At 39.6% G+C, this 72,089-nt stretch overlaps 5 protein-coding genes across 5 annotated transcripts in view; 4 read left to right on the top strand and 1 right to left on the bottom strand.

Annotated features, from left to right (window-relative positions):
* Positions 1 to 8,182, top strand: part of LOC310943715 (LIM and calponin homology domains-containing protein 1-like) — a 24,601-nt gene extending 16,419 nt beyond the window's left edge. Inside the window, exons 15-29 of the mRNA XM_083909350.1 lie at positions 85 to 214; positions 304 to 461; positions 572 to 1,217; positions 1,938 to 2,276; positions 3,092 to 3,191; positions 3,275 to 3,300; positions 3,536 to 3,649; positions 3,799 to 3,891; positions 3,979 to 4,180; positions 4,315 to 4,414; positions 5,785 to 5,871; positions 6,002 to 6,110; positions 6,245 to 6,347; positions 6,490 to 6,526; positions 6,869 to 8,182. Of these exons, the coding sequence (XP_083765476.1) occupies positions 85 to 214; positions 304 to 461; positions 572 to 1,217; positions 1,938 to 2,276; positions 3,092 to 3,191; positions 3,275 to 3,300; positions 3,536 to 3,649; positions 3,799 to 3,891; positions 3,979 to 4,180; positions 4,315 to 4,414; positions 5,785 to 5,871; positions 6,002 to 6,110; positions 6,245 to 6,347; positions 6,490 to 6,526; positions 6,869 to 6,908 (2,284 nt within the window). The 3' untranslated portion in view covers positions 6,909 to 8,182. The remainder of the gene's footprint in view (positions 1 to 84; positions 215 to 303; positions 462 to 571; positions 1,218 to 1,937; positions 2,277 to 3,091; positions 3,192 to 3,274; positions 3,301 to 3,535; positions 3,650 to 3,798; positions 3,892 to 3,978; positions 4,181 to 4,314; positions 4,415 to 5,784; positions 5,872 to 6,001; positions 6,111 to 6,244; positions 6,348 to 6,489; positions 6,527 to 6,868) is intronic.
* Positions 8,183 to 9,178: 996 nt separating this feature from the next.
* On the top strand, positions 9,179 to 19,336 carry tmem192 (transmembrane protein 192). Its single transcript, XM_083909112.1, has 6 exons — positions 9,179 to 9,315; positions 9,762 to 9,911; positions 10,413 to 10,674; positions 11,462 to 11,584; positions 17,623 to 17,728; positions 18,697 to 19,336. The coding sequence occupies exons 1-6, from the start codon at positions 9,283 to 9,285 to the stop codon at positions 18,809 to 18,811; spliced, it is 789 nt and encodes a 262-aa protein (XP_083765238.1). The 5' UTR covers positions 9,179 to 9,282; the 3' UTR covers positions 18,812 to 19,336.
* A 15,498-nt stretch (positions 19,337 to 34,834) lies between these two features.
* On the top strand, positions 34,835 to 44,701 carry marchf1 (membrane-associated ring finger (C3HC4) 1; the record flags this gene model as incomplete). Its single annotated transcript, XM_083909349.1, has 7 exons — positions 34,835 to 34,921; positions 37,810 to 37,860; positions 38,466 to 38,539; positions 40,798 to 40,978; positions 41,068 to 41,212; positions 44,152 to 44,434; positions 44,557 to 44,701. 7 exons carry the CDS (start codon positions 34,835 to 34,837, stop codon positions 44,699 to 44,701), a joined length of 966 nt encoding a protein of 321 aa, XP_083765475.1.
* A 155-nt stretch (positions 44,702 to 44,856) lies between these two features.
* Positions 44,857 to 48,337, bottom strand: tma16 (translation machinery associated 16 homolog). The gene is made up of 7 exons (XM_083909693.1): positions 48,278 to 48,337; positions 48,065 to 48,168; positions 47,942 to 47,979; positions 47,437 to 47,521; positions 46,925 to 47,073; positions 46,794 to 46,836; positions 44,857 to 45,896 (listed from the first exon to the last, which is right to left on the bottom strand). Exons 1-7 carry the CDS (start codon positions 48,278 to 48,280, stop codon positions 45,716 to 45,718), a joined length of 603 nt encoding a protein of 200 aa, XP_083765819.1. The 5' UTR covers positions 48,281 to 48,337; the 3' UTR covers positions 44,857 to 45,715.
* Positions 48,338 to 51,587: 3,250 nt separating this feature from the next.
* tmem154 (transmembrane protein 154) lies at positions 51,588 to 59,231 on the top strand (the record flags this gene model as incomplete). Its single annotated transcript, XM_083909348.1, has 9 exons — positions 51,588 to 51,684; positions 52,413 to 52,502; positions 54,279 to 54,341; positions 54,451 to 54,480; positions 54,974 to 55,153; positions 55,470 to 55,524; positions 56,111 to 56,187; positions 57,057 to 57,099; positions 58,781 to 59,231. The coding sequence occupies 8 exons, from the start codon at positions 51,588 to 51,590 to the stop codon at positions 57,086 to 57,088; spliced, it is 624 nt and encodes a 207-aa protein (XP_083765474.1). The 3' UTR covers positions 57,089 to 57,099; positions 58,781 to 59,231.
* Between the last annotated feature and the right edge of the window lie 12,858 nt (positions 59,232 to 72,089).

The following is a 72,089-nucleotide window of genomic DNA, read 5'->3' as shown; positions in this document are numbered from 1 at the left end:
ATATATATATATATCTAACATCTAACCATATGCATGTTGTGTCAAGTCATTACAGCACATTGTCCTGTCTCTTGTCCTGTGTAGGAGTGTGAGTATGAGCGACATTCTCAACGAGGAAGAGGTGGAACACTTGCCACCGCTGAGCCAATCACGACATGAGCGCATGCATGAACAGTTCGACCAGTTTCAGGAAGAGGATGACCAATGGCAAAATGTGAGAAACTCATCGCTGATTTTTAAAGATAATATTATATGAATAGACTGCGATATCGTGTGTAAACTCTGCCAACTGTTACTCGACAGGAATTGGCTCGCTGGAAGACTCGCCGCCGCAGCGCATCGCAGGATCTGATCAAGAAAGAGGAGGAGAGGAAGAGGGTCGAGAAAAGGATGAAGGAGCAGGAAAGTGAAAGCAACAAGAGGAAAAGCATCAAGACCTACAAAGAGATCGTGGAGGAGAAGTAAGCAGGATATTATATCGGACATTGTTTCAAGCAGATCAAATGTAAACCTAGAATAAATGATCGGACAACATCAACATTCCATGTCTCTGCTTCCTCCTCTTTTCTAGGGAGCGCAGAGAGGTAGAGTTGTGCGAATCCTACAGGAATGCAGCCACTCCAGAGGAAGCAGCCATGGTTTTACAGCGTTACGCTCTCCGCTTCACCATCAGCGATGCAACACTGGACAGTCTGAAGCTGCCCAGATCCACCTCAAAGCCCATATCAGAACTTAATCAGGTGGACGAAGAGCACAAACCGTCATCACCTGTTAGTGACGCTGAAACGTCACAGCCTGCACACAAACCAGCACCAACAGCACCGAGGGTCCCCGAAACCAAAGAGACAGAGACGAATTCAACCACTGAACAACAGGTGTCCGTGTCTGTCTCCACCAGCTCCCCGACACCTAAAAGTCTCCCCACCACGTTCACAAATTCAGAATCAGCACCGCTTCAGTTGTTAGAGCTTCATGAACCTCAATCCAAATCGACAGAGTCTCCAGCCTCCACACACCAGGAACAGCCGACAACAGGAGACGCGCAGCCACAGACCAAGCACACGGCGCCTCAGATCGCACACGTGCAGCCTCACGTCGAACAGCCAGCGCACACATTCCCCTCTGTTCCGTCTGTACCCTCCAGACCGCTGCCCCTCCTGGTAGCCAAGCCCTATCGCCAACCCAGGAGCACGACGTCTGGACACAAACCTGTCAAGGTGAGTGCATTGTCTGCTACTTCATCGGGTATTAGCTTGTTAAGAGCTTTTAGAAAACACTACCATGTCATAATTTTTACTTAAGATAATTTCAGGGAGACTTTAAGTATCAATGATGCTGTGTAAGAACAAACACATCAAGAACTGATGAAATTAGGATGGAAACAATCAAAACACACAATTAAAACACAGTCATACCAAACAACCGGCTAATTTAAAACAGTTAATATTTTAAATAACATTCTGCCTGATTGTATTCTGCCTTGAAAGTTTTAAGTCTCTTATTCAAACCTATTTATTTCCTTTGGTCTTTAGGCTAATACCAGTTTTCTTATTTATTAATATAATAATAATCAATATTATTATTATTTCATTGGTTCTTATTGTTTCTTCTCTTTTTGTATTTGCTTCTCCCATTGCTTTGTTTTTATTTGGTGACTTTACTTATTGTATTTTATTGCTTCCTTCAACTTTTACTTTAAACGTGTAACGCACTTTTGGGCAACAAGGGTTGTTTTTAAATCTATAATTAGCATCTCTGTATGCTATAATTTCCATACGTTTGGTAGTAAATTATATAACCTTAAATCTTGAAGGTAAAAGAAGTAATTGTATTCATGTGAAATTTATTTCAATTTGTTAAGAATAACTAGCTCTGCAGGAGCTTCAAACAACAGAGGTGAAATGTGTAACTCTGATCTTTCTGTATGTCCAACTTAGATGGATGGGTTGGTGCGCGTGAACGGAGAGGCGACAGAGGATTTATCTGCTCCCACCACACCGGCTTCTCCTCAGCGCTCGCCACAGGAGAGTGAAGACACCACCCCAAAACTGGTGGAGAAAGAACTTCCACCTACAGAGACTGTGAAAAATCAGGAGACAACAGAACAGCTGCCGCCACCGCGACCGCCACTGCCAACGGAGAAATCGACCACTGCTACAGGCTCCGCCATCAGCTCTTTGATCGGAGGCCGGAACTGTATCATCACAACGACGATCGTGACGGAGATGACGCAGACTCTCGTGGAGCCTCTTCAACCAGAGCAAAGCAACGAACAGGTAATGCATCATGCAACAATAACACAGCAATACCTGTCCTACACACAGTAGTGGGAATTCTTTTAATTAATTTTCCATCTGGGGGCATTCAGGCGTGTCTGGAAACATGTGACACCTGAGACACGAGAATCGGCTGCAGATTCTTTCTATTCATGAGCTGTGTTGGAGGAAATTTAATCATGCAGACAAACCAGGCACAAACAAAAACATTAGATTAGAGAGATATTGCAAATTGTTAAAAAATCAAAACATCTTCATCTTTATTGCCACAAAGTGATAAAACAAATGAAATGGAAAGAGACAAAGATTATTCCCTGATGGGGAATACTGTGCCTCATGTGCATCCAATTTCTAAAAACAACTAATCCAACAGGGAAACACTTCTTTAGACAATGAAAAACAATTATACATGTTACACAGGGTGCATTTTCATCAGATGATAAAAAACAAATAAATATTGTTGCACTCCAATATTTGGATGCATTTGGAAACTAAATAACATGGTAATAAATGATGTATCACAGCGGACCGAAACAAAACACACTGATGGAGAACGTATGTAAAGCAAGTTTTGAGTGTCTTCAGGTTAATTTTACTATTGCATTTACATGACCTGAAACAAGTGGCTGCCAGGAAGGTAAAGCAACGACACATTACCACATATATTTATCTTCTTATCAAAGCGGGGATGTGGTTCAGTAATTATTTTAGAATCTGGACAGATATAAATCCTTTTCCTGTGGCCTGGCTTTTAGTGAATTTAGATTTATAATCTAAAAAAATTGTTGACTAATAAGTGAGTCTTCATGTTCCAGGTTGGAACCACTGGTTTGTTTGGGAGCCCAATGCAGGAAAACAGGGAGGAACCAGCTTCATCACCCACCAGCATGCAAGAATATTCTCCTACTGTCACAGGTAACACTGCTCGTCCTTACAGCTGTAATGTATGCACTTTTTATGTTTAGCACTTGTAAACATGTTGTGTTTGTCTTCTGCAGAAGGACTCGAGGAGAGCAGTGTGAGTGTAAGTATCTCACTTAAGTTTCACCTTGTTTTTTTTTGTCCTGGTTCTTCTTCATTCTTACATTTGAGCCTGTCCTGACCCTTTGTCTCCAGTAGTCACTGTAGTAGAGACTTGTCTTCTCACCTTTCCTCTGTTTCTGTCCTTTCCGTCTGTATACATGTACTGTATGTGTGCGTGTGTGCGTGTGCGTGTGCGTGTGCGTGGATGTGTTTCTTTGTTGGTCGTGTCGGGGTAGATTGAGACCCCCATGTTGAACTTGGCTAAACGTGTAAATCACTGGGTCTGGGACCCCAATGAAGAGCGTAACCGCCTGGAAAGGTGGCAACAGGAGCAGGAGCGCCTCCTACAGGTACACTGGTTCGAAATTGTGTGCACTGTACATGCATGGATCCAAGAATGTAGCACGGAAGACTCGGCCTCCTCCGGATGTGTGTATACTGTCAATGTGTATTTATGTGTGTTACAGTTTTTGTTAACATGTACAGTGTCTCTCTGCAGGAGCAATACCAGAGAGAACAGGAGAAGCTGAAGAAGGAGTGGGAGAAAGCACAGCTGGAGGTGGAGGAGGAGGAGCGAAAGCACAATGAAGAGGTACAAACTCACAGATGGACACGCTTTCTCCTCGGTGTGTTTGTTGGGTTTATTTTTTCATTCCTTTTGTGTTTATTTTGTTTGCAGGAGAGACGGATTCTGGAGGAGACTGTGACTCCGCTCAATCCGACCGGCCTGTTGAACCAGCAGCTCGGGAAGGCAGAGACGACTTCATCAGCTCCAGAGGGAATCGAGATGGAGAAGAAGAATGTTCCGCCTCAGCAAAACGGCCAAAGAGTCGCCACAGGACCTGAGGATCAACACGTATCAAAGCTGCATTTTCTCCAGGGTGAGGATTCACGCAGAAATGCACACAGCCAGGCGGTGTCCACATGTTTCAGTGCATGACTCAAGTAACTCTCAAATTATGTTTCCCTTTCTGCATGTGTCATGACATTTTTACTCCCAAATGTCTTCCTGTAGATACTGTGTGTGATGATGAACCGTCAAAGAAACTGGAACTGTGGAAAACAGCCTCATTAGACCGCAACCCTCAGCTGAACCAGACTCATGCTGTTAAAAGGTAGGGTGGCACTGAATGTATGTGATGTTGTTAGTTATTTTCCGAATGATTTAACATTTTGTTCTGATAAGATACTGGTGTGATGTGAGAGTGGTTGATCATGGGTCTGAAGGGACTTTTTTTTGTTTAGATTCTAGCTATGAATGAATGTATGAGATGACGTAATGATTAGTCATGATCCATTATTCTAAACACAGTCATTGCTTGGTTTTAAGCTAGAGGAATTCATGGGACAAACTGCATTAATAACTTGTTGTTCGTGAGCAAGTAGAATGGATTTTAATAGAATCTTTCAGGTCAAATGGGAATTATTAGATTGTGGTAATGGTGCTGGTTGCTGTCTCTGAGTGCTTTCTTTCGTTCATGCATTAAATCATCATGTGACATCCATTAGCTATTGTTGGATTCTTTGTTAATTGTTTGAGACATTTATTTTGAACTCTGAGTGGAGCATGAGACTGCAAGATACTGTGTGTACTGTATGTGAGGTCACCGAGGCAGGTAAACGTGATAGAGGCACCACAGTTTCTGACCATGTAGTGATGCAGAGCTGTTTCATTACACTACTGTTCAAAAGTTTGGGGTCACTTAGAAATGTCCTTATTTTTGAAGGAAAAGCACTTTTTTTCAATAAATATAACATTAAATAAATCAGAAATACACTCTATACATTGTTAATGTGGTAAACAACCATTCTAGTTGCAAACGTCTGGTTTTTAATTGAATATGTACATACTGTAGGTGTGGCCCATTTCCAGTGTTCTAATGGTACATTGTGTTTGCTAATCGTGTTAGAAGGCTATTGGATGATTAGAAAACCCTTGAAAACCCTTGTGCAATGATGTTAGCACAGCTGAAAACAGTTTTACTGCTTATTTATTTTGAATAAAAATCATTATTTCTAATCTTGTCAATGTCTTCATTTTGCAATTCTTTTGATGAAACAAATTGACTTAATGTGTATAGGTGACCCCAAACTTTTGAACAGTAATGTGTGTAAGAAGTGTTCAATAAATCCATCTTAACTTCTTTACTGACCCACGATCGGTGGCTTTGAGAAGCAATAGTCACCACAACTATTCATAACCTCAGCAAGTGTTTCACAATTTGATTGATCGACATGTTTTTGAAATGCAAGCCAAGCATTTAAATGGTAACAAATGCCTGGCAGGACAGCATTAGTGTGTTTTATGACCATGTGGTAACCATAGGAACAGTAGATCATTCTGCTCTCTATAGGTGGCTCATCATTTCTTAGCCACTCTTTGGATGAGAAAGATTTCACTTTATTTTATTTTTGTTTTGAAATAGATATTTTATTGTAATGGACATTGAACACTGACATGTTTGTGTGCTGTTTTTCATCAAAGGTCTGGATCCCATGACATTGTAGCAGGCAAACAGCAGTCTTTCTCCTCCTCATCATCATCATCACCACAGCCTCCTTCACCCAGCAGGTAGCGATGACTCATGCGCATATGCAGAATAAAAAAAGAAAAGCTACGCAGTTTATGAGACTGAAGTGTGCTGAACTAGGACTAGTATCTGCATCCATGTCTATTTTTACACTGCTGTGTCTGTGTGTAGGTGTGTCAGTGGGAAGAGACTGTGCTCTGGTTGCTCCCAGCCTCTGGGAAAAGGAGCGGCCATGATCATCGACACGCTGGGACTTTTCTTCCACATACAGTGTTTTAAGGTACTTTTTTTATTCTGGAACATGCATGTGTTCTCGACAGTGTTCTCCAAGGTCGTGCACACATCATTAAACCCATTAGAAGGATTGTTCCAAACAGAAAATAAACAGAATAAAACCCTGTATTTTCTCCTCAGTGTGGAGTGTGTAATGGGCAGCTGGGTGACACCACTGTGGGGACTGATGTAAGGATTCGTAACGGACTGCTGAGCTGTCATGAGTGCTACATGGCAACTCGAGGTGAGGACTAGAGCTGAAACAGTTTTTTCATGATTAAAACAAGATTTCTGATCGTTTTAGCTTCTTAAATGTGAATATTTTCTTTGTTTTTTTGCTCAAAATAACAAAGAAATCATTAAAATTGAATCATTTTGGATTTTAGACAAAAACAAGACATTCAAGAACATCGTCATTTCCAGGTTTGACAAACACCGATCAACTTTTTTTAAAACGTGTTGGTACATTTTATGGACCAAACGATTAATCGAGAAAATAATTGACAGATTAATCGATTACGAAAATAATTGTTATTTGCAGCTCAAGTGAGAACACTTTTGTTTGTCTAAAATCGTATATTTAAGTACATCTTTTCTGTGAAATGTGTATTTATGGATACACAATGATGACCTGTGTAACTCAGCTTATTCTATTACAGTATATTTTTATAGTGATGATCTGTCATCTTCCATCTCTGTCACTGCTCCATACATTTACGATCTGTTGTACAGATATTCATGCATTTTGTGTGTGTGTGCGTGCAGGCAGAGGACAGCCCACCACACTATAATGACCTTCATTTGAACTGGATCCCCACCATCAGCACCACACTCTGTGTTTGGGTGTATCATATTCTGGAAAATTCCTGGAATCTCTTTGGAATCGTCTTTTTTTGTCTTTTTTTTTTTTGTCTCCTGAAATGAACAAACAGCTTTATGGAAGTCTCTGAGAGGAGAACTGACTTTAGTTAAGTGGACTTAACTAAACAAAAGCACACACTCACTGTACAGTATGTGCTGCTTAACTGTACATGTGTATACACTTCTTGTTTGTGTAGCATGGACATAGTGAAGCAACCATTGTGTTTAGGCCTTTGCACAGTCAAGAAGGTAAAATAAGGATGTGTCGCAAATGTTTCACGACACGCTAAACACTACACAACACTCGAAATAATCCTGATTCATGCTTCTGCACTGATCATACGACTCCATGTCTCATAACGTGGTGTGGGTTGAAGTATAAGCTGAAGTAGCTTGAAATGCCTTACTCGTCATATTTTATCATTCATTTTGGGTTTTGTGTTTACAGTTTTGCATGAAAGTAAAACGTATATATATATATAAGTTATTGTGCGTATTTCTCAGACGGATAGTAAGAGTTTGATTGTTATCCTCTCAACAGCTAAACTTAAACTCTCCTCTCGTATGTTGTACATCGTATTCATCGTCATTTTTTAATTTTTGCAAATATGGCTATCTTACGCGATGCTATTTCTTTTAGAATTAGAATGTACGGGAATGACAACGCACTATACAAAGTAATAATACTTGTTTTGGATTTTAAATATTTTCCCTTTAAGATGTTTTATCTTGTTGTTTATTCTCATAGACTGACTGCGTCCCAATCAGTGCCTTATGTAATGGATGCGAGGGCTGGTGTACGTCATGTGTTCTTCACACTTACACCGACCTCTGGCTCATTGCATTGTGTGCATGTGTGTTGTGAGTGAGTGTGCACTTACATGTATGCAAAGTGTAATTTGACTTGAAGCACAGTTCCAGTTCCATACCAGCAAAAAAAATGTTACATGGATCACTCCGAATCACCTGATGTTCTGCTCCATCCTTCTCCAAGAGCTTAACCAATGACACCGTCACTTGCTGCTTTCCTTGTGAGTTACAGCCTGCTAATGTATCAATTGCAATCTCCCTAAAACAAAACTCTCCTCGTTTGCCTCTCTCAAAAGTGTTGTCTCCCTGAGAGTCTGAGCTGAACTCCTCTGTGTATTATTGCCTCTATCGGGACACTTGACAGTGTCCTCCATCACTCAGAAGAAAAAAAGTCCATTGTATTTTATAGCAAGTGTATGTTTAACAATAAAATATTTTAGATGGGATGCTCTTTGCTTATTATTTTTCAACATGCACCCAGTCAAGGGGCCAAAAGCAAAATGTCCTAGCACATATCATAGAAAAAGAAAACATGAATACTAGTTGTTTTGTTGAACTAATTCTCTGACAGTTACTATTAGTTGTATCCAAGCACACACAGTATGATGATTACATTGTAATTGAAGGTTTTGTATATATTATGATATGTTATAATTATATTTTGTTTTTATTAATTGTTATTTAAATTGGTTGTTTTAATTGCAATGTAATATTGTGGCTCAATATATATATATATATATTATTATATTTAAACACAAATATATATATATCAATTTGTTGTTATTAACACGGAGGTGTTATTATTATATGTTCTATAATATTCCTATAATAATTATTCTATGATATAGTTTGTATTCAATTAATTACAATATAGAAATATATATTATTTATTTATAAATACATAGGATACATAGACATAAAAATAAAGATATAAGACAAATTTATTTAAATCAAACTTAGCTTGTTCTATTTAACAACAACAACAACAAAATATTTATTTAGGTTGTTTAATGTGACTTGTTTTGAATGTTGTACTTTATGAATTATGCAAACCAGGTTTATTATGAACAGACGTCTCAACCGTTTGGTAGAGGGCTATATCTGAAATACTGTAGGGTCTAATTTAAAAAAAAGAAGAAGAAGAAAAAATATTGATTGTCGTTATTGTTAACATAAGTGAATCAAAAATAATAAATCATTTTTCCTTTGCTTTTTTCTTGGTGCGTACCTTAAAGGGTTGAACCAATCTACTTGAGGGGGTTTATTTTTCCATTTGCATGCACTGACGTGATATTTCCTCAAACTATGATAATATTGAACAGTTCTGACTTGCTTCCTGGCGCGGAATCACATGTGCTAGGAACCAAAGTTCAACAGACGACGGAACAAAGAAAATACGACACCCGGAAGTGTATGTACCTGCCTATCCGCTTGGTAAACAGCATGTAAGCTAATGTGACTTGTTATTGTTGGATTTTTCTTCACAAACGTCGAAACATCTCAACAAAATGGAGACAAAGGGACGCCCGCTTTATGCTACAGTACGTACAAGTCATTTCACGTTTAATTGGCGCCATGTCAACGAGTCGTTTGTTCAGAAGTCCAAGAGTATGTTATAATAAAAACAACAACAATTATTATATAACTCTAAATAGCGCTTTAATGTGTTAATTTTCCCTCCTGAAGTGGAGCATTTCTCTTAAACATATTATTAACCAAAACAGAACAGAAGTTAAATTCCTTCATTTGCTGTCAGCTGGTTTTTCAGCTGCTTTCCTGTTTTTGATATTGACGTTTCTTGCGGTGCACACATTAGATGGTTTGTCTTATCTATGTTAAAGCTATATATTTGTCTGTCTATATGTCTTCATACTCTACTGGCTATATAGTGTTTGCAACAGGATTAATACTAAATAAAAAAATATATTTGCCAACTAGAAGACCTAATTTCTCTGTATGTTCTACTAATATGGGTTCACTTTACCAGGCAGGCGCCTCAGATATGACACCGAGTGTAGAGGATGAATCTTTGGTGGATGGACCTCTGATCTCTGCTGACGCCCTCCACTCTGCCATCAGGAGAGAGTTTCAGACTTTACCAACACACTTCCATGCCTGTCTGCTCTCTCTGCTGCATGTATGATACAAACTGTCTCACAAAAACATAACTGTGTCAACAACATCATGATTTAATCCTTTATCATGGTGTTGTTTCATTATGATGTGACTGACTAGTCCGCTAATTTATCAACCACAAATGTAAGATTTTTAATTAGTAAATCAATCATCAATCAAGATTAAGTGGGAAATCAGTGTGAGGATGAGCTACATTTCACAATTTTATACTGCACCATTTTTAAATATCGTTGTTTTTTTAACTGTTAAACTGCAATGGCCGTTTTTGTCCTTTTGAAACATAATAAGTAACTGATTTGTTAAGAACACAATTATCTGTTTAATTGAATATGAAAGATATTGTTGCTGCCGAGAATAATGATTTAATTAGAAATTTAATTGAATCCCTTTTAGAGGATAATCTGACTGAAGTAGCACACAAGTCATATAAACTCACAGTAGGTGTTGTATGTATTCTATGTAGAATAATAGTCTCACTTGAACTTCTCTCCTCCTTTTTCAGATTGTGTATGTGGTGTTGTCGGTTTGCGTGGCCGTGCTGTGCGTGTTGAAATTTGGCCAGGTGGAAGTGTGTGACAGTATTCTGGGAAACGTGTCAGGTGACCGAGTCATTTTGTACGGGAAGGTGTGTTTGTGGGTGCTCGTCCTGGTGTTCACTCAGTGTGTGGAGCACCATCACACTCAAGCCCGGAGGAGAGGATACCTGCGATTCTACAGACGGATGCAAGGGCTGAATAACCTGCCTCTTGCTGTTCTCTCTGCAGGTAAGTCTACTTATGCTGCACTCCAGCCCAGAGGCTGTATGTGAAAATGCAGAAATGTTCTCTATAGATTCCTCCCGTCAGCTCCCCAGTCAAATAGTTGGATCATGTCTCAGTGAACTCATGTGAGAACACAGCAGGAGAAACTCCAGGATTTTCCTGCTGTCTCACCCAGACAGTATCCTGCTGTGTTATTCACATGTGAACAACAAACTGTTTTTCTGCTGACATTATCCTCTTCGGCTGGGACGATGATATTTATTTGTCACGATTGGATTTAATCTTGATACTTCAGTGCCCGTTTGATTTGAGATTCTCCAAGTATTGTGATTTGACAGTATCTGTAATTGTGATTTTCTTTTCCTCCAAACAAAATGGAATGCTGCATTTCTAGAGACAATAACGCATAGGTCATATTTCCATAATCAATGCAGATCACATTTCAGTCAGTCTGTTGTCAGAATGGGACAGTGGGACGTATAACAGACCTGCTACAGTTAGCTGTCCCTGCTAATAATAAAATACATTCTAGCAGGTCAAGTAGACAATAAAATTATTTTTAACTTTGCATGTTGACTGAGCTCCAATATTTTTTGAGGTAAACGGGCAACTACTTTTAGCTTTTCTGTTTCTGTTTCTGTTCATTATAATATATCAGTATATATTAATATTTCAACCTTTTACCGCCAAATTCTTTTCTTGATCTAGAGTTAAATGAAAACATGCTTTGTTATAATTTTTTTCCACCAGGGGGCAGTGATACTAAAGGAAAAACGTGTTGTTTTCACAGGGAACGTTATGCTGTTGGTTGTTGTGGCTGCTGATTTGTCAACATCAGTGCACACCTACATGCTGCTCTGCGTCCTGTGGCTGGAGCTCTTGGTGGTGATGCCGTGCCTGCTGTGTTACACAGGTAAACTTAGCGTTGACTGTTGCCGTGTGACTGCAAGTAGACAGTATTTTTTCCAGCAAACCTAGATGTGGTTTCGTGAGGTTTTTTCTACATTTTCTTCTTATGCATATACATGCTTCTTAGTATTTACGGCCAATCGTAAAACCCCTTGTTCATCAAGCCACACACACACACACATACACTCACATGTATTCACATCTGTTTTTCAAGTCCCACCTCTCCTCTCGATCTCCATCCTATTGCCCACCCATACACAAAGAAGCTTGTTAAACAGATACACCCTGAAAAAAGCTAACTAATCCAGAAGTGAAACTAAGTTGGTTATATTCTGTCCTTTTTATCTTCTGAAAATGTCACCCTGAAGTTTTGACATTGCTTTGACAAACCTTTATCCACCTGACCTGGACGAATCAACTTCTTGGATATTGGGATAAATTAGTTCGTTTTATTGGTTATAAACTGTTGAATGTAGACTGTAACAGCAGCAGCTACAGGATGACAGCTACTGCGTGAGTAATGTACACGGTCCATGTAATAAACCCGGTGCAGTTATGACATATTATGTGTGATAAATGTTTATATTTCCTTGTGTTTGCTGCTGGTAACATCAGTAGTGATAATACCATGGAGAGACACACCCTGCAAGTTATAACACACACACACACACACACACACACACACACACACACACACACACACACACACACACACACACACACACACACACACACACACTCTTCCCCCACTCTCAATCTGAGCAGATTCGCATCACAATGCCTGCCCTGCCCTTTTCAGACTCAACAGCATGACAATCATCCATTCAGCTCTGTGCCCCCCTCCACCGCACCCCACCCCCACTCCTCTGCTGACGCGCCAATTTTTTTTTTTAGCTCGTTCTCAAATACAGACTTTGATAACTGATGTTAACTTTGCTGGATTATACATGTACTGACCTCTCAAGAGTCTGATGGCCTTTTGTTTTGCTATTGTTGCCATGAAGTTGGAAAGAGTTGTTGAAACGTTAGCTCTCATGTGATTTGCTGTGGGAAAAAAGTCATAGTATTTAATTTAGGGACTAAAAAGCCAGAAACATGGAAGAAAGTAGTGAGTATTTTTAGTGTGAGATTATATACACATGCTTATGAGCATGAGTAGTGTGGTTTCAAAGCTGCTGCTCATATTTTTGAGTTTTGAACTCATATATACACTACTGTTCAAAAGTTTAGACAATTTTTTTGTGTTTTCCATTAAAAGTCACACTTTTATTCATCAAAAGAGTTGCCAAATGAATAGAAAATATAGTCAACACATTGACAAGATTAGAAATAATGATTTTTATTCCAAATAATAAACTTTCATCAAAGAACCGGCAAAACTGTTGCACACACACAAGGGTTTTCAAGGGTTTTCTAATCATCCAATAGCCTTCTAACGCGATTGGCAAACACAATGTACCATTAGAACACTGGAAATGGACCTCTATACACCTATGTACATATTCCATTTAAAAACAGACGTTTGCAGCTAGAATAGTCGTTTACCACATTAACAATGTATAGAGTGTATTTCTGATTCATTTAATGTTATATTCATGGAAGAAAAAGTGTTTTTCCTTAAAAAATAAGGATAATTTCTAAGTGACCCCAATATATATATATTTTTTAAAGAAATTTTAATGAAAAAGCTGAGAAACGCTGGAATCATTAAAGCCATCTGTATTTAGCTTCAGCGTGTTTTATGCTCTCGCTTTACGTAAACCAGGTGACGCCTCACATGCTGAGAAGTTGGTCAAGCTTTGGTTTTCAAGGTATCATCCATCAGGGTCGGCTGTTAGACTCCCCTGCTGTGTTACAGAGGTTTTACTAGAACATTTACTGTTTTTTTTTATTCAACTCAATACAAAACTTTAACTTTAAGTGCAGCATCAGGCGTGTAATAAGTTGAGAGTGAAGCCTTATTATAATTTAAAGTAATATTACTTCAATATGTTATTTGTTAATTTAGACAATACATATATTGATATAAATTTAAGAACACAATCACACTAAGATGAGAAACAGTAAATCCTGCTCAGTGTTTGAGGGCTAATGCAGTGGCCCTGCTCTCAATGTGTAAAGGAAAACTGCTGTTAACGATGTTTTATCAGAGGATATTGATATTGAAGAATGCGTATTGAAAGGAAATTCATATTAAAGGTGTGTTTGGCACCTGAAGGGCACAGATTGGAGAATAAGATACCAGAGAGGCAATGAGAGAAGATAAGAGGCATTAGGATTTAACCTAGCCAAGGGGTAGGTAGCCCTGAGCCCACTCCACCCAAACACAGACACACACACTCACACACACACACGCGCACGTATTGTCCTTGTGTTTACAGTGACCCAGTGTATGAGGGGGTTTCTCTGCTCACCCGTCGCATTCCTGCTCAGATCAGTGCAGTCAGGCACGACGGCGCTGAACTCAACCGATGCCTTAAAGCGCAAAACCTTTTAAACATCACACACACACTCACTAACACACCGACTGATACAGAGTGCCAAGTTGGCACTGACAAGATCATGAAACAAAAAAAAAGTAGGGAACTTTTTTTTTTTTTTAAGAGGAGTCAGAGAGGGAGTGATATAAAGCCTACAGCTATGAAGTCCATACAGGAAGGCCTCGTTCAACTTCTCTTTGAAGTGCGGGCTGCGTGTGTGTGTCTTTGAGGTTTTTGGTATGTTTCTGCCTCTCTCATTTTAACATGAATGCTCTCTCCTCTATAGACCTCCATGCACATCAAAGCAATGCTTTGGCCTTCAAAGACTAAACTTAGAATACATCTCTCTCCTCTGCCTGGTCAGAACATAGTTTAAGCACTGCAGGGCAGGCACACACACGTAGCACGTAACACGGAACTATTCTTCTTAGGACACTGCATTGACTTCCACTCATTTGGACAGCCCATATCTTAACCATACAAGTTAATGCCTCATCCTAACCCTTTACCTAAACACAATCCAAACCTTAACCATAATAGAGGTCGACAACACAATCCTAAAACAAAAACAAAATATTTTTGTGACTAAGAATCATTCATTGAGTTTCTGAGAACAAGATCGTGTCATAATCTACCTTTTAATAAATAATAATTGGTCAATGCCGATGATCAAAAATTTTACACATTGGCCCAACCAATTAATCCGGGTAACATTTCTATTTAACCAGTTCCTCAAATATGAGGTTCTGCTTCATTAGGACCAGGTTTTTGTCTCCAGATAAGGTCCTAAAGCGGTAACAAATCCAAAAACACACAAAAGTGATTGAATTGGCCGATATGTTCTTTGCAAAGTCTATTTCATTGCAAATCATAAGATCATAAAAAACGGATTGTTGTTGTAGTGTTGTTCGCTGTGTCTCCATCAAGACTGGTTACACAATAAATATGATGTTTTTGTTAAATCTACACTTGTTTAACATGTGTTTCTAAATGTGTTGTTTATTGTGGAGGATAAGTCTGAGAGAAACTTGAGCATCTCCTCAGGTTTGTTCTGTGATGTTTTACATAGAGCAGCGTTTACTTTCCAGAAGACTGCTTTGAACTGGATTGTGTTCACACGGCTCTATTCAAAAGTGAACACCTCAGTTGTCGGCATCCATTTCCTACCACTTCTTTGATTATCACTACATCAGGCTCTGCATCTTTGTTGACCACTCCGAGTGCTACTGTTAGCTCTTAGCACCTCTGCAGCTTCACTGTTATCACCTGGAAATGTGCTCCTCTCTTTCTCTGGATGGACGCGTGATTGAAGCCTCAGATGTGAGCAGACATGGTCTGAGCAGACTGTCTGTGCAGCAGCATGAGAGTCTGCGACAGGGACGTGTGAAATGTGTCACCTTCTCTCTCAATGCTCCATCCATCCATCTGTACTCATCCTTCCAGCTACTCATCTTCCATACAACCAACCACCCAACCATCCATCCATCAATCTACTCATCCTTCCATCCATATACTCATCCATCTAATCACACAACCAACCATCCAAACATATACCCAACATCCACCCTTCAATCATCCACTCATTCTTCTGTCTATACACCCAACCATTCATCCATCTACTCATCCTTCATCTATACATGCAACGTCCATCCATTCACTCAACCTTCTATTATACATGCAACCATCCATCCATCCCTCCATCTACTCATCATCCATCCATAAACTTACCCTTCCATCAATATACCCAACATCCATCCATCCATCCTTCCATCCACTCAACCTTCTATCCATAAACACAACCAACTATCCATCGATCCATTCCTCCATCTACTCATCCTTCATCCAACCACCCACCCATCCATTCATCATCTACTCTTCCTTCATCCAACCATCCATCTACTCATCCTTCCATCCATACATGCAACGTCCATCCATTCACTCAACCTTCTATCATACATGCGACCATCCATCCATCCCTCCATCTACTCATCATCCATCCATCAACTTACCCTTCCGTCAATATACCCAACATCCATCCATCCATCCACTCAACCTTCTATCCATACACGCAACCAACTATCCATTGATCCATTCCTCCATCTACACATCCTTCATCCAACCACCCATCATCCATCTACTCATCCTTCATCCATCTACTCATCCTTCCATCCATACATGCAACCTCCATCATTCACTCAACCTTCTATTATACATGCAACCATCCATCATCCCTCCATCTACTCATCATCCATCCATCCATCAACTTACACTTCCATCAATATACCCAACATCCATCCATTCATCTATTAATCCTTCCATCTAACAATCTATCCATGTACTCATCCTCCCATCCATCCTGACTTGTCTTTTCTTCGTGCAGTAAACCTGAAACTGAACTCCACACAAACACCTCCAAAAACACACTTCTCTCATGTTCTTTAACAAACCACGGTGTTTCACAAATCACTGAAGCTTTCCTTTTTAACTATGAGGCACAGCAATCAATCAATGGGCGATAGTTTTGATTAAAGTTTTTTTTAATTAAAGTAAATTGTATGTCACTGTAAATCCATTATGTCGTGGAACTAAAATGTGCTGCGATATCTACAGTACTTCTTCGAAAATGACGGGAAATGGCAAGACTTTCTCGTGTTGGTATTTATTGTAAACATTTGACCCCAATTCACCATTTTGTGTCATTGTCTTCTGCAACAAACGCTCGCTCTGCAAACACTAGGTCATCATCACTTTTAGTCCCTTTACCGTCTTCTATTCTTCTCCTCTTCACCACCACAGTCATCTCTCTCTGCCTCTCTGGAATGTCTTTCTCTCACACATGCCTGCTTACTATTTCTTTATTTACACACACACACACACACACACACACACACACACACACACACACACACACACACACACACACACACACACACACACACACACACACACACACACACACACACACACACACACACACACAGATTCAGGGCTTCATTATGCAGGAATGTGCAGTATTTCTGAGGATTGTGTTTGAGTGGAGATGCTGAGATGCTTGACTGTAGCAAAGCAAAGATAGCGCTCTTTAGAACCTGCCTGACAATTTCCTCTGGCTAATGACACTCACAGTCTTATCAATTCCCTCTGCTCTTCCTCACCTACTCAACCTGCATCCACACACACACATATACACCACAACCTTATCTGCTTCCAAACAGCTCCAGCATTCAGCCAATATTTTGGCTCTGACTCCTCTTACCTCCTACTGTAGCCTACACACTCACAACTTCCTGCTAACCCCACCTCTTTTGTAAAGGTGTATGTTTAGGGTGTAAGAATTAGAGGTTTGAGTGCAGGATATGGCAGCCCATAAGAGCTAAGTGCAGGATATAACAGCCTGTGTGTGTTTAGGAGAGGGAGAGGGATGGATAACCAGTAAAAAACCAAGTGTGTGCTGTTTCTCACCTGAATGATTGCCGTTTGTAGGAGCGCTCTCACTGCCCTGCCCGGTGCTGTTTGTGTGTCTGTGCAGCCCGCTAAAGGTTATTTGTTTGTTTGTTTCTAGTCAAGGTGATGCGCTACAACAGGGAGCGAGCTTCACCAGACGTGAGTCAAGAAGAACATTCGCACAACTACACGATCACGAGTCTGCCGACTGAGACCGGCTTCAGGTACACGCATAAGTCAACTTAACCTCTCCCTCTCAGACATATTACATGATATCTTGTCTGAGCCATTCTCAGCTCATGTTAGAACTGTTCCAAAAATGTTGCATCATGTGTTTGAAATGAGAGATTAAACGGTCAGAAATCATCAGACCCTCATTCCTGCAGAGAGATGTAAAACTTTCATAATCAAGCTTCAAATGTAGCATTTTTTAACTTCAGATATGCAAACTAAAAAAAAGTGTATGCAAGATTGAACAGTGCTGTTGATTGACATGTTTCATTTTAACTTTATAACGGTCTAAGACAGCGAAAACATTGTATACATGTCCTCTACTGACTTTACCTCCACATTTATTTTATCCAAACTGAGAATTAACATCTTCTTCTACCCTTTTTCTGGAGAAAGTCTATCTTTCACTGTTTCCATCCAGGGAGTTTCTGCTTCTTACAAGTTTTATGCAGAATAGAAATCTGCCATTCAATGTGATTCCCCACTCTAAACAACTTGAAAACAATTGTATGGATTTAATTTGACAAATTAGTCCATTTACACCGCCATATAGGAACATCTCTGGCAATAAAATATAATAATCAATATAATACAGTGTTGTTGGGCTAGTTGTGAGGGTCAAATACAGTATATAATCCACACATGACAACACATGGTTTTCTAATCATCCAATAGCCTTCTAACGTGATTAGCAAACACAATGTACCATTAGAACACTGGAAATGGACCTCTATACACCTATGTACATATTCCATTAAAAACCAGACGTTTGCAGCTAGAATAGTCGTTTACCACATTTACAATGTATAGAGTGTATTTCTGATTCATTTAATGAATGGTAATGGTAAAATAAGGACATTTCTAAGTGACCCCAAACTTCTGAACAGTAGTGTGTCTTAAAACAAAATAGCAGCATCTTTCCTGTCTTTTAACAGTGTGTATTTGCCATTTTGTGTGTCAGAGAGGGATCCAGTCTGGAGGAGGTGGTGGAGAAGCAGGCTGACCTGATAGAGTACCTGAAACAGCACAACACCTTACTGAGCAAGAGGCTGCTCAACCTCACGGCTCAGCACTGACCACAGTCCAGCACAGCCTTTCTCTCCCAGGTGAAGGCGAAAGAGATAGAGCCTGAGTCTTTATTTTACCACTGAGAGAGAATCTATGAGTTTTACAGAAAAGACTAAAAGCCCTGAAGAAACACTGGATAAAAGGCTGAATGAGGCAAACGCACCTGTACGTACAGACTGAGACGGACAGATAATGCCAGAGCTGAAAGTGGACAGAGAAAGAGGAGGAGGAGGAGAGGAGTCATGGGTCACAGATCAGAGGTGAGGGGTTTTTATCGCTCTTTTTTATCACCCCCAGTGACCCATGCATGCTGCTGCTGGTGTTACTTTGACTTTGAGAGAAGGTGAAAACTGTTTGAGATTATCTGCACTAAAGAGAAACAGAAAGAGTAGAGGATACAAGAGGGAGTGTTTTTCAGGGTCATATAGGAAAGAGTGCTTAAATGCTATACAATGTGGTATTTTTTTTTATATTTGAATGTGTGTAAATGTGTTATTTGTTGTTTTTCTCTTTGTTTATTCGTTTAGTGTATTTGTGATCAGACTCCAATAAATATTTGACAAAATCATTTTTGTTTGAAATGTTTTTAGACAGAGAATTAAAATAAAGGGTAAAGGGTTATCTTGTGTAGTATTTGTAAAATAAGAGACACTGGAGCGTCAACATTAGCTGGTGTGAACGTCTTTTCTCGCCTCATCTTTACCGTGTTAAATTTCAACAGTCACGGGAATCTACGTTAATGAAATATCGAGAACGTCATTTGAGCCATTGGTGTTTGTTCCCCCCATTGTGTTCCCTTTATGCTCCGGCGTCCGTAACTCCACAGGGAGCGCAGCATTTACGACGTCTTTCCCATGTGACCTCTGCCAGGAGTAAAGCAACTAGAGCACTACACATATCGGGAGCAGTGATTGATCTAGGACGTCTAGATCAAACAATGCAGATATATTTATTGCGCTGTTTTGAGTAGAAGTACCCAAATACATATGGTTGGGTCAGTGACATGAGTATAACATAACACTTTTTCCCAATCAGGAGTCAGAAAACTCTACAAAGACGTCTCTTTTTGTCAGTTTTGGCTTTTTATATTATACTAAACTGTACCACTTTGCACAAACAGGGCTTTAGACTGTCCATTGATGTTTTCTCTCACCAAACATGCTCATGGGCTCAAAAAGATGACACCGCTGCACACAAATCTCAATAAGTATATTCATACATTTTTATTAAAAAGTAATTCAATAAACATTTGAAGTGCATACATGCGTTATAAACACTTATTAAGGAATACTATGCGTGTGCTGTTCGTCGTAGCTGCAAGTGGCTAAGACGTTTCCAGCTCTTTGGTCCATGGCTTTTCAGCGGAGTGTCTAAATTAATTAAATATGGATGACGCTGCAGCTCCCAGGCTCCTATCCCGTCTGCGACGATGGACTGGTAAAGGCTCTTGAAGACGAGGAGAAAAGGTACGTGCAGATCCATGGCCGACAAACTGCCATACTCATACATGATTGTGTGTATATGAACGCTGCCATATACAGTACATAGCATGCTCATTGTCTTTAGATGGCATTTTTCCTGCTATGCCAAATAGTTTTTTTTTTCCTCCTCCACTTCAGTGCATGGCTTAGCACTGGGATCCATGTATGGATTTTCCTGCAGCTTCATATTCCTTTTTCTCTCCTTACATCGCTCTCGTTTATGTGGTTTCACCTGTGATGGTTGGAAAAAACAACATTTAGTGTCCTGCTGAGACAAAGTCAGTGTCAAACAGATATGGCTTCGTAACTGTGGATGTAGAGGAATGAAAATTAAAGCTGAAATCCCCCCCCCCCCCTCTGTCCACCAACTCCTCATGGCACTAGGCCTTTCTCAACATCATTAGTGAGATTTATGTCTAATCCTTTCCTCCACTGCACTCCAGCATGAATACACGCCTCTGTCACTAATCACACACACCTCTTTAAGTGCCACCCGCCAGCTCTGTAACCAGCGTTTTACTCCATGTATCACACATTTAAGCCCAAAATGTAGGGGTGCATGTCTTACCTCAAGGGAAGGGAACCCTCGAGTGGAGAGGCAGACAGCGTCTGTGTGGGCAGTGGTGTCTGTGGTATTTTCTCCTCAGGTTCAGGAAATCTGAAAGAAACATTTTTCAATTAAATAAGCAGCCAAAATAACTGTTTGAATTTAATTGTTTTTAGTGCAAAAGTCAAGTTTTCAACTAATTGTGATGACTATGCAGTCTCAGCAAACATTAAAGATAAATCACATCATCTGCAGCCACAAGTATCTATATATGGGGAAAAAAGGCTCCATGAATGACCAGGAAAGAGCCCAATCTCTTTGGTTTTATTGTTTGGACCCATTTACCAGGCGGCAGCAGCAGCAGCAGGGCGACCCCCTTTACTAATAAAGTGGGACCTAACACATGATTATTTTAAACGTCCCTAATAAATCCACTTTGACTCCCGCGGTTCACAGACTGCCAGCCCAAGCCCAGGAAGAGATAAAGTGCCAGATGACTTTATGGCCCCCCTCCTCCCCTGTGAGCACCTCCGTCACAAACTGCTCCCCACCACCGCCTGCAGAAACACTTCTTTACACTTAACTCTGCGACTCCATGTCATGTTAATAAACCTCGTGTATTTGCATGGCGTTTTAACACCGTGACTCACAAAAGCGCGCCGGAGAGCCCTCCAGCCGCGGACAAAGGTTCTCACTGGGGTCACGGTGCGATCCCCGGCGGCGCTGCGCTCCCGTCCCCTCCTCCCCTCGTCCTCCCCATCATCCTCTCCACCATCACCAGAGTCACATGAATGTAATGACGGCGTGACCAGTCACCGTTACCGTTTTGAGAAACACAAAACCGCAAACCAGCTTGGTTTTACGCATTACGCGCACCTGTTACACCGGATTACTGGGCACAGTCGCAAAAACATACGCATCTTCATTACAGCATCGTTTTAATGCAAGAGTCGTTAAAATAGTTCCGCTACGTGGGAATGTGAAGGGTTACAGTAGAGGACGAAAAAAACTCATAGTAAAAACATGAACTTTAATAAATAGTATAAAAGTATAAGAAATATTATACAGTATATTTGTATAACAGTATACAAATAGTATTAATAAGACTACTATTAAATACTGAGATGACAAACATGTAATAGTAGGCCTATACCATGTAAACAATGTGTAACCAGAACATAAGTTAACCTTTCTTATACAACCTTATTAGTAGTATTTTAGGTGTATTGTTGTGCTTTTCCCATAAGTAATACATTTTAAGTAACACTAACCATATATAACGCTGTTATAGTTGCCTGTCAACAAGTTAATATTAGCAAAAAAGTAGTACTGTTGCTCGGAAATTACACATCGCGCAGTGATTTTAAATGAGGCCGGGACTACGTTTTGACTCAGAGGTCGACGTTAACGGACACCTGTTGATACGTTCATGAAACAGGAATGGATGCTTTTTTTTTTAACTTTAATTTACTTTTTTTGTCTTCACCGTGGACACAGAGTGTGTTGTAGTAAAAAAAATCCGGATTTAAAAAATAATTTTTGAGCTGTTACTAACCTAAAAGTTGACACTGTTTCGCTAATTAGCTTCAGCTAAAGTGAGTTAACCTAGCATAAAATAAAAAACTCTAGGCTAGGTTAAGCAACATACTTTATAAAGTTTTAGGACTGGTCGAAACAACGCGGTGTTAAAACGGGGACCATTATATTATTATGTTTGCCCTGTGAAGCACTGCTGACTCTTTCAGGGAGAGGGTGGATGCTTACCTGGTCTGGCGGAGGAGGCTGGTGCTACAACGGCTACAAGCAGCAACATCAGCAGGTAAAGCAGGTTGAAGATCTTCATGGTTTGCTTGTGGTCAGCTTCAGAAGAGCTTAATTATTTTCCCTGAAGTCCTGGACTGATGATGATGATGGTGATGATGATGCTCAGCCAGGTGATATTTTTCTTCTCTCTTTCAATCCAGAGGGTCCACTGCCACCACAGATAGAGAGACTGTCCAGTATTGTCACAGAAGTTCTTCTTTTCTCTGGAGGATGACCAATTTGTCCCTGAAGAATGTGAGTGACCACAGAGTGTGTGTGTGTGTTCAGTGAGAGTGTGGTTGTCTGCATCTAAGAGCAACGTGACAAAGGTACTGCTCCCCCAACCTCCTTTATACAGCTTTCTGGAGGGAGGGGAGGGGGGGGATAGGGGGTGTAGCACCAGTCTCAACCCCACACACACACACACACACACACACACACACACACACACACACACACACACACACACACACACTTAAGCATTGCACATATTGACCCCACATGTAGAGGGTAATTCAAATGACAGGAAGCCCCCTCCCTATCCCCCAACTGCCCCTTGAACACACACTCTCCTGCATTTTGTGTATGTGTACAATTTACAATAAGTGATTGATATGTTTCAGCAAAGACACTATGCAGGCGTTTTTTGATTTATTACCTCCAACATTAGAGCAAAGATTTAAGAAGCTGTACTTAGAAATGGCAGGTCTTTCAAGAGACGTGGTCCTCCTCCATCAGCTGTCCCCTGCCCCCGCACTGAGGGCACACACACATCTGGAGTCTTTCGATGGTGTTGATAGGGGGAGTTTGGACTAAGTATTTTGGGGCAGGACCTGATTGAATGAGATTCAGAGGTGCACTGGACTAACGATAGCCTGACTGTCCGTCTGGACCTCCAGCTACCGTCTCTGTCTGTCTGCACAGAGATAGTGGCTTTGTTGTCAGATGCTATTGTTTCTCAGTTCAACCTTTGAGATTCTGTATTATTCTGGCATGAAACACCAAATTAAATTTGCAGCAGCGTCATCTTAAAGCTGCTGTGTATAACTTTCGTTTTTTTTGTCGTTCTGCCTGTTTGATTTTAATGAAGAGAAGTGATGCAACATCATTTGTATGTATCAGACCTGACTGAGGGAGCATTTGTGTGTCTACAGCAGCAGTTAAGTAGTGTTTATAATGTCAAACTGCTGAAGCACCAGTAGAATTGAGGAGTGGAATTCACTTCTAAAAGTGTATCTCTGCACTTCTTTGCGTTTTTGCTTTTAAGTCAGACTCAAACTTGTTTGCGTCGTCTCACTTTTCTAGTGCAATGTTGCTGTTGCCTTTGTCTTTACATAAAACAAATCACTTTCTGTGTGCAGTGCATGACACAACATCTATGTGCTGATTCTGATAAACACAGAGAGACGTAGATCTGATAAGTTTAATCAGCTCATTTGCCATTGATTTAAATGTAAGGGACATTTGTTTATTTTGTAAAAATGCTACACTCTGCAGTTTTAAGTTCAGTACGTTTGGGTCCCTTTTTCTCCTTATTCACCTTATTCTTGGCACACCTGTTATCTTTTTAATTATTTTGGATATAGATAAGACTTTGTGGGTATCATCCACAGCAGTGGAAACATTGAAATTATGCAAGAACTGGCATCTAATTATTTACTTGCAGTTAAATTAGAAAAAAATCTAAATGTTGTTTTGGCAAAGTTGCCATAAGCTTGTCACTGAAAAAATGTCAGATGCAGGTTGTCAGTTTGTGGTATAACAGTGGATTTTCTTACAGCAGGTAACCTTCTAAACTTGGCTTTACCTCAGTGGTTGCCCGTGGGCTGTGCAAAGTGTGGGGACTCATTAGCTTGTCTGCTTACAGCCGTCTCTGTGGACCGAGACTCTCCATTCAGCACTCGGCTAATGAATTAACACATTATGATGAAATGTCAGCCATTACATGTGAATGAGGATTAGAGAAGCAGCAGGACACTAATGGACCACAGGGCTCAAACTAGTCACTGAGACTTTGAACAAGCGTGTGGACCGTCAGTTCTCTGTAGCCTTGAAAAAGAGACAAAAGAGGCCGCGATCTCTATTTGTATTTTTTTTGTGCTTGTATGTGTCGGTGTCGTTGTGTCTTTACAAATGTTGCCTTTATTGCTTTATGGTGTTTGCAAAAATGACAGAGATTCCACGTGGATTTAGGTAACGTACAAACACAAGCCCTCACATACACACATTCCCTCTGTCGAGGTATGCTGTTAGTTTCTGTGGCAAGCTGCACTTTGCATATCGGCTGCCATTGTCTTTAAAAAACTTCTATTTTCACTATTTGAATATGCTAATTTGGTCTCAATTGTCATTCAGAGCCACCTGGTAACCACTGACCACAAAGTGCTGGTAAATCTCAGTTTCTGCCTCTGTTTTTTTTTCTGTCTGCTCTGAAAAACAGGAACAAGTGAACCTAACATTGTTGTCCTTGCCTGGTTTTCTGTGTTACTGATTCAAGCGTGTTGTAATATTTGCTCTCCCTGGGGATTATACGTTTTTGCAGGGATTACCCAGCCTGCTCAAACATTCCCCTACGAAAGACACACATACACACACACAGGGCAGGCACCTATTAAGTCAATGCACCAGACTCTCTAACATATTTTGTATGTTGGGACATCAATTATGTTCAATAATCTCAGTTTTTGTTTAAAGTGGTGGTTTTGTTCAACCAACAGTCCAAAGACAAATGGTCATACACCATTCAAATACCATTGAATGGCTAGAATTATAGAATGTAAGAAATCTAATTGCTTAGTTTCTGTCATTTGACTAGTTTAGTAATAACGTTCACCAAGAAAGTCATGTTTTTGTCCAAGTTTGTCTGGTTCTGTGCAGTATAATTCAAAAGTGATTAAATTATCTGAGGTTGGAGGTAAGAAATTATATGATTTTGGTGATCAGTTGTTGACACTTTGTGTCTGATTAACTTAACTAAAATTAGACCCTGTATTACTCCATCATACCTCTTATCAATTCTATGGTTGTTATATTGACTTTATTGTCACATTTCACATGTTCCTCAGCCCTCATACCAAGTGCACGGCCAGGCAAAAAAAGTAAGAACAAAATTAGACATGAAGGGGTATGCTACATTAAGAAAATAGAGTATAATTTCTGCTTCATTGATCCCATGATGTGCCAGCCTACAAGAGGATTAGTCATCATTGAGTGAGTGACTCTTTCGTTAGAGTTAGATTATAGTGCTGATGCTGTGAAGTCAGTCGAGGTCCTCATCATAGCTGTGATTTTTATGATTACAGAGGAAGCTCCAGCCTCTCCTCCCCTGAGAATTTTCTTCTTCTTCTTCTACCATCCTCTCTTGACCAGGAATCCACTGATAAAGAACTTCCCCTCTGATAAAACCTGTTAACAAGGACAGTGGGCCATAAAGTGACTGTTTGTTTTCCACTGGGCAGAACATTGTTGCAATTACTTGTACAGGTGTGATTGACAAATAGTTGTATACAGGACATGCTAATAAATGACATACGGGTTATTGAGTAAGGTGTTGAGTCATCATGAGATTCTAAAACATGCATTTTCTTTTGAAAGGATGAAATTATCATTTCGGTGTTGTCTAAATCTTGTCAAGGCAGTGATGAAATCAGGTTTGCGTGATTTGGAGATGTATTTCCTGCTAAAATAGACATTATTTGCAGTGATAGCTGTTGCCTTAACATTAATTATTCACATTACCACAGTTTGATACATGCATCAGAGCTTATTGGACAACAGGACTGCTTCATGGGAATTTTAATGAAGTATCAAACAGTTTTTGTTCTGCAGAATTGCTGGAAAGTTAATAATACATACTATTGACTAGTCGATTGCTCTGAATATATTTTATAATATTGCTTCTTGCAATAATTAAACACTAAAATTACCTCAGCAATTACTTGTAGTGAGTACAGTGGAGTACAGAGCAGAGATGCTATGTGCCACATTGTCTGAAATTGTTAGGGTGTAGTCCAATGTCTCTGGACGAGTGTTGATTGTGATGCGATGGGTCAGTTCTTGTCCGTCGTCAGAGTGATGGTGTCTCTCTTGTCATGCCAAAGGTCTTCACTGTTAATGAGGGCCACTGCCAGCCAGAGCTTAATTACTCTTAAGACCCTTTATCTCCATAATTGCCCAATACAGAGCTCAATGGTTGCACATACACTTGAACAGCAGTGGACACACAATACACAGAGACATACACAGATAACTCATCAGGGCCCATCACGCACGCTGAATCACAACACAAATGAGCTGGGTGTTTTTGTTCTAATGCAGTTCTGTGAAGAAAAAGATCTCACGACAGTCGATCAACTGTGGGGCTCCTCCTCCTCCTCTTCGTGTTGGTCACTAGACGGCTGACTGTGGAAGAGTGACGGAGGGCTCAGGGGTCAAGGGGCAAACTCAACAGGGAGCAGCCTCTAACCCCCCCAGGATGTCACCCCACAAGGGCTACGGGGCCAAAAGTCATTTTGTTTTGTTTAATCCTAAACCAGACATGGCGGCTTCTATGGACAGAGAAGACCAGTGTCCAGGCTTTGCACTGCAGGGCTATGAAGGATTGCATGTGTAATTGTCTATAGTAGAAATTCATCAACTTCTGCAGAAGTTTAAGCATTGTCTTTTGGGTAATTTGGGTTCCATGTCCCATTCATTCATTGATTCATTCAATTTCTACCACTTTATCCTCCATATGAAGGTCACCGGGTGAGCTGGAGTCAGTCCAAGCTGACAAAGAATTTTCGAAAGGCGGGGTTCACCCTGGACAGGTTGTCAGTCCATCACAAGGCCAGCATACAGAGACGAACAACCATTCACTCTCACATTCACAACTATGGTCAATTTCGAGTGTCCAGTTAAGCCAATCTGCATGTTTTTGGACTGTGGGAGGGAAGCTGGAGAACCCGGAGAACCCCAGCACACAAAGGGAGAACATGCAAACTCCACACAGAAATGCCCTCGGTCAGTGAACCAGTGACCTTGCTGTGAGTGTGGATGCAATTTTTGATTAAAAAAAAAAAAAAAACTGCAGATGGGGTTTAGAAAAAGCAAGCACTTCATATACTCTATATCCTAGACAAGGGGCTTCAATTTGGGATTTAGAAAGTTATGAAGTTGGCACACAGTGACATGCAAGGCCTGGGTCACACACTTTCTGCGTTTCTGGAGAGCCACTTTTCATTTTCTTTTGAGTAGTGAGTTGTATATTTGTGGGCGCTTCCTCACATAAGCAAGCGTCCATGGCTAAATTAGACTTGTCAGTTAAAACAGATTACTTCAGTTCAGGCCTTTAAAGTGGATTATTAAAACTGTCACTCAACACCCGTGAATAACATGGTGATGTTTTTCATTGAAGTTAAAGTAGCAAAACAAGTAGCGGGACCAAAATGTGCTTTAAGAGTGAAAAGTAAAAGAAAGTACATAAAAAGGATTTCTTTGATGGATGTTGATGGAAATATCATTTACTGTTATATTTGGTCAGGGTGGAGCAAATTTATACAGATGGGGATCAGTACCGGTCAGTATCGGTCTGACACTGGTCTCACTGCATCCGATACTGGACAGATAAAAATTTATTATAAGATACAATCCTATATGTCACATGCTTCACTAATCAGCAAGAGCAATTTAGCTGAGTCATCTGTTTTTTTTCTTCTATTTGGGAGAACAATATTTGTTACACAGTTGGAGAGTTATGTTGTTGAAATGACTTGGCACAAATGTGTTGTTAACAGCTTGTTATCGGACAGAAAAAAGTGTTATTATCCCTTCCCTGCTAATTTAACTGTAATTTGCAGCTTATTTCAACTAATCCTTTAATATACAAAATATAACTGGGCAGAAAAACCCTCTGAAATGTTCAAGTATATAGTATTAGATATATAATACCTTATTGAAGTCTTTTTTTTTTAACATTTCAATCATCATCTCTCACTCCAATCCAGAAAATCCAGCAGACTTCCTCTGGTTTGCTTCTTTCTGCTTTGTGTTCAATGGTCTTGGCGTGTTTTCTTCAAAGACGTCATCCTCTGAAAATGAACAAACGTAAAATTCACAGCATTAAAAAAGCTGACATTCGTCTTTGTGTCCGATAAAGGCCCCATCATACTTTTTTCATAAGTTGTATTACTTGGAACGTGTAGACAAGCATATACTGCAGTTGCAGATGTTTGGTTTCCTGTCACAGTCCAAAAACATGCAGATTTGGGGATTAGGTAAATTGGACACTCTAAATTGACCATAGGTGTGAGTTTGATAGTGGATAGTTGTTTGTCTCTATGTGGTGTACCCCACCTTTTGCCCTGTGTCAGCTGGGATTGGTACCAGCGACCCCCGTGACCCTCAGGATAAAGTGGTAGAAGATGAATGAATGAATGAAAGAGTTACAACAGATGGTGTTTGGTACCTGGCTCTTGTCCATCAGACTTGATATAGATTGAAGCCACAGTGAAGAGGGTGAATATGAGGAAGGCAACGATGATGAAGGTCAGTTCTAAGTTTGTGAATGGCAGTCCCATCTACACAACTATACAACATTACAACACAGAAGAACAGAGAAGGACTTGGTGTGATTATTAAAAACACAACACAGGTTTATACTTTGTAATTATGACTGCTAACTGCATCGGGAAGAAACAAATTCTCACTAATGAAGAACAGAATTGAGCTCACCTTCGGCAACAGCTGTAATTCGTGGCTGTTTATAGAGTTTCTTCTTGGTTCATCGTCACATTGGCCCTTGAGATGACCAGGAAAATATCCTTGGTTGGTGCACGGCATTCATTCTCTGCATAAGAAATCTAAGATGTTGTCTGTAAAATACAAGTCTAGGATCAGGATAAAATCTTTCTTGTATTTATAGTAAAATGTTGTTTTTGCAAGCTTAAATGTACTCAATCTATACTTTTTCTTAATGCTATTTTGCAACTTGAAATGCAGCCGCCTTTCAGTACCACTAGAGGGCATTAAAACCTTGTTATTTGCAAATATCAACACCGGTTCAATGTGGTTTAGTGACTACCTGCAGTACTCTTTCCAGTGTTGGGCTTCCTGAGTTCAAAACTTATCTCTGTTCACAAATATATATATAAGGAATATTTATCTGGGTTTATATAAGACATTTAATGGATATTGAGAAATTAGGTGCAGTTCCAGTGGAGTATTTTTCAGTTTCAGGAAACTCTAACAATTTAAATTTTGATCATGAGGTCTAAACCAAATTGATTTGAAATAATACTTCAACAGGTATCATTTATGTTGCACCATACAGTTGTACATTATTGCCTCAAGGCTGAATGAATAATTCCAAACACAGATGGCCTGTGATTCATACATTTTTTCTCTCTCACTGCTGTGGATCTGTTCATTGACACGTAATCTTTGACGGCTGTCAAGAGTGATTCGGATGACGTAATCCTGAGGAATAATTTGAAAACATATTGGCAGCGCACCTGTTGTGTCTGACCTAGATTGAAAGAAAAGAAAAAAAAACTAAAATTCAAGCTACCTTTATATACAAATCCCTTGAGCAAATCAGTTACAAGAAGAAACATGTTAAGGATATGGAACTTACCAAGAGCAGAAGCACAGCAGCGTTTTTTTTTAGATTTAATGACCAAAAAAAGCAGAAGGATTTGCGTATATGCAATTTTTTTTAACAGCGAGTAACATTTACACGCTCTCTCTTACTCTCGTAGAAGAAGAAAAACAAACAGGCACAAGATACTCCCCTGTCACTCTGCAAGCAAGCATTTATTTATGACCACACCTTTGTCTCATCCTGGAAGCAACTTCCACTAGATCCTGTATCAAAGTATACAACACACACACAAACACACACACATAGACACTCACACACATCCAGAGGTCACCATTAGACCACCAGTCCTGGTAACTGATTACACACACTCAGCCCCTAAGGCTTTAACAGATGGATTCTCATAAAAAAGGGGACACACGGGAAGAAGAAAGAGTTTGCTGTGGTCAGCCTGAAGTTCTTCATTCTTTGTCATGACGCTCGTCTGGAGTCAAACGACTTGCTCCTCACTTTGTGGTTGTGTATGAGTCTCTGGAGAACAGAAAGTATGGAAAAAAAGGCCATTAATAGCATTTTATCATTGTGGTTAAAAAAAAGAAGAAACGTTCTGGTTGACGGGTTTACTTAGCACACATATTTGATGTCATAAAGTGCATTGTGTGTGTGAATTAAGATGGAAGAGATACATAAGAAATTTAGGTTTGCCTTTCATGGTCATAACTTCAAAAGCACCAACCTATCACTCCCTGAAAACAGTTATTTTCTTAACAGTTTGTTTCCAAATGGACTTGTGCTACTGTCCTACTGCGTGGTTTCACCCCTGATGTCCCTTTTCAATGTCTTTGAGAATCTGCTGCCTCATTACCTTCCAGACAATATCTACTGGCAGCCAGAGGAACCCCCCCACTGAGTGCTCAGCTACTCGACCGATATCAACACCACTAGGTTTAATCAGCCCAGTGTCTTGATTTCACTCGCGTCACTAGAAAAACATGAGGAAAATCACACTTCTGCTTGACATCCTGCACTGCAGCGGACATGTAACCAATACCACGTGAGAGATTTGCATATCAGCACGGCTGTGATATCTGCAGCATGACCACATCATAGCCGTACTGATATTCAGTACATTGGCATGATCTCTCAGTTCTGCAAATGATATTTATTCATTGACGGAAGCTCTAACAGATCATGATTTTGTAAAACAATGGAATCAGTTATTTGACTCCACCAAATCAAATAGTTCTGCAACTGGACCAACTTGACTGATGCCTTGCAGCACAAACATATGTATGCACCTGTGTTTACTTTACACATTAGAGCAGGTTGTGGCTGTTACCTTGTTACTTTTTTTTAGTAAGATGAAGCAGCTTTTTCAGGGACTCGATTTTGTGTGTTTACAAAGCTCTCATTCTGATAATAAATCACTTGGGCCAACTCACTGCCATGATCTGCTTCACCTCATGTTCCACATCAGACAATTTCTTCTGTATGTATTTCTTGCTGTGGTTGGTGTAAAGACATGTATGACCCAGCTTCTGTCCACATTCAGGGGACACATCAGTGACCGCTGCTTTACTTCCAGGGGAACTGTAGTTTAGCAGAAGGTGTCTTTTGCAGCTACTTCAAGTTCATAGTCTCTGTCTTTCATCAGCTGTTCATAGGGTTTTTCATTCAGTTAGACACTCTAGTTGCATTGTTTATTTCATTGCTCATGTTATTTTAATAAATCTGTCATCACTTTTTTATATTAGGTGGATTTCTAATGAGAGCAAGAGCAGATGTGAATGGTCAAGCTTGAATTGAGAGTCAGCAGACTGGGGGCTCACATTGAATTTGCAAAAGTTTTATTTTTGTTTTTGCAAACAAAGATGACGTCTATGACGAGTATTTGGATAAAGGGCGAGGGAGGCCTGATCCGATCTCACGTGGTCACAGGAGCTGCACCGTTTTTAACAGAGGTGTGAACAGTCACAACTCAGGTTGTCTGCATGTGATTGTATCCATGAGGACGGATATTAATAAAAAACAGCCACCGTTTGTGTTTTATCGCCTTGTCAAAGCCCCATAATATGTGTCTCTACACAAATGTCAGCTGTTGTATTTAGGGCTTGCTATATTCTGAAAATAATTAATCACTTCATATTGGCCTGTCTATACTTTGCTGGGGTGTTCTATCATCAACACCTGTGCCATTAAAAAAACATGGCCCCAACCTTAGCCAGTATCTGGTTCTTCAGAATCCCTTCAATCCACTTAATGTAGCTTTATAGTTAAATCATCATCATCTACTGTTGTCATGTCGTTTCTGCTTTTATTGTTGCATTAATCTTTTGCAATTTATATTAGACACCTTTATTTTTATAGGTTTACCCAATTATATAACTTGTATAAGTGTGCAAGTAATCATGTCATACACAAAATCCATTAATTTTATCAATTTAAATCACATTTTTGAGTTAAACACAAAATCAGACAAAAACAGATTTTTTAGTGAGCGTGTATGTACTTTTATGTATATGTATGTATATTTTCATGAGGACATTTTGGGAAAGTGAGGACATTTTGGCTGATCCTCACAATTTTAAAGGGCCTTTTCAGGGTTAACACATGGTTTTAGTGTTTGGGATAAAACTGCTAAGAATCCAACATTGTGTTCTACACATTATGTGTGTGTTTGAGTGTATTATCGGACCTTTTCTGGTATGAACACTGACCTTGTCAGGACCAGTAGTCCTCATGGAGACCAAAACCTGGGCCAAATGAGGCAGAACCTAATTTCTGAGGAACTGTTTAAGTCTAGGGCTAAGATTTGAATTATAGTTGGGTTAAAGTTCGGGTTAACTGGTAATTTTTAAGGGGATTAGTCTTTGGTTAGGCTGTTCAAATGAATTAAAGTCATTGCAGTGTCCTGTGTGTGTTCCAGATGTAGCAGATGTTCTAAGTGCCATGCAAATATGTGTGTGTGTGTATGTGTGTGTATGTGTGTTGGCCATACCGTGCAGATGTGCACATTCCTCATTGAGCATCCCAGTGAATGTGAAGAGGGCAAACACCAGCAGAGAGAACAGGACCGTCAGCGCCTCCAGCTCAGTGAAAGGAGATTCCATCTACATATGATGCCACCGCTGTGTGTGTGTGTCGACAGCAAATACTTCATCTGTCAGATCACCTGCTTTCCAACAAAAGTCAAATCCCCTCCCAATCACACAGTGAATCAGAGAATAAACACTTACCCTCAGGTGTTAGAGGAACACTGAAATGTCAAACACATTCTCTCTTTAACCCCATCTCTGTTGGTCTGGGTGTGAAATACACATGCCGTCTCCATTTCAGGTGAGATCATATTAACCCTAATTATTAATGGACGCTGTGCTTCACTGTGTGTCTGTGAGTGTTGCCCTATATACTTTGTGTAAATGTATTGTGGTTTTTTTACATCTATGCCTTCTCAGTTGAGTATTAGTCATAGGTTGTCAGAGTACATGTGTTATTTATCGTTAAACATTCACATGTGATGTGATTCTCGTCTCAGCAGTGGCAGCTGAGAACAGAGCTGCTGATGTGGTGTTACAGACAAGCTGCTGAATTCAGGTCAGTACAGTCCAGTTAAATTTAATGCTAACAGCCTGATGATAAAATCGAAATAATACACATTTTCTCTCATTAATTCAAAGTCAGGACTCGGTTAAAAAGGATTTTGGAATGTTGTATACATTTGTAAAGGAAAATCTGAACTGTGTCATTCATAAAAGTATTTAGACTCTTTGCTGTGTGAATTTTTTCTTTATTTTTTTATTGTACCACTCCATCATCTGCATTTGCAATCTGAACTGAGTAAATAAAATAATCACTTTAAGTCTTATTTTCTGGTTAATTTAACTGTTAAATAACACACACACATCTATATCAATTATCTGAAAATGCTGATATGACCATATATGATTTCTTTTTTTTACTTCATGGCCAGTCAGATGAGAAATGTGTCTATGCTTTTAACACAGCAAAGTAACCAGGGACTCCCTGAGCAATTGGGAAGTCTGTGTATGTGTGTATGCATGTCTGAGTGCTGTCCATGTGCACAAGTATAAGCTTATTAGCAGCACCACTGGTCAGAGGAAGCGATTGAGGTTATTCTAAGCCTTAATCCTCATGGACCATATGCTTATTACCTCGCTGAAATGACAAAATCCTGTCTCCACCCCTTCAAGAAACACACACATCTCTTTAAAACAAGCTTGTTTACTGCTCAGCTCCATCACAACTCTTGCTCTCTTCTACTCTCTCAGCAGGCGGACAGAGGAGGAGGAAGAGGAGGTGGAGGAGGTGTGCACTGTTGAGGAGTTTCCCAGTCGTCATGACGACCTCACACCCCGCCATCTCCAGATCTATCTTTCTGTTGCCACGGTGACCTGATCCCGTTCCATCTCCGCTCCTCGTAATGATCCAGTTCGGACGGATGAAGGAGAGCGACCCTGGAGCGCCGGCTCTTTTCACTGACAGCAGCTCTTGGATGGGACGGGGAATTACACTCAGCAGCGACGGGAATCTGAGGCCAAGGAGGTGCAACACACTGGGCATGCTGTGGCAATAACACACAGGAGTGTTGCCTGGAAACAGCAACATGCCAGTACAACAGATAACTGTGGTGCCGGCCAGGGAGGCAGTCAGCAACGGCAAGAGCGCGCCTAGCTCCAAAGACAAAAACGAGGTGAGTTTTTAACATAGTTATGACATGTGTCGTCCAGGTCATGTGAAGGTATGATGTCACTGTGACATCATAATGTTATGCAAAACATTTTTCTTCCCATTCACTTTTATTTTCATTTACTGTACGCCCAAGTAGTGATAACTTCAATTTTCCCAAAAGACACTTCACCACTTTTATTAAAATCCATGAGTCTGGACGGACACTAACCGCAATCAGGCATATGAACAACCCTGTGGCAGTAATGATTTGAATTTTAGTTTTCAGCTATGTTGTTAATATTTGATGGTAGGAATTTAAAAAAAGAGAGAAATTGTTAGGCCATCTGTAGCACACAGCATAGGACCCCAGCTTGACCGCGTTTTAGGTTGAGGATTATCACTGACTTCATATGTAACACGCAAATCTCTAATGAAGGATTGTTTGTTTACACCACAGTCTACAATTATATGATAATTGTACACTTATTTCAATTTGTAGATTTGTTGGCTGGTTAAATACATATGTAAATGCATGCTGATGATCCTAAACCAAATCTTAATTCATACTTAAGGAATACATTTTTTTTTTTTCAACAATAATACAGTCTGCAACAAATGCTGCCAATATAGTATTTCAATTCTAAACATATTTTATGCTTTACATGACATTTTTAGATATGTTAAGATATTTTTTGGAATGACCCAGGCATACATTGGTTGCCATTTGTATCTTTAAGATATTAAACCACAGTTCAATTCCTGGCTGAGGGAACTTAGAGTCACCCTAAGAATCTTTTCTCTTCTGATATTGTAAATTATCAGTGGCCGCTCGTTTAAGATGTCAAAATAGCCTGCTTTAATTTTTCATACTCCATACTCTATACACTATAGAAAGGACTGAAAATGAAAACTATTTTTTATTTTATTTTAACTTGATTGTAGGCTATTTGGTTTCTTTCCACAGTCAAAAACATGCACATTTGGGGATATATATATATATACTCACTGCTGATTCAGGTCCACACGACTCTCTATGTCAGTACAGTTCAGGTCTCGTGTCGCCTGGTAACATCATGTCATGACAGATGGAGGCAACAGCAACAATGGGCTAGTAAAGCAAGACAGCTGCAGCCAGGTTGGAATATAACTTAAAACACAGAAAAGCACCCATGTTCTACTGCTTCTCAAAAAGCCCAGATGTTCTGCTGTTGATGAAAGACACGGCATACAAATCCTTTTCCTCATCTGTTCACAAAGACCAAACGGAGGCAGAAAAATTACATTAAAAAACGACTTTGGGTTTCTTTAGAACATTGATTCTATAAACCTCTGCAGCCATGTTGCCTGCTTGTCTAAATGTAGCTGTAGGTGTTTTTGATCCAAAGTCAGAGTGCGGAACCAGAATGTAGCACTTTGTCCACACTACATCACCTAATCCCCTCTGCAGCGACATGCACATGTCCACACCTGAGTCTCTGCAGTGCATCAGAGTCAGAGGAGTGAGAGGTTCAGGTTCAAGTGACAGATAAAGCACTTGAATGGTGTTGAAGTGTACATTGAGGCATGTGCAGTACGTGACTCTGGTAAAACAGACCTGTGTTTTTGATTTACCACCATCTTCAGATGAGTTGTGAATGATTTGTTGCACCTTTGACTTCTCAAACTGCTATTTTAGGATACATTGGGTGTTACATTACAGTATCTATACTTCGCCTCTTAATAAATATGACACTTTCTGTCAACAATATAATCCAATGAAAGTGTATTTGTATTGTGCCAAATCACAGCATACATTATCTCAACGCACCGCCCACAGTATGACAGAAACCTTATTATAGAAACCAATATTATAGAGAAAAGAGAAACACAACAGTAGGCATCAGCACAGAGAAAAACTTCTGCCATCTTCCTCAATCAGTTTGGTTGAGAGGAAAAATGGGGAAGAGAAAGGGAAAGCGGCAGGTGAAGTAGAGACAAAAGAGAGAGACCAGGAGCATAAGTAACAAGCGGTAACTTAAATATGTGAACACACACAGCATAAGTCGGTTTGGAACACACTGTACGTACTCTCAAAAATCGGAAATAAGCTTTTTCTGGGAGGCCATTCAATCTTTTCATAAAGCATTTGTTAAATTTTTCATCTATGAACTTTCCCCCAAAAACAGACATCTGTGCTGTAATTTTACTGTTGACCTCGTTCTAAAAAATAACATGCATTATGATTTGGTTGCATCCATATTCACCACTTGTAAGTTGACCTGGTTTAGAAGTGTGCTTGTGTCGTAAACTCTCGCACACATGAGTGCATGAAGCCACAGGTGTCATTTCAGGTTCTGCCAGTGGACCTTCATCAGTGCTCTATGTAGTGCTAGTAAAAGTGCTTGAAGTTGACTTTAAATAGAGACACATTGCAGAACAGCATAAAGTAGGTTTAGCGGGACAACCAGGTAATAGGATTGTCTGGCTTTAGCTCAGGTCACAATGAAATACGAAGGACACGTAGCCATGCTTGGCTCCTCACGCTAACACAGTACCAGCCAACACTCATGCGTAGACACATAGTGCAGTACCAAGAGCATTTCAAAGAAGTAATTGAATTCTTTCACAGAAGTAATTGAACGGTTGATATGTTGATATACACACAATTATATTATTCTCTGGCTTCTCATATTCAGTATCTTTACAAATAGAGACTTTGAACGATGCAAACTTTAGCTTCCACAACTTTTGATTTCATTTGATATAATAAACTCAAACTCATCAAATCAATTTGCTAAGAAAATGATCATTTGTATAATGGGGGGCGCTGTTGTTTGTTGCAGCATCAAAGCAGGTCACTCGAAATTGTTACAATGAAATGATCCTCCACTGAGTTTTCAAATTATTTTCTGCCTCTCTTTCTCCCTGCAGGGAAGGAAGGCTCCCGGCCGCTCAGGAAGTCGATCGAGCAACATCTCCAAGGTAACTGCTGAATATGAGTCTCCTTAAAGGGCCACATTTAAGATCACAGTGCACAGTGCATCATTGTTTGTTTATTTGAGTTCAAAGTTGTGTGACTGATGAGCTAGCTTCTTTGATTACTATTTTGTCATAAATGAGTCATTTCTTTTTGTAATAAAGGTTAATCAAAGTAACAAGACTTGCATTATCCTGTAGCTCAACAGGTGAGCTCGAGTCTCACTCGTCTCTTTTTTGTCTTCTGAAAGCTGGGCTAAAAACTTAGAAAAACAAATCTGAGAGAATTCTACACACTAGAAATGCACTTTATATACACATGGGAAAAGGGTATTTTTCTTTTCAGTAGCTTCTAGCGAGAACAGATGATTATGATTATTCACAACAACTCTGTAATGTTATATATTACGCTACACAAGGTGTCAGCTTGTGATTTGTTCTTTGTTTGTTTTTTTGTCCTCAGGTGTTCACAAACTATGTTCACGTTATGTTTTTTCAACATTTTTATCATTATTTGCATCTGTGCCATAACAATGATCTCTTTTTGATTTAAGTCGATAAAGAATTCTGTAATCATTGCCTGTCTTATTCATGCCTGTTTGTTGTCACAGGCCAGCAACTCTACAATAGGACTGAACACAACATCAAGGGCATCAGTCACTCCGTCTTCTCAGGACATATGCAGGTAAAACAGCTGCCTCCGTACACTTTTAGTTACATCGGCAGAAAGTGAAAGACCAAAAGAAAACAAAGGCTCCTTTTGTTGTTGAAAGCCAGCCACCAGAGCAGCCACAGTTTTCTCTGTGATATTATATCCTGCAGAGTTAAAAGCTTTTCCTCCACTGAGTCGGAGAATGAATTTAATATGATCTGATGCACCCCAAGGACATAATAAAATTAAAATGGATACTGAAATCCAATGGTGCTCCCATCAGAGAACTTAGATAATTATATCCACTGGTGATGTAGTCATCTTGCTGATCGCCTCAGTTCAGTGGCTTTGAGGCTGAACAGACACTGTGGGATGTATTTGTGCGCTTCGGTCTCCTACTTACCATGATCAGTCATTCAAACGTCACCATTTCCTGTTTTCTTCGCCTTATATCAGACTAAACTGCCATTTTTTTTATTCCTTTATACAGTCTGACATGATCTTGTTAGCTGTTTTCCTACTCTGTACAAATTGATTTTGTTTAAAGGAGACATATTATGCAAAATCAACCTTTTAATCATTATAATGCTTATATTTGGGACTCTGGAGGCCCTATGAGTCGGAAAAGTGTGGAAAAAGATGACTCAGTCATGTTTTTGCGATCAGCCTCAAGTACAGGAGATAAAACACACGATGTTGACTTCTGCACTCATTGCTATGCTACAATGAGACATTCCTGGAATTGTTGTCTCATGGAGCTCTGCCTTGTCCCCAAAAAACACGAGAGTGCAGGCATGGGCAATAGTATCCTAGAAGAGCGGAAGTCTGCAAAGTGTTATTTCCTTGGCTGCACAGTGCAGCACAGAGCTCTACGCAAACTTCCAGCCTCAGAGGATTTACGTGTCCAGTGGATACATTTTATATATGACGGCAATGTGCCGGTTAGAGTCGGCAAATGATGGCTTTTCCAAATGCTAACTGCTGTTAGCTGCTGACGTAGTTTTCTGCGTCTCATTTGCATTTAAAGAGACCGAGCATTCTGAAGTAGGGCTGTTTTGGTAGGGTGATTGAACTGCTGTGGTGCATTCTTATGGTATTTTGACCAAAGCACGTCACATGCATGTTCATTAGGACACCAGGGATCTAGGTTAACTTGGAGAAATAGGGTATAATATGTCTACTTTAATGTATGTCCTCACATTCATGACTTTCATCTTGTTTCACCTTTCACCTCATTTTTATGTGTGTGTGTGTGTGTGTTCTAGCCAGCTGATGCGTTTAGAGGAGGATGCCTCTGAAACACACAAACACAGTAAGCACACGCACACCTCTGAGAGGACAGTCACCAGCAAAACCCTGGCTTCGTCAACTCATGCCCAGAAGAAACCGGTGAAGCGGCGTCACCGCCGCAAGAGGAGCAGCTGTGCTGCCACGGACTGCGTGGAAACCATCAGCAAACAGGAGCAGACAGACCGAAGTGGCCGCAGCCTTAGTTCTGACCGCAGCGAGAAGAGGGAAAAGAGGGAGCAGTCTTTCAAGATTCGAAGGGAACTTCCCCCTCGTCTCCGCTGCACAGGTGCCCCACAGTCTGACTCCTCTTCTGAGAATGAGGCATGGCGTGAAGCTCGCAGCTGGAGTAAAGAGAAAGCCCGAAGGGTGCACCGGTGCAACGGAAGCAGCCGGGAGAAAGATGGGGCAAACAGGTGTAAAGGAAGTGAAGACAAAACAGAGATCATGGAGCTACAGTCAGTGGTCTCAGATGAAGGGACAGAGAAACTGCCTCTGGTGGAGGACAGTGATGGCTTGGATAGGGGGATGGAGGAACGGCCTTTGGTGGAGGACAGCAGAGGCCTTAAGAAGCGGCACAGTGGCCAGAGTTCGATGAAGAGAGACCACACTTCACAAGGCTCACAAAGCAGAGATAAGGAGAAGAGCTACAAGTCACATGACCCAGGAGGCAGTTCCTCACAGGCAGAGTATGACAAAGAGCTCACCACCAAGAGATACCAAGAAAAGGGATTTGGGGGTGGAGACATGTCAGTGCCCACTACACAAACTCACTGCGGTATGAATGGAGATGCACCACAGTTCTGCTCTGAGGATTCTGAGGAGGTCTGCAGGTCAGTGGGTGTTTGTGTGCTCTCGGATAAGCTACTAAAATCAAGTGCAGGTTTAACTTTATGTTTCAGGAAATACAGGAACAAATAAGGTGAAACAACACACAGTCCATAGTAACTGCGTTTACTGCACACGTTTTACCTGATGACTGAGTGTGTTTTCTGTGTGTGTAGGATCTGCCACTGTGAGGGGGAGGATGAGTTCCCATTGATTATGCCATGTCGCTGCACAGGGAGCCTGAGTTTTGTGCACCAGTCTTGTCTCAACCAGTGGATCAAATCCTCAGACACTCGGTGCTGTGAACTCTGCAAGTTTGACTTTGTCATGGAGACGAAGCTCAAACCTTTAAGCAAGGTATGCACACACATCATTCTCTACCCTCCTGAAATCCTGTGTTATCTTGCCTCTTATCCTTTCTCCATCTCCTTCCCTCCGGCTGCCAGTGGGAAAAACTACACATGTCGAAGAGTGAGAGGAGAAAGATCTTCTGTTCAGTGTTGTTTCACCTGATAGCAATAGTGTGTATGTTGTGGTCAATCTACATACTGGTCAAGAGAACCACTGAAGAGATCAGGCTTGGGAAGAACGGTCAGTACTTTCCCCACTCCCCCCTTTGTCTCACCAGAGACATACAGAGAGATATTTGAAATTAGAATTACAAGAAAACTTCTTCTTGTTCAACATAACTCACCTCAAGCCTATACAAGTGCACATAGTATATCAGACCTTCTTTAATATTCAAGTTGGAATGCATGATATTTACAGTAAAAAAAACTACTATTGTGCCATGAGGAATATAAATTAGTACACTACCGTTCAAAAATATGGGGGTCACCTTTACAATTTTTGTGTTTCCCATTAAAACTCACATTTTTATTCATCAAAAGAGTTGCGAAATGAATAGAAAATATAGTCAAGACATTGCCAAGATTAGAAATAATGATTTTAATCAAAAAAATCATTTTGCCCTTTCATCAAAGAACCAGCAAAACTGTTTTCATATGTGCTAACATTGCACAAGGGTTTTCTAATCATCCAATAGACTTCTAACGCGATTAGCAAACACAATGTACCATTTGAACACTGGAGAGATGGTTGCTGTAAATGAGCCTCTATACACCTATGTACATATTCCATTAAAAACCAGACGTTTGCAGCTAGAATAGTCATTTACCACATTAACAATGTATAGAGTAATTTAATATCATATTCATAAAAACAGTAAAAAGACCAGAACATAAAATTAAATAATCATTTAATTTTAAACTGTGGTTGTATGAGGGTTTGGATCTGTCATCTGTAACTCTACCTCACTGTCATTAGGTGCTGCTCACTCTCCTGCACCAAAGTTCATTAAGAAAATCTGTGTTTTTAGCTCCTGGAAAGAGAAATGCTGGAGTCTGAAGTCACAAAATAACAAAATGACTAGTGCCAATAATGTGTCAATAGCTCATACAGCCACAGTTCCAAAAACCTGAACCACCCTTTTTAAAAACCACATAGTAAATATTAACAAAACAAAAAGTTAACATCTTCAATCTTTTTACTTCTGTCTGACTCTGATGTGTATTGGAGCTACATTTCTTCTGCAGTCACAGTGACAGCAGTGTTTGTGTTAGAAGTACGTGTATGTGCACTATGATGAACAGACTGCAGGAGTCATCACTCACTGTCTCTGAATACACTTGATGGTTAATTCAAATACAAAAGACAACATATTGTATTTTTGAAATTCATCCATGATTTAATGGTTAAACACATGATAAAAGGGTTTATTCAGAGTCTTTGTCACCACGTTGTTTAACAACCCACAACTATAATGAAGCAAATCTTTATATAATTTTTGTGAGATTTAATCTTTTTAAGTCATTTATCTAAATGGAGGTGGTTAGTCATTTTAAATTATATAAACTTAACATGCAAGCACATATTTTACATTAATTTAAATTGATTGAACCATGTCATTCATATCAGTTGAACAATCTGCTAATATGTTTGATTACATAATGATGTCATTAGAAACAGTATGTTTTTGAAACTGCTGGACAGTCTGTGGTGGAAAAAAGAGAAATCCAGAAAACAAAACAAGCTTAACATGTCACATCTTGATTATCGATGTATAAAGTCAAGGATGTACTGTTTCACAGTCCGAACACATCAAATTCAATTTTATTTGAGGTGGTCACATTTATGTCCTTACACACACGGACTCCTCAGTGCCTTTGTCTGTTCATGCCCAGTGACTGTGCTGTGTTGTGCTGTGATCCCAGTGCGCCTCTACCTTCATTCTCTCATGTCTCATTTGAGGCTGAAATCATTCACTCAGTGGACAGTAGAGACTAGTGTGTGGTAACGTAGTACTTTTAATACAAAATACAACAGATCTGCAGTAAATCCTGCCTTCATGAAGATTATAATTTCCAGGTTGTGTTGATTTAGCTTCGTCCGTGGTCATAAAACAAATGATCGTTAAGTTGAATCATAAAAGGTTTAAGGAAGACTTTATTGCAGAACTGTTGTTTTACACTAGGTGAATTTCATTTCAAAGTGTAATATAATGAACTGGCAGCTCAGTGTAGCTCTAATATGTTGCAAAAACTTAATTTTTTATGTGTATTTGTGTGAGGTACAGAAACATGCCGCATCCCATCCTCAGACACGGATGCTTTCCCTCAGTCACTGAGAACAGAGATGCCAGTGTGGGACACGTAACAAAAGGCTTACATGATAAAACCTGCACCTGCCTAAGTCTAGAAAGTCTTAAGAAAATGTTTGTTCATTTTTCATGCCATTTGATGGCCATCTGGACTGGAAAAATTGAGTTTAAACTGTTCAAATCTTCCATTTTACATCATGATGAGTTGTTGATCCATTGTTGCCGCATCTATTAGTAAGTTCTGATGTGTTATTCTTGTGGCCCTGATGTTTAAAATGCTTTGTTCGGATTAAGTGACAAATTTACCAAGAGGCAGCAGTAGACTAGCAGCTCTTGTGTCCCCGCAAGCTAAAAACATAAAATTACTCTATAAAACTTATATTACTCTAAGAAACTTCCAACGCTGAAATAATTCAGCAGACATATTCTTAAGATATTGTAGAGCTAAACAGGCATAGTTTTTATTAGGTTTGCTTTTTGTTAGGAGGCAAAAAATATGTTCATTCTTGTGTAGCCACTGGCAGCAATGTATTCAGTGAGAGGGAACGTTCATATCTCAGGTTGGCACGCATAAGTTAGCGTTTAGTGTTAAGTACCTCGTGCAACCACACACACAAAAAAGTTAAACTTAAATACAGTATTAATTAAAAATATTGTTTAAAAAGCAAAGAGCACATTTCTGTTGAGAAATTAAGTGAAATTACACTCGCTCTTGATTGCAGACGAATTTTGGAGAGTTACTCTACTGAAGTACTATTCGGAGCATGGTAAGCACAGCTCAGCACACACCACTGATCATGGTCCATCACATGTCCTGTAGGTTAACTCACACTGGCCCTGTGTATGTGTGTGTTTGTGTGCACATCCTCAGCTATCCTCGACTGGCCCTTCTGGACCAAGCTGATCGTGGTGGGCATAGGTTTCACAGGCGGCCTCATCTTCATGTACATTCAGTGTAAAGTATACATGCAGCTTTGGCGCCGTCTCAAGGCCTTCAACCGCATCATCACTGTTCAGAACTGCCCCGAAAAGGGCCCGGGTCGCTCTCAGACTCAGTCCTGCACCATCTCCAATGGTAGACATGAAGCTGTGGAGGTCCCAGTGGTCAGCCCGGCGCCCATCCTGGCTCCACAGGCACAAATGGACTCAGACATGTCAGTGGAGGCTGCAGTGGCACCGGTATAAAAACTATTTGACAGATTTTGCTCCAGCAAACCTGAATCACATTACGCTCAATCACAGTCTGGTGTGATTTTGACTCCTGTTGTGTTTTCAGTGAGTTGTTTTTCTCGGCACCTGGAATTACTGATCTCATCAGACTCGATGATCATGACAAACTGAAGGGCTGCAGTAAACATGAGAGCATGCGGGAGAGCAGTTTAAAGGAAAATGAAGCCATCAGCAAGAAAAGTGACTGTTAGCAAGTAAACACATGCTTTTCTATTTCTGTATGCACTATGAAGAACTGCACTGATGCTAAAATGTGTAAACAAAGGTCTTAGACTGCCATTCAAAGTCTTGGAAAAATTCAAATCGTGACACAAGTACTTTTATCAAAAAAAGTTTAATCCCTGCCTCCTCTCTGACATCTGCACTGAGTGAACAGGCAGATATAATACTGCACACTTGCACATCTGTTCACACACAGTGTGCTGCCCTGGTTAGAGCCTCCACACAAGATGATTTTTAGACACTGTCCAACCAGGTTTTTGTTTGAAACATTCTGAGGTTTTCTCTCCCTTTGGACAATCAGATCTTCAGGCACCAAAGAGACAAATATACACAGAAGGAACTATTTACTTAGCATCTTTAGCTCACTGTTGATAAAAAGTGTTTTGAAAAAGAATTTACTGTATAAAGCCTGGTTGTATATGATGCTTTCCTCAGACAGCTGTATGTGAGCTACTCTTCATTAGTTTCTTAGACTGTAACTACAGCACTAACACGTTTTAATGACTGTAAAAGTGTTTTCCATTTTGTTGTCAGTGTTTGTCTCAGTTTATACCGACACTGTTATGAGTTACTGTTTACACTTTTCTACAGGTTTAATTTATTTCTTCTTTTCACGGTCAGGTCACAGAAAATACAATGTTCTCATAATTGTGTCTCGTGTCCACTACAACATTAGAACACTGGACACCTTTGTACGTGTGACTGTATAAGACGGATTATTCAGGTTTAATTTGATGCATGTTTGGTTATGTAATAAATGATGAATGTAGAACCTCTCACGGGAGGATGTTGAGTCACTGGAGAGCAAGACAAAGAAAAAGAGCACGCTGATAAGTTGGTTTTCCAAGTCTGACATGTTGATGCCATCTGCTGGAGAGAACGTGAGAAGCAGCATCTTCTCACAGACTCAGTTTTTCTCTATAAAGTCTTTCCTGAAGGCCATCTGATGTTTTATAATAACATATGGCAAACATCAAAGAACATTAGTCCGAGTCCGACATCAGAACCTTCTCATCCGCCTCTTCTCCATCATCATCCTCATCTTCAATGTTGTCTTCTTCTGCTTCCCGTTTCTCTTTTTTCTCATTATTAGTGTCCAGACCTTTGCAAGAAACCATCCGAAGTTTGATGGTTGGGAGTTTCTTCAGATCGCCAGTCCACTCTCTGACAAAACAAAGAATCAACAAGAGGCTGAAAAGTAGCAGTCTTCGTAATTTCTCAAATGCTAATCCTCTGAGGTAAATAGAAGGTAAATAAAACACACTCAAATGTCACGTAACTCAGTTCATTTACACCACCATGTTGGCAGGAAAAAGCCTTCGCCAAAATCAACACCAGTGTCCGTCTCAAACCCTCAGAGTTCAATAAACACTTAAAATCCATTGAGATCGAGCAATTTCACACAAAACTTGTCAGGATTCAATATATCTGACCTTTTTATTTCCCCCATGGTGCTTTGTATGGAAACAGCCCGAGTGAACATTAATCCAGACCTGTAGTGTCATGATATCTTTAGATTTTTGATACATTTCTCCTCGTTCTACTCTGGAGAACGCTTAGAAATCACAATAAAAGCATGTAACATAAACAAGATAGTAATTTAGTATTGGATTCTGTAGCTAATACGAAGTGATCACTACACAAGCGAAATCCGATGGCTCAGGACTATTATCGCTCAGCCTTCAATGCTTGAGTTTTATGGTATTGGGCCACCTTTGCAGTCTCTGAGGATCTTTACTGATTCGGTAAAATGTTTTCCTGCTTGCTTGTCCCCAACGGTGCTGACGCACAACGGCTATCTACACTTTTTATGAATACAGCTGTCAAAGACACGCGTTGCTTGACTGATTGCCTGGTATAGCTGCTGCCAGTTACATAAATATATGGATTGGAACAGTGCAGCCTCCTGTCAAAATGGTGTTATTTAAGTTCTGTGTTGCCTGATGGGAATTGTGTGAAGGCACCTACAAGAGTGCTATAAAAGTCCACTGAAAATTACAATAGTTGAAACTTAAAAATAATACACATGAATACAAACACGTTGGAGCATTTGTGACTCACCTGAATGTTTTCAGATGCTTTGCATTGATGATATCTGGCATTTCTGTGTGTTAAACAAAGCAAAGATCATGATACGTTTTCTCAAACGACGGCTGCAAATGTGTGTATGCAAGTTTAAAACGAAAACTCACCAAATCCAGCGCCCTCGTACAGCGCTCGCTCCCGTTCGATTGTCTGTTTTATGATAGCTTCTCTGGCGCCATGGAGACGACCCTGACGACCTTTGATCCCATTCACCAACTCGATTTGCTCGAGTTCAGAATCAAATCTTTGCAGATACCTAAACGGCACCAAAAAAAAGGGTTAAAACCTTGTAAATGGTGGTTTGGTTTACTCAGTGCTCCAAAAAAAACAATTAAAACATTACTATTGTGGGTTGTATTTTCTGAATACAAATAATATTTAGTCCCAGAATACCATCTGAGGTTTTAAACTAATCAACATACGTAACAATTGTGTACAAAAACATTATGTGCTGCTGTCATGTGACAATTACAAAAATCTGTATCACCACCAAAGTAATGAACTTAATCCCACAAAAATAAAGACCGACTGCTCCAGAGAACATATAATAAAATGTGTACACAAACAAATTTAAACACAATCTGTTTATATACTATCAATAATGCTAAAATCTGATGACCTTTCGATGATGTCACAGGCGTCTTTCTTGGTGTACGTCGTCTTTGCTGGATCCAGCTGCTCCTGGAACCACAACAGCTTCTCACCTGTGAGTAAGGACAAGTGCCATTTCAATCATTTATATTTGGTTTGCTCGTGTATATTTAAGCATAGATAACATTTGAAGAAGACAATATGCATCTAATTTCAAGTCAGTATAAACTCACTGGCCAATTTATTATTACCCTCATTTATTTAGGGCTGTGGTTTCTCATACAGATATGGAGATGCTTATACAGTACATGTATTTGTTTCACTATTAATTATTATAACCGTGTTCCAAATGATAGAAAGGTCAAATAACCACTATTTTACAACGAAGTTATGACTTTTATCTCTGAACACATAACCAGTGAACACACCAAGCTTCACTCCTCCTGTCACTTATCACATGTAATAATGTGACCAGTGAATGTAAATAAGCTAAAAATAACAGGATATAAGAATCACATTGTTATTCAGCCTACCTATGCTGCTCAGACGCGTGGCTTTGTCACCTCTCTGCCTATAGAGGAAACACAACAATATTAAGTGTAAATATAATGTGTCGTCTGTAAATTTCTTTCTTGTTGTTTTACTTTTCCTCGCACCTTTCTTTCTTCTTCAGTCGGATTTCTTCTCGGGCGAGGTAAGCCGCTTTCCTGCTGAACGGATGAACCACCTTCTCGGGCGCTCTTCCTTTCTGAACCTTCGGCTGAAAATCAGGTACATTTAGTCACAGCGTTTAAACGTATAAAGAGTTTATATTAACTGTTTATAAAGGTACAAACTAATGTGCAGTCACGACACGCAGAGGTTTTTACCATTTTCAGAGTTTGGAAACACGCGTGGTGCAACTCAGCTGTTGACAACTGGACCGGAAATTGTCCGACATCGAATGATGTCCGGGTGCGTTGCGGACACCATACAAACGTTCCCAAATTCCCGAACTTTGAACTTCGAAATAAGTTAATTGAAATACTTTTCAACCGCAATTTTTTGAGTAACACATGTGCATCCCTTATTACAGAATCGCATTGCATTAAAAAAAATTGGTGGAGTATTGTATTTTTTTGGTTAGGTGTCATTTCTTTTTTCTGTTTCAGAGTAAATTTTTCATGGTTGGTTTTTTGGAGTATTTTTTCTAATCAACTGATTTTTTTTTCTGAGTTCAGAGAGCAGCTAACCATAACCCCAAGCATCTAGGTTTAAGGCACTGGGAGATAGTCCTGTCTTTAAGTCACATATAGATGGTATTACAATTACAATAGAGTTTGTCGACTTGACGCAGGTATGGGAGTCACTTGCAGGTCAGAGGTTCTCGCGAGAGTTCGAAGTATCTCGATAATTCTGAAAAAAAAACCCCCAGAAAAACAGTATATTTAAGGATTCAAAGATGACAGAAAATGTCCAGTAGGAACACATTGGGTCCCTCTGCTTCATCTGGAGATGCAGAGTGGTGAAAGTCAGCCTGAAACCACACAACAACAAAAAAAATCACATACTTTATATGTAAAGAGAAATATTTGCCCAGCAACCCACTGTCTATTTAAAATGCCGTAAAAGTGATTTTTAAGGTTGTCCACAATTTATTTTATGGATTTTCTGCCATTAAACATAATAACAATGATGATGATACAAAAAAAAAGAAAAAATAATGGTTCAACCTGCTCCCGTTCCTCCAGCCACGTGTTACAGTCATATGTTAAACGGATCAGATTTCAGGTCAAATACAGTGAATTTAGCCGGAGGTGTTTCCCGAAAATTACCACAAGATGAATCTGATGGGTCACGAGGTTTGATAATGTGACAGAAGAAAAAAGACAAAATCTCTTATTGATTGACTTTTCTCATCATTGGCCTAATTTTTATGTGTGTGAAATATTGACTTTGAATAGAACTGCATCACTTTAAGTCTCAAAGAAAAAGTTGAACTGGAACAAAAAAATATTTTCTTTAGAACTGTACTTTTAAAATACGATGTATGAGAGTAAATGTGTAGCAGTTGTGAATGGTGAATGTATTATCGCAGTCACAGCTGACACAAAATTTAAATGAACACAAAACAAAAACAGAGGTGTTATTATAAAGTGTGTGTGTGTATATCTACTGGAACATACTGATGCAAATCATGTGATTTGGATAAATAAAACAGCAGTGACTAGAATCACACAGTATGAACTGGCTACATCAATAAAGGCATCAACTGTAAAACGAAAAAAACAACATGACATGTCTTGAAGGCTATTCCGGTGGAAGCTGTTATTTTAATTTGAAGCCACATAAGGACATCAAAGTTTTCTCTTCAATAAACAACTTGTTTCTTCATTTTGATTTGAAGTAGCTCACTGTATTTACAAGTGTCACGTTACAGCTGTTTTTCTGGGTCAGTTCAAGACTCCCTAAATGTGCCATCTGTACCTGAAGACCAGGGCCGGCCCAAGCCTCCATGGGGCCCTAAGCGAAATTTGAATTTGGGGCCCTAAGCGAAATTCGAATTTGGGGCTCTCTGTTGCTGCCAATAATAATGATTATCGATCATTAACACACCTACTATACTAAAGCTATTCTACTTATTCTACTCTGTAATAATGGGGAGAAAAATTCTAAATAAACTACAGCAATCCAAACTTTTATTTATTTATTTTTTTAGTTAATTGCTCTTGGGGGCCTTTTAGTGGTCACAGGGCCCTTATTCCTTGGGCCAGCCCTGCTGAAGACAGTCAGTCATTATCATATATCAGCACACAGCACATCAGGGGCATTTACATTTGGGGGAATACTTACCTACTCTCATAGATATAAATATCTGACCTCCAGAATCGCAATCTTTATTGCCTCTAAATGGCAACATATATAAATATATATATAGATTTTCATCATGATGTGCTATTGACGAGAAGACGAGAGACAGGAAACATTTTCTTGACAAATTTTCCCCATAGACTTCCATTCATATGCAGTTTATTCGCAACCAGTGGAGTCGCCCCCTTGTGGCCATTCAATATATTCTTACTTCTTTGTTGACTTCAAGAGGGAAACCCTGAGATCACATCTTTCACAGGTTTCTTTACAGTCTATGGGTCCAGATAGGACAACTTCTGACCTGTACTATAACATTTTACAGATCCACAATTCATATTTTATTGTTAGTTTTATTTTTTTTAATCATTTTTTCATTTCACGTTTCTTCTTATTTGGATATAGTCTGTTTTAAAAGAGGTATATATACATATATATATATATATATATATATATATATATATATATATATATATAGGCTTTTGAGTGATTATCATAATACTTGACATTTATGGGGATACTAATTCAGTGTTGTTATTGTAAATAAATGATAGCGTGCTGCTGGTTTTTTTTTTTTTACATTTTTGTACTGATACTGATCATAAGTCTCTTCAACAGAAAAATATGTCTCCCTCTCAAAGAGCCCGCAGTGTTCTGGGTTACTTTGCGTTTCCTGACAGCTTGATAGAATCACAGTCTACTGATATTCAAAGGAAGAAGTGCAGTATAAATGGTTCACTGTCGTTCATAATAATAGCCGCCCTGTTGCCACCATGTCTATGCTGCTCAATGAAAGAAAGACTATTTTGAAGTGGGCCGACTGCCTTTGCCCATAGATAATCATTACAGCATGACCCTCAAATTCATGACCACTTTCACCACAAAGACTGACTTTAAGTAAGAGTTTGCCTGAACTGAGCAACAAACAGACAAACATATTTAAAGCCTTGGATTTATTTTGGAGCATTAACAACAGATAGCAGACCAGCTGCTACACACTGAACTCATTCAAAATTAGTTTTTTTTTTTACCCTTCTTTAAAGTTTGTTCAGCTTGCCCCTCTCTCTCTCTCTCTCTTTTTCGGGCCACATACCTAACCGGCAGGAATGTGATTGTGCTGGAGCCGAGGAGCCGTCAGACTTGTGGCTACAAGCTCACAGCCGATTGCATCACATCCGAGTGAGTTATCTCTGTGAGTGTGAGGGTGTGTGAGGATTTTTTTTTTTTTTCTCTCTTTCTTTTCTTCCCCTCTGCTTCTATTTAACATGTAAAGCCAGACCAGGAAGTGCGATGCTGTGACAGAACAGAAGACAGCTGGCGCACAATGGCACTATGTCTGCCTCTCGGCCCGGTAACATGAGAGGCCCCTGGGTGAAGACCCCTCTCCTCCTGCTGCTGCTGCTGCTGTTGATAACTCTGACCAGGACAGGTGAGACTGGGAACACTGTATTTTTTTTTTTCCTCGTTGCTCTCTCACTTGTGCCTCAGTCAGTTTTTCTCACTCTCTAAATCGTTGATGCTGTAGAAAACCTATAAGTTGTAATGATAAGTGTCAGACAGTGCAGGTATTATTAAATAAGAAGGTGTGGTGGTTTTTGTTTGGTTTTATCTCACTTGAATCCACTTGAATCTCAACAAAGCCGTGTTTAGAAACTGGGGAAGAAGAAAAAGAAGTGACCAGGAAAGAGTTTTATGAAGAATTGGATGATTAAATCCAGAAGAAGACAGCATCACGGCTAAAAACAGCTTAATACCACTTCTGACTGAAGTCCTTGCCTTAAACTCTTTTACATCATAGTGTATTAATATTTCACATCTTTTTCTCTGTTTCCGCTTATAAAATCTCATCTTAGGCAAGAGAAACAGAACAAGTTGCCTAACATGTTGAGTATATCTCCGCCTCTTCTGCTCCGTCCAAGGCAATATGGATTTTTGTAACAGTTTAGATTTTTTTTGTGTGTGTGGCAATCGTTTGAAATCGGAAGTCTTCAGTTCCTGTGTGATCTGAGAGTTACACTCTCCTCTGCAGACAACACCCCCGTTACAACATAACTGTCATCTTTCCTTTGTAACACACGTGTTTCCCTTGAAGTTTCACTTTTACAATGAATTGACAGTGGCATGAGTTGAACTAATGAGAGGGGGTTTCTGTTGCAGTTTCAGGCGAATCAGAAGGCGATTATCCAGATCCAGGGGCTGAAACCACTGACGACTCAGACCCAGGTGACGCTGAACCAGATCCCTCAGGTGAGATGTCAATCATTAAGTATTATACTGGGACAGGGGTTTCTGCAACCTTTAGCAGTAAAGAGACATTTTTGTCTCCTCTCCACCCAAAGAACCTATTTGGTCCATAAAATTAAGATAACATGATGTATAAAGATTTATAGATAGATATTATATACTGTTTATTAAAAAAATCACAGTTTGTTTCATTTATGAAATAAAAGAAGAAAACTTGGCGAAAAAACACTGACAAATATTTGAGTCCCCCCCCCCCATCGTTTGTAGAAAAAAGTATAATTTTGTATAACTTTTATTACTTTGATACTTTTTATTACTATGACCTTAATTTATCACCTTGATGCCTCAAAAAAAGAAGTGTTCACTTTTTCACTTCAGAAATCACAAAAAGAGTGTTTTTTTCAAAGCCACAGGTCGCAGACCCTTGGTCTAGGAATAATAAGGATAATACACCATGTTGTCACGAGCATGTTTAGTTCCATGTCCCTTTATTTTAAAATAAAAGTCTCACTGAGACTTTAATACGTGCTTTAGAAGAGACACATCATGTCATGAGGGCACAGGCTATACGACATTGTTGCATCAGTAACAAAAATAGCTCCTTAACTACTTCTTTTCATGTGTTCATATGGTTTACCTCTTAACGACTCAGGCACCTAGTTTTTGTCTTAACACTGGTCTAAATACTATATATGTACTGTATATACATACACATATATACAGTACATCTTCAGATATGTGCCTCCATTTTCAGAAACAGTTGAGTCTGAGTTTGCAAGAACTTGCCCTGGCGTTCACACAGAGCCACAGGGCTTTGACCTGGATTTTTACAAATTTGAATCCACGTCTTCTCTTTGGACTCAAATATTATCATTCATATAGTGGTTTTATCACTTATTTTTACCCAGAGTGTTTGTTTTATGCTCAGAAGGAGGTTTAATTGCCGTGATGAAAGCATGAAAAATATCAAGCACTGATCGAATGCTTGGTAAGACCCTCGAGATTTTAATCACACATTTAAATCACTGAGTGTTAATAACCTCCAGCACAAGGTGGATGTTTCTTTTTCCCTTCCATTAATCACCTGACGGCCACTCAGATTCACTGTGGGGATTATCTTACTTATAGATAGATAGATAGATAGATAGATAGATAGATAGATAGATAGATAGATAGATAGATAGATAGATAGATAGATAGATAGATAGATAGATAGATAGATAGATAGATAGATAGATAGATATACATATACTGATTCACTGATTCTACCTCTAAATCCCTTAAACTGTGCTACATCCCAAATCATATGTAAAATAAAAGCTCCAGGGGACTTAAAGCAGTGTTTCTCAATCCTGGTCCCCAGGGACTCTCTGCCCTCCATGTTTTACATGTTTCTGGGCTCGTCTATGTATTATAGATAGGTAGGTAGGTAGCTAAGTAGCAATTATGACAATCACAATGAATTAAATATAAAAAAAAAAATCTACACCTCTCAAAGGAACCAAAAGCAACACTTCCATGAACTCCATTACAAGTAAATCCTGGTCCTCAGGGACTCTCTGCCCTCCATGTTTTACATGTTCACGTGCTCCAGCACACCTGATTTAAATGGTCTGCAGAAGCCTGATAAAGGCTCACTCATTTGAATCATGTGTGCTGGAGCAGGGGAAACCTTTAAAACATGCAGGACCAGGATTGAGAATCACTTTCATGTAGAAATGTTTGTTTGTTTGATGTTAAATATGTTCTATGTCTGAAATATTGTTATCCCTCTGTTAGAATCACTGCCTACTGTGTCTGATGCCACGTTACCGACAGAGCTGTTCCCTCCAGAAGACCCAGGTGAGTTCAGCTGCTCCTGTACAATCATCCACAGTCCATTTAATAATACTAAATATACAGTACATTATACAGTATTCTAATTGATTTCCTCTGTTGTTGTTCCCTGCAGTTGAGGTCACAGAAGGTTCAGGGTGGACAGGTATGTCACTTTCACCGTGTGATTTGTGTCTTGCAGTACAGCAACAATATGGTAATAGTATGGGGATAATCTTGAAATAATATTATGTTAATATATAAAAAGTAATGTATAGTTAATAGCTTACAGATTGAGAATTACTGTCATCACCATCATCACAATACCTTCACATGAAAGTATGGGAGAATCGAAATGGATAATATAATAGAATTACTTCCATTTTATCAATATACTGTGTTCCATATAATCTTTGTAATAATTGTATGACAGTGTATAATAATATGTAGAGTTCTCTCTCCCCTTGTCTGTCCACTCCCCACCTCTGTCCGGTCCAGTTTCCCCACAACACATAATCAGAAAATAAATAAATTAGAATAAAAATAGTAATAATAATATGTAGAGCTTAGCGTTTTTTTTATGCCACTGCAGACTCTACTTTTTATCATAATTCATAAAAACGATGGACTGATCCATGCTGCGTCGTTTGTCTCTGCAGGATCTGAGTTTCACAGCACAGAGTGGCCCAACACGTCAGGAGACAACACGGATGAGGACGAGCAGAATTTGACTTTCGTCGTCATCCCGGCCCTCGTTGTGCTCGCCGTTGTCGTCATCGGGATGATCGTGTGTGGTATTTTCCTCAACCGCAAGTGGAACAACAAAAGAAGAAGTCAAGGTTTGTGTCCGACTCACGGGAGAACACTTAGAAAGGCTTTAAACGACCAAAACACGATTAAAATGTCACTGCATCTCAAATCCTGACAAAAAACTAGCCATGTGGTGATGAGTGTTATGTTAAGGTGTTTACGTTTATAACAGTTATATAACAGTGGGATTAGCTCTGAAATGAATGAATGAATGAATAATGTCCACTGTATCTTTAATGTGGCAGAAGAAATCTATTGACTCTACCACGGTTGAACAATAACATCTTGGTGTTTTTAGCTTCTGTACATTTTAACTTGTGACTGAAGCATGTTTTCTAATCACAGAGCTCAGGAAAGATGACCCATATTTGGATGGACCAGACACAGAGAAGGTACCAATGTAAGTACTGATCACTTCCTTGAAAATTGTTGGTCATTTTGACAAAGGAGTCATTCACCTGGGTGTGAACGTCATGCAAATTAGCTGGGGATACTAACACAGTACATCCTCCCTCTAATGCCTGGCAGAAACCAAGTATGACCAGTAAAAGCTGAGTCACCACAGCATAGATTACTTCATCTGGAAAATGTATTTACAGACTTGAAAAGTACAAGTGAAATTTTGTGTTCAACACGAGTCTCACTTAGCCTCTTTGACAGGTGTTCCCGATCACATCGACACCGTCTCTGTTTAGTCCGTGTACTGTAAGTCAGGAGAATGCGTGAGTCAGCGTGTGCACCCTGAAACTGAGCAAGCTAAATGGAATCCAGCCATGGTTATTTTGGTGATTAATCACACCTGTGCTTTCCCTCACTTTGACTGCAAAGTCTGCCGTGGAAAAAAAACCCAACTCCTCCACACGCACCCACGTTAGCATGTACCTTGTAGATTATTGAATGGCAGCATTTGCTGTTGGTGTTGTAATGTAAACTAAAGTGATTTCACTCGGTTTTAGAGTCCTCACTTGATTTCTTTACCTTTTCAGGCCCATGTTTGAAGAAGACGTGCCCTCTGTGCTGGAGCTGGAAATGGAGGAGTTGGACCAATGGATGAAAAAAGATGGTTGGTTCCCTTTGTATTTATATAGTGTTTTTCTGGTCTTACACTCGTTTTTCCATTCACCCATTCACAGCTATTCACTCACACGTCGCGTTTTCCTATCACTCATCTTTCATACACAGAGTCATGTAGACTAGCGGGCCAGGAATCAAACCCACAACCTTCAAGTTGAAAGGCGACTCGCTCTACCTCTAAAATAAATTATTAAATTATTAAATTATTAAATTATTATAAATTATTTGGCTCTGAGGTGTCATTTATAGACAAGACATTTAAATGAATGACAGAATATATAAATACCTATAACTTAATTCACGGCATCCTTCAAAGAAAAACTCAACCAAGTCTATTCTCAAATTGTCATTTATAAAAGTGCTTGAGACAAAGTGAGCTGGTGCTCACTGTCCAGCAGAGGGCACTGTTGCTGTATAAGTGGAACACGTACATCAGTAATAACATTGGGTTAAATCGTTCAATTGGTATTCCCTGCCAAAAACCTTGATAAGTGATTAAATAAGAACATGTTTTCTGATTTATTTTGTATAAAGGAGCATAGAAAGAGGAAAACTTAAGAATGTCAACATTTTGATGTTACTGGTCAAACTTATTTACCATTTCCTTACAGTGTATTGACTAAAATCAAGAAATTAAACCACAGATTTACTGAGAATAAGACTCATTGTATAATAAGACTCAATTTCTCCACAGGGATTAATAAAACATACTGACTCTGATTCTGATTATTAGTTGCAGATCTACTACTGAGGTCTCCTCAGTCTTTTCATGTCTATTTTTAAATCAGTTTGCATAATTTCTCTGAAAGGAGCAATCACATATGACTCAGTAAACATTCACAGGTTTGCTTGTTCTAGGTGAAACTGCAGAAGGGTCTAATCATGGCTAAATCTAATGATGGTGAGCATGCTTTTATATTTGATTGTGTGATTTCCAGTGTAAAGGCACAGTACGTAACACATTAATCAGACCACCATAACAATGTCATAAAAACATAGATAATTTAGAAATCTTTCATTTTATTGTCATTTATTTGGCAAAAAAAACAAACTAATTAACTGGACTTCTTCTCTGAGAAGTTTGAGAAGTCAAACTAACTTTTCTGTTCATGAATGCAAGTAAATAACTATAATTTGACGTCTTTAAAAATATCATTTTGGTTAAAGAGCTTCTACATACTGGTGTATACATTTTTAATAAATAAATACCAATGCTGTTCATTTAGGGCATAACCCTTACATTGTGTGGTGGTCTAATACATGTGTTGAACACTGAAGATCTGAAGATTGTTGTTTATATTGATCAGCATCACTGCACATGTGCTTTGAATCTTATTGTGAACACTATAAAAAGATTGTGTTGTTACACAACGCTGCTGCTGCTGCTGCTAACACAACACAGATCAACAGCCGACTTGGGCAACAACAAGTTCTTTCACGTGGTTTCCGTCTTTCTGCCAGCCCTGTTTGTTGTGATGCTCTGGCAGCTGCGCTCAGCGTAGCTGCGACTGACGAACTGTGACCCTCTCGTCGTGACACATGGTATTCTTTGAGCCCACATACACATTAACATCTGCTAGCGATCACAACAGGCACGCACGGGAGTGTGTCGCAACTTAACTCCGGGGTAGTCTGTGTACTAGAAGTTCTCGGGGAAAAAAAGGCCACGGTCAAGGTCCACGAGTTGTTGACAAACGTCATTTACACACGGCTTCTTCCCAGGGTTTTTACGTCCAAAGCTGTGCAAAGGGTTCCATGTGACGGTCATTCAGCAACGACGTCCTCTGTACACACTAGGTTACAGAAGAGAGCTCAAAACAGAAGTGAACGGGGCCTTGTCGCCGCCGCTGTTGTGGTTGCAGCATGTGATGCTACTGCAGCGACTGGTCCCTGTTTGTCAGAGCTGTAAAATTCCACAGAAACTTTAAAGAAGAAAGACTACAGAAGAGGATGAGGGCCACACAGGAAACAAATATTTGAGGTGTGACTTTAAACTCAGAATTCTGACTTTATTCTCAGAATTCTGGGCACCCATAGTTCTGGGTTTAAAGTCAGAATTCAAAATTCAGAGTTCTCAGAATTCTGACTTTAAAAAACAGAATTCTGACTTTATTCTCAGAATTCTGGTTTTTAAAGTCAGAATTCTGAGAACAAAGTCAGCTGCTTTATCTTCCGAATAAAGTCAGAATTCAGAATTTTAAAGTAAGAATTCTGAGAATAAAGTCTAAAGTCAGAATTCTGAGAATAAAGACAGAATTCTGAGTTTAAAGTCCGAATTCTGAGGATAAAGTCTAAAGTCCGAATTCTGAGTTTTAAAGTCCGAATTCTGAGTTTAAAGTCAGAATTCTGACTTTAATTGATTTACAGTTCGACATTGTTCAGTTTGATTCCTGTGTCGGACGTCGTGCTCATGATTCTTCCGGTGACGACGCTCTCTGACCAATCAGTGGCCGACAGTCTGTCGACGTCACGTTTTAGCATCGAGTCGTACTAGAAGATTGAAACTAAACTATCGAGGTCTTTCTCTGTGCGTCTCTCTCTGACGTTGTCCGTTCTCTGTCCCGCGATTCCTTTGTCTCCAGTTTGACTGAAGACGCTCTCTGGAACACTCGAGGACACACAGTGAACTGTTGACGACGCTCTACGATGATGCAGCTGTCATTTGTGACCACAGGAGGGAATTTCTCTGCCAGGAAACGACATCAGAGGACTTTATGGACGTGAACACACTTTTTTTAAAGTCATTGTTTTCAGATGTACAGTTTATGTGTTAAATATTAACACCTCCTTTTGTCAATGATATGTTGTTTTTAAGCTTTTAATGTATTGTTTCTTTCATGATTTGTCTTTTTTTTATTGTTCACTGAAATGCCCGTTAAACAGTTAAAGGGAAGTTAGCAGTATTCTCTGTCTCATAGAATCCACCTGGGGCTACACAGTGGCTAGCATTGTTGCCTCACAGCAAGAAGGTCAAGGGTTTGAATCCCGCTTCGACAAAGGGCTTTTTTTCCCGTGTGAAGTTAGCATGTTCTCCCCCGTGGGTTTTCTCTGGATTCTCCACTTTCCTTCCACATTCCAAGAACCTGCAGAGGTTAATTCTTCTTCTTCTTTTCCTTTCGGCTGCTCCCTTCAGGTGTCACCACAGCGAATCAACCTCCTACCATCCATCCCTGTCCTCCATATCCTCCTTTCTCACACCAACTAACTTCCATAAATCTTCTCTTTGGTCTTCCTCTAGACCTCCTGATTGGCAGTTCCAAACCCCAGCATCCTTCTACCAATATATTCACTATCCCTCCTCTGTACATGACCAAAACATCTCATTCTGGACTCTCTGATCTTATCTCCAAAACATCTAACGTGCTGTTCCTCTGATTAACTAATTCCTGATCCTCCCAAAGAGAACCTCATCATCTTCATCTCTGCTACCTCCAGCTCTGCTTCCTGTCTTTTCCTCAGTGCCACTGTCTCTAGACCGTGAGGAAGGAGGAATGGAGTTCTTGGAATGATCCAAGAACGTGCAGAGGGTAATTGGACACTATAAATTGACCGTAGGTGTGAATGGTTGTTTGCCTCTGCGTGTTTGTCCTGCGATCTGTCCAGAGTGACGACCCGGAGATAAAACTATTCAGTATGGAATGGATAAAAACATAGAAAGGAAACAAACACTGTGCTGTAGCGGCTATCATATGTCCCCTGTTTGCTAATTGGTGCTATGGCAGAGTAAATATGATCATATTCAGGTGCATGAGGTCAGTTCTCTTCCTCTGCCGCTGCCTTATCTTCAGCTCAGAGTCTCTTTATTATGTTTCACAGCATGACTCTCCCTCCAGCTGCAGGTTGCAGAGGGGGAAATATCCTGTTGATGATTGTAGGCATGCATGACACAGAGGGCCACTCCTTCTTCATGCCTGTGCAGAGCTGGTTCCGACTAATGGAGAATAGAGTTTTTATTCTGAAGGTGATTAGAATCTCCGAGTGTGAAATCAGAAACCCTCTTTTCCTGCACGCTGTTGAAATAGCTTTTTTTTTTTAAAAAGATTAAAAAAAGCTGCTACTGATAAGATTTCAATCTCACCGTGGATAATGTCTCTCTGACTGAATACATTATGCTGTTTAGATGTTATAATATAAGCTTTTGGGCCTAGAAGTGTTGAATCTTAGTTACGTGTCATTTCACTGTTTTAAACGGATTTTGTAAATATTTCAATAGAGAAAACCAAGAGATGTTATTTTCATTGAAATCCTTGTGTAAATATTTAAGGCTGTACTATTTTTTATTATGCTGTTGAAACTTTAAATAAAATTTTAATTGTGAAACGAATGAAGATTTAAACGTTTAAGGGTGGTGGCGTCACAATGATCTAACACTTTTCTCCAGGTTGAATTAAGTACAAACATCCATGACAATGTACAGTTTGATGAACTGCCATAAAATCTAGTTCAGACCGAGTGATTCCTTTTGGTGATTTTCTGACTTTTCATCAAGCTTCACCTTCAGTTTTTTTTTTACTTTATATTCCACGAAATGTGTTGACATTTACACAAGAGTTGGCACAGACATTTTATGTTTTCCAAACAATGAATTTTAATGTCCCTGGAGTAAAATGTGCCAACAGTCCTCAGATGGGTTCCCAGAAATCATCAGTACAACCTCAGGATGAACTCATTCCCCCACACACTGTCATCATCAGGTCAGAAAATAACCTTTCGTCTTCAAATATTGTGTTAAATCATTTCCGTATTCCACATTTTTCTGTTTTCAAAATGACGGTGTTGTGATGTTTCCAAACCTTTAAAGGCTCAGTGCAATCCTTTTGAAATAACACAATCTACAGAACACAAAGCAGCAGATTTCACGCATCGTTGAAATGCATCAGACTTCTCTGTTAAATATTGAGATTTTACACATTTCTGTGCCAAATGTTGGAGATGAATGAAAGTTTTCATGATTTTTAAAGTCTTTTTAATTGATCTACAGTTCGGCATTGTTCCGTTTGATTCCTGACGGACGTCGTGCTCTTGACTCTTCCTGTGGACGGCAGTCTGACGACGTCACGCATAGTATCGGCTCGCTTGGAACCTCGTCAGAGCAGGTGCTAAAAAAAGCACCAGGTACTATAACTAATGGAAAAGCACTATTTACTATTTATTGGCCATAAACTATACCAATGCCAGCTGCGGAGATGATTAAGAACTGATTTCTAGCATGTAAAAAGGTAAAAGTCTAACATTTCCTGGTTTATAAACATACAGTGTCATTAAAGGAGCTTCATCCAGGCCTTAACAACAGAGCATTTGTTTATAGAGTTATATTCTGATTAAGATATATTGTTCTTTTATCTAATCCATGCTAATTAGTTTTATTTAAATGACCTTTTAAAAAAGCCAAAATGACTTGTAAAACAACACAACAGACATATGATGTACTGTGTTGTGTTTCTTTTATTGTAAACTGATTAAATGTGTGGATTATGGACTGTGGCTCAAGGAGGAAAGAACAAACTTTAGACATTGCATGCATGCTTTTCAAAATGACTATTGTTATTGACTGTTATTATTTCCACCACTTTAATGCACCGTACGCTCGTGGTGCAGGGAGTGCAGAAACACCTTTTCCACCTGTGGCTCGACTAATACTTTGCCCTGTAATAATCAGCTGAAGGATTTTGCTGAGTGTGTGTTTAAATGCAGCAGCGTCGCCCCAAACAACACTACGTCAGACACCGTACCGGCCAAACTGGTTTACATGGGAATAAAACACAAGAGATTCTCACCAAAGACACATGTACGTATACTGTGCATTGCAAAAATAAAAAAAAAAAGCAATAACAGTGCAGTGACAAATGAGTCTGAATTGATCAAGCTTTTGTTGACTGAATCGGGGTTTCCCCAGCAGACACTGTTGCTGTCTGTCACACACTATCATCATCAACAGCAGCAGCAGCAGCAGCTCTGTGTGTTTGTTTGCCTGCAGAGCATCGCGCGTCTGTCGCAATCCTCGCATTCAGTCGTTCTTGGGCAATCTTTAAATGGGAAACACATATTGTAATTCACACGGGAATCTTGCGTGTGTTCACATCTGAGTCCTGATGAGCAATTTAAACCGTGTGAAACTTTCCCCCCCGGCCTCTTATGAAAGAGTGTGTCTTGCACCAGTCAGATAATATCTGATGGGAACACAGAGGCCATGTTCTCAGGACCTTCAGTGTACGTTATATTTATTATTTTTATGAGCACACTGTAAATAATTTAAAAAAGGAAGATATATCCTCCTCTTCCTCACAGTGAAATTAGAGTAAGATGGTGCGAGAGATAAGGTGACTCTAATTATTGTTATCATTATTATTAGATATTTATTGTGTTAAAGGTGCCATATGTAAGGCACCTTTGTGGCCAAAAAGGGTTACTACATTCAAATTCAAAATACCGAGGTCTTTTTGGTTTCGTTTTCTAACGTAACTGGCAACCCGTGGTTGCTCGGCAGCTGTGACTCTACTTACTGCAATGATTGGTAGATGATGATAGGTGGCGCCACATGCCAAAACATGATTTCAAAACATAAACATGATTTGCAGTCTGCAAAATATTTTTTTAAATGTAAATATTTTGGCTGTACTGTTGTTGTTGGTGAGTTCAGTTTGTTATATGAACATTATTCCTGAGTCTCTGTGACATATTAGGAGGATTTTATGGCCAGTTGATTTAGATTTATGACATAATGCACCTTTAAATCTTCTACACACTCCAGTCAAAATTCAGCTCCACCCTGATCACATAACCCTGGTTTAAACAGTAGAACAGCATTTCTGATTTTCCTCCAAGTATCACCAGAAGAAACTTGTGTACCGCTGGTGGTACATGTGCTACAGTTTGAGAACCACAGTACAGTTTTTTAGATACAGGCCTCTACCAAAAGGTTGAGACGTATGTTCATAATAAACCTGGTTTGCATAATTCATAAAGTACAACATTCAGGACATTAAGTGCATTTTTCAATGAGACATAGTGACTTAAAGTGTGGTCGACCAAATGGTTGAGTAGTACCTTTAAGGGTTAAAATAGGGAAAAATCATAATTTAAAAGTCTAAAATCTCCAGAATGAAGTTAAATTGGGGCTACATTTAAGTCAGTGCATATTCTGTGCCATTCATGAGTACTGCCTTTGTCTCAGTGTAGAGCAAAAAGAAAACACTATTGTACAATGTCCCATTTAACATATTTTAAAGTCCACGTAACGGATGAAAGATCTTAAAAGTATAAAACAGAAAGGTTTCCTGAAAATTGAATCTGTAAGGCGTAACTATGGTGCCTTGGACCATTACATTTTAAATGAGTGAAACTTTTAATTACAGTGTGAGTTAATTAACCATGAAAACTAATTTGTAGGTTATTGTCATGTCTTTTCATAATTACTTGTGATATTGTCACACACAATACTGGGAGAAAATTCAGCTTAAAAGTAGTTTTGTGGGAAATAAATTGACTCAAACGCCAGGAACAGAAACCACACTTAACAACGGTTTCAAGACAGGACCTGAGATTATTGTGAGGAGTCACTTTCAGGAGTAATTTACATAAAAGCACACACAGCCACAGCTGCTTTTTAATCCCATTTCTGAGTGTGTTTAATAACAAAGCCGGCATATTTACAGTCGTGCTTTGTTTCCAGGGGTCTGCTTTCCAGCTTTCATTGACTGGATGCCAGCCTCATTTCCACACTTCTCAGGATCACATGACTGGTGCTTAGTGATATCTCAGGCTTTCAGACTTTCCCTGGGGGATCCAGATACCGGGCATGAAAATCACCCTGAGCCAAAGCGAACCAAAGCGAACCAAAGCTGGCACTGCAGGGCAAACTTCGGCAATTTCAGCACACTAATCCACTGGAGCTTTCTTTTTCTTTTTATTTCTCCCCCCCTTTTTTGCCAGTGAATAAACAAGGTTCAATATACCAGGAGGATATCATTTTAGCTTTTGGTTGACATGAATTGTTAAAAAAATACTTATGTAAAACACTAAGTATACTACAATAAAATAGATTTTTGATTATTACTTTGTGGGTCGTTTTCTTATGAATTGCCTAGAATTTGTTTTTTTAAAGGTGCATTATGTAATAAATCTAAAGCAACTGGCCATAAAATCCTCCTAATATGTCACAGAGACTCAGGAATAATGTTCATATAACAAACTGAACTCACCAACAACAACAGTACAGACAAAATATTTGCATTAAAAAAATATATTTTGCAGACTGCAAATCATGTTTATATTTTGAAATCATGTTTTGGCATGTGGCGCCACCTACCGCCGTCTACCAATCATTGCAGTCAGTAGAGTCTCAGCTGCCGAGCAACCACGGGTTGCCAGTTATGTCAGAAAACCAAACCTAAAAGACCTCGGTGTTTTGAATTTGAATGTAGTAACTGTTTTTGGCCACATTCTTACATATGGCACCTTTAATTAAAGAAATGTAACAGTAAGCGATGGTCATTTACGTTATTTCATATATTATATATATATTGCTTTTACTTCATCTGTTATTTATTTATTTTTAAATTAAAGATTGACAAAAAAATATACAGTTTGACATGATTCAGCAAATACAAAAACAGAGCTTAAGAGCAAAATAAAAGCATACATGACAATGGTGTAAAACAATTAGAACAATCAAATAAACAACATATACAAATAATTATATAATAAAATGATACAAATACATTTAATTTGGAGCACACATCTAACCTTCTGGTAGCTTTTCTATTGCAAGAAGTAGATATTGTTTTAATGTATGACTCCACTTCCTTTTTAAAGGTACAGAAAGACGGTTTAATTTTTAAAACCTAACGTTTATGAGTGTAAAAAAAAATGACAGTTAATGTTGTATTGTTCATTTAAAAGATGTCGTTACATCACATTTGAGCGCCCACTAGCAAACAAAAACTTGTCGTCATCAAGCTGCGACACTAGTCGGTGGAAAGAGTCCGGAGCTGGAGACGAGCGAACCTGGCGGGTGTCGTGGAGGCTGTGAACGGCAAAGAACTGCTCTCTGTGGATGTGTTTTCTCTGTTCTAATGGTCGGAGGACATCGTACGGCGCACAGCCGAGGAACACACGCCAAGGTTTGACGGACGCGGGCTTCAATTTGACACAGCACCACATGTTAGCTCACTTTATTTTCTGAGCTACTGGCTACTAGCATTACCCGGACTGGACTTGCAGAGGCTAGTTAGCTGCTGATGCTAACGTGGTAGCCTCTGGTAGCTGAGTGCGAACCGGTGCTAACATCGACTGCTGCAGGTGGGAAACCAAGAGACGAGGCAGGAGCGCTTTATATCTCACTGGAGCATACAGCGTTAGCCTCATCTGGCTCAATAACACACCTCGACTTGGATACTCGACTGCGAGGAGCCGCCTGGAGAGGCCTCTACACCCTTGTCCAGCTTCACATTTACCAGGTAAAAACAGTGGAAACGCACAGAATGTGTGTTTTGTAATAGTAGAGTGCAGTGATGCACTGGTTGGGGGAAAAGGCCTAGCATTAGCCAGCTAACGCGCAGCTCAGTGGTTAGCCGAGTTAGCATTGCTAACGCAGATGTGTAGATTGTTTAAAGTAGTTAAAGTGCACTCCTCTAACTGTGCCTGGATGTGCGCATCATGTGTTTATGATGGCTGCATTAATGAAAGCTCCAAGAGTGAGTTTACATGCACTGGATCGGTCAGATCGACCTCACGGAGCCCTTTAAACAAACTGCACAAAGTGAACCAAACATGCGAGCAGAGCCATGCAACATGTTGGCTAAAACAAGTCCAGCCAGGCTCTTTTTATTTTCCTACATTTCCCGTAATTTTAACAAACAAATGATGATGTGATTTTAGTGAGTGGATGATCAAGTTAATCTGCCGTTCATCGTACACCCGTTAACTCGTGTGCAAGACCACTCCACGTGAACTGGGGTCACGGTTATCTGGCTCTATTCAGGTAAAATCAATAAAGTTTACGCATAAACATGACTAAAATACAGTTTATCCGTTATTGGACAACAACTTTTATTCTGCGTGGAGATCAACATGAATTAATTTTGCTATTTGAAGTTGATATAATAAAACTTGGATACACACTGGCACATGTGACACAGCCTGATGGCAAACTTGGTAAAGGAAATTATGCATTCTCCTTATTTCTATTTATTTACCCAAAGTAATGTACCGAGCTGCATTGAAACTTTTTTTTAAAGACTTCTGAGATTCTGAATTTCCCATTTATATCTCGCTATAACAGTATCAATGCAATTTAAGTCCAGACACCGTAAAGGTTCCCCAGTTGACCTTGTAATCTATTGTTTTAGATATGTCTTCTTTATCTTGCTAAATGTAAACATCACAAAACTTTGAATTAAATGCTTAGAGTTGATGCAGTGACCAACACAATAAACCCAGGTCAGAGGCAGAGAGGGATGTGAGGGAAAGTCTTTGCCGTTTAGGGTTTAAGCTACGCATCTGTGTGGTTTTTCCTTGATGAGGTTGCAAAGACAGAAAGCGTCAGTCTCCTGGTCCTGAAAGCAGACATGATAACCAGTGTCCCACATCGAGGACTGCATTTTCTTTTAGCCAGACAGTGTTGGGTCAACTTTGTGTATGTTGGTTGTGAACATTCAGGTACCACCTTCTGCAACACATGTATACCAAAGTAAATCATAAAGGTCCTCACTAGATGAGACATTTGGCTGATGGAACCCTTTAATAATGTGGAGAGTTGGAGAGAACTGTAATTGTCGTCATGTTCAGGATTAAAGTTGTAAAATGCAGGAAAGGTAAAGAAGTTGCAACTCATGCCTTCTCCGTCAGTTGTCTCGGAGTTTATGCACAACATCTTCGAGGCATTGAAATGTTTAAAGGTTTTTAACCACATGGATTATAGAAGTGCAACGACAGAGGTTTTTCCTTAATGCTCAAGATCAATGTAAAGCAGACAGCCTAACCACTAAATCCACCTGTGCACGCACTGTCAACAGGTGGACACTTAACTATATGCTTATTGAATTACAGATGCAATGACACAGTGCTGTATCAAAAAGTTGATTTGTGGTGGAGTTTATCATGAATGAAGTGGTCTGTACAGCTCACAATATATGTTGGGTTTGTAACGAATACTAATACTGAATTGTGTGGTTTTCTTTTACAACCCTTTGTACTTAATGTTGCAAACAAATCAGTGCTGACTGATGCTGAAATTATTTCTCGCTCTTTTAATGTACAGAAAGCTCCAATATAAGCTCCAATAATAAACCAATGCATTTGTAGGATTCTTAAGTGAGAACAACTTTTGGAATGTGTGTAAAAGTCCAACTAGATTTGGTTTTAAGTGTGTGTGTGTGTTCGTCCGCCTCTGGAGTTGTTGAGGTATTAAAAGTATGACCACAACTGGAGAACTCGAGCACAAATTTATCTCAACATCACTGGGACAAGAATGGCATAGTTTCAGTTCACATGGATCCGTGTGATGAAATACCATTTTTTTTTCTGGCTGTGATTATTGCTGCAAGGCCTTGGAGACTGAGGGATGATGGGTATCCTAGTCTTTGTTTGCAGAAAGCTTCACATTCCCACAGTCGTGGCTGTTGCCGTTTTCCTGACCTCGGGGCCTTCCTCAAACCCATTCTCACATGGACAGTGAGGTTTCCTGGCTTTCAAGCGTGTATTGACAAAACATGAAGGGAGTCAAAGTAAGATGAGTTTTAATGCATTTTTGTAGTGGACATTGGTCAGGTTTATGGGTATTTTAAGAAATCCCGACTTGTTCAAACTAAATGTAGCAGGTGTTTTCCAGGATTTATGAACCTGAGTGAAGCTACTAAAAGGTCAATTGGTACTGTTTCCATTGCAGATTGATCGTCCCTGTGTCGCCCCTACAGGAATTGTGACATCATAAATGTGTTAGAAATAAAAGTTGGAGAGGAGACTTGGAGAGAACAACTCTGTTTTGCACCTTTTACTTTGGTCTCTCCTTAAATCAATCAGTTGGATAATCCAATTAATAAACTAAGTGAGGATCACCACAAACATGAACGCTAATGGCCCGTTTAAATGAATATGCGTTGTAGCATTGTGGAAAAAGTTGCCCATCTCTGTCAATAATGGAGCAAGCAAAGAAGAAATTGGCATGTTCACCCGGTCTTGTGCTTACACTGATGCTCATAGGAGTCGGAGCTGATAAAACTTATGAGCATTGCAGGGTCATTTGACCTGGGAGTGAATTAAACGCATTCCCTCTGTCAAAACCATGTTAAAACCTGGGGTTAAACAAGGTTTTTGACCTATGGTGATAGGGTATTAGTAGCTCTACACTGGATGTTGTGATATTTTTTAACCTACATGAGAAGTAAAATTACAAACACATTTTAAAGAAATGGTCAAACAAATGTTGCTGATTTGAATCATGGGTTAAGATGCTCCCAGTCAAATCCCACTTAGTCTTGTCACATCATTGCGTTCTGGTAAAATTGCACTATTTGCCTGAGCAGGGCAACAGCACGGCAGGCTCCCAACTTTTACTATTATCTCGTCTCATTCACATCCGACTACAAAAGTAAGTGTAAAGTTTGTAAAGCTGAACGTCTGTTGCTAATGCTTGATGTTTGTGAGGACACTGGAAGACTATCGTCTCCTTTCTTGTCATCTCCTTGGCTTAGGGATGCTCTGTTTTGCACATGAAATTCCTAAGACTATTAGGACTAGATGTTATGTTTTTGACTGTGTTTATGTCACGTACGTGGTCTCGACCAGTGATCTTGCAAGTTACAAAAGATCCATGCCTGAATCTGTGGCATTGGTAATATTTAAAGGGACACTGCGTATTATTTATGGGTTTATATAACCCAAAATCCACTATTGTATACATAGTATGTGCTCCTGCATTGTCTAGTCGCTGTATAATGGTTTTTGTTTCATTTTCGCAGTGTTTCAAAAAGTCATGTAAAATAACATGGTCACAGGCCGCTGTTGCATTGCCACTGTTAGCAGTGAGACGCCATGTTTCTTCTCTCGTTGTCTGAATATATACTAGAACCTCATCTGCTGACACGGAGAAAGACGACGAGGACAACATTTTACCGTCTGAGGATACCGTAGTGCTCAGGGAAGGGAGGGGGTGAGCAGTTTGTTGTTGTAAATTTCAGTCTCTCCTCTAGATGTCACTATAAACTACTTACTTCACCTTTAAGCACACTTAAAGGTATTTATATTTTCTGGTGTCACAACATTCTTCTGTTCCACATACACTTCCCTGTGTTTAGGTGCCTTGCATCCAAATAAGTTCAGGGAAGGAATTTGCCCCCTAGTGTTGTTAATGTAATTTTCTTCTGAGCAGTTTTCACGAAAAGTAACTAATAGCTCTTCTGTACCATCCATTTTTTGGGAGGCAAATCATGACAATACTTTCAATAACTATAGTGAATATCAACAAGAAGGATGAAGAAATATCTTTTTCTTGGCAACCATTGCCGCAAGGCATGACAACAGTGTCAGGCTCTGCAAAGATTAAACTTGGAGGCTATACTGTTTTTTTTTCTTTTCAAAAGGCTTTATTTTTTTATTAAGACGAGGCATTAGCAGTGTAAAGTTTCGCCACACATTGGGAATAAATCAGGTCAGCATAGCTGGTAAGAACCCTCTGGGTGATGCTGTTGGGGGGCAGTGGAACTAAGTGGAAGGAGCACCGAAGAGACGACGCTCTGTGTTGAAACGGACTGCTTCAGTAATGCAGTGAGTGCAGTCTAATCAGAGTGGGCAATCTACCAGGCCGCTTGGGAACCAAAACAAAAACACTGTTTTAACAAGAGATACTGGGGCATTTGGTCAGAGAACAAAAGATGAGTGATATTTATCAGTTGGATCGAGGGAATTGATAATGGTAGTTTGAAGAGTCCAAAAAGAATCTAATGGAAGTATTGAGGTTCACAAGTTGGCTGTAATGCTCAAGATACGTTTAAGGGTTTCTTCTTGGTGGAGAGTTTTGAAAGAGAAGTTACTGGTGAGAAGATGATTCAGTTGCAGAGTTGGATTTTAGACGAGACACAGAAGGTGTCGTTTGAGTCTTGTTAATCATCTGCCATTATTTCAGCTACAAATTCATGAAATCACGAGGTTGTTAATGAAAGGTAAGTGAGTGTAAGAAAGACTGTTTAGAAATTAGAAGGGTCCAAGTGAGGGAGGGAAGTATAGAGCTTTATTAAGAAAGCCATTCAGTTGGACAGTAGACGACAAAATTGAGGAGAGCAGGAAAAGGTAAGGCTGCAGAAAGTCAAGGATTTAGCATTTGGATGTTACAACACTCAACAGAGATTTTACATGATCACCATAGTGATGCTCTCTTTAACTGTTTAGAAACAGACGTTTTCAAAGCATTCTTGGTGTGCTATTAGATAAATCATCCGTCTCCCACCCAGCGAAAATGCTTTTCCATGGTGAGAATGCCATTAGTATATTGTCTTTCTCACTGACAAAGTATTTTCCAGCGCTGATATTGATGCTGTTACAATCTCCCCACTAATTACGCTAATTACTCTTCTAATGAACCATTATTGTTAATGACCAGTCATGACTAGCTCATATAACATCCAAAGAATGCAGACAAAGATGGATTAGGTTTCTCCACTTCCACTGTACATGAGGTCCTGCCAATGCATGCCTTTAATTTGTAAAAAAAAATTGTCTGTTTCAAAGATTGCTTTTTGCTCTAGGTGAAGGAATCTGTTATGGTTTTAAACCTTTTGATGAGCAGACTTTTACAAACCCTTGTTAAACAAAGAAACATTTGTCATGACATTCATCTTTATGTGGACAGTGGCTCCTCCCTCATAGGGTTAGTCTGAATAACTATGTTTTTATACACAATCCATGAATAGCTTGGAGCTGGATGAATGGATGTATTCTTACCTGCCTCTCAAGTTTAAGAGGTTATAGAATTACTCACCTGTTGTTCAGCGTTTTAATAAGATCAACGCTCCAAGCGGGCCTGGTATCAGCTTTGTGGTCTGGTACCAGACGTTCATGCCACAAAGCCACATGAAAGTCGGGCATGCTAAAATTATCTTTATACCCAGTATGCAAACAATGGCTTAATCTCACCCCGGGCCAGTTTGTAACTGTTTGATGTGCGGGTGCTTGATTGTTCTTGTTTAAAGTGGGGGGGAAAATACGGTAAATACAACAATCAGGGTTGCAAGTTATGTGCATTTTCATTAATGATAATAGAGCAGGTCAAAACGAATGACTTGCAAACTACTAAACTAATAAAAATACATGGATGTTTCTTAATATCTAAAAACAACAGTTTACATCCAGGAGAGTGAGTTTGTTGAAGTTTCTTCTGTTTTAGTGCCTTTTCGATACACTTAGGCTAGCTTAACATGACACCGATCTGAACACAAACCGCAAAAAAGGTTTCGCGTTCCCACTTTTTATTTCGTGTTTAGGCGAACGTCTTTGGGTGGAAATCTGCATGCACACGGTGACGCAAAAGTGTGCGAAATTTGATGTAGTATGCATGCCAGGTGGCTAGGTGGCACTGTGAAGCACTGCCATACAACAACACCAGGAGCGCGCGCATGGAGGAGGATAGCCAGCGTGAGGGAACCCTTTCGACGGTGGATCGTTTTTAAGATGCGAAACTCTGGAGGGTGGTTTAATTTTGTTTTGCGTTTTTAAGCCCCAAAAACGGCGTCGCTGTCTAAGCGAAAGGCACATCTGATGAACATATTTTGTCGGTTTCACCTGGGAGGGTTGTCGTGTAAAGCCAGCCTTAAATAATAAGTCACCCACAAGCAGTAGCATTACTGTTGCAGCTGCGCTGATCTCTACCTGATTTGTGGCGATATGCTCCGGCAAGGA

This window comes from Microchirus variegatus (genome assembly GCF_963457635.1).
Source record: "Microchirus variegatus genome assembly, chromosome: 23".
NCBI lineage: Eukaryota > Metazoa > Chordata > Actinopteri > Pleuronectiformes > Soleidae > Microchirus > Microchirus variegatus.
The sequence above is the reverse complement of the archived record's forward strand: the minus strand, read 5'-3'. Positions and strand labels throughout refer to the sequence as shown.

Coding starts and splice junctions, on each gene's coding strand:
- tmem192 (XM_083909112.1), top strand. CDS start 9,283: ATGGAGACAAAGGGACGCCCGCTTTATGCTACA. Junction 9,912..10,412: donor GTCTGCTCTCTCTGCTGCAT/GTATGATACAAA, acceptor CTCCTTTTTCAG/ATTGTGTATGTGGTGTTGTC. Junction 11,585..17,622: donor GTGCCTGCTGTGTTACACAG/GTAAACTTAGCG, acceptor GTTTGTTTCTAG/TCAAGGTGATGCGCTACAAC.
- tma16 (XM_083909693.1), bottom strand. Junction 47,980..48,064: donor CGACTGAAGAAGAAAGAAAG/GTGCGAGGAAAA, acceptor TTTCCTCTATAG/GCAGAGAGGTGACAAAGCCA. Junction 47,522..47,941: donor CACGCGTCTGAGCAGCATAG/GTAGGCTGAATA, acceptor CCTTACTCACAG/GTGAGAAGCTGTTGTGGTTC.